The sequence below is a fragment of the Dipodomys merriami genome, unplaced genomic scaffold (genome assembly GCF_024711535.1).
Source record: "Dipodomys merriami isolate MVZ:Mamm:240054 unplaced genomic scaffold, mDipMer1.0.p SCAF_185, whole genome shotgun sequence".
Lineage (NCBI taxonomy): Eukaryota > Metazoa > Chordata > Mammalia > Rodentia > Heteromyidae > Dipodomys > Dipodomys merriami.
In genome coordinates this window covers 2,058,431-2,119,378 of record NW_027203215.1, presented here as the reverse complement: position 1 = coordinate 2,119,378, position 60,948 = coordinate 2,058,431, and the positions used below count along the sequence as shown (strand labels likewise).

Sequence of the window (60,948 nt, the reverse complement as noted above, 5' to 3'; positions counted from 1 at the left end):
GCACACACGCACACACACACACACCCAGGACCAGCACACACACACACACACACACCAACCATAAATGTATTTAGTATAGAAACTATTGCTTGAAACAAAAACCTCAAAAATTGTTAAAAATGCACAAAACCAAACTAAGTACAAAAACAAATAATTTATTTTTAAAAGTATTTTTTTGAGAGCCGAGCACGTATATTTCTAAAGTTATGAAAACTTGAAAGCTCAGCAAGCTGGCTCACACCTGTATTCATGAGGCTGAGATCTGGGGATGGTGGTTCAAAGCCAGCTTGGGCAGGAAACTCCATGAAACTCATGTCCAATTAACCATCAAAAAAACTGAAAATGGAGCTGCGGCTCAAGTGGTAGAGCACTAACTTGAAGCAAAAAAGCTCAGGGACAAACCCCGGGTCCCGAGTTCAAGGCCCAGGACTGGCACATACACACAAATAGTGTAGCAAGAACGTTGGGGACAGTTTGTGTTTGTTTAGAAAAGCCTCCTGATCTGTTCTGTGCAGTCTAGTTCTCCTACTTTTGTCCTCGGTAGGAAAGAAACAGCACATTGAAAATCATGAAGTAATTGGGGCAGAACACGGGGTGGTGGCCAGGGACTGATTGAAAGCCAGTTGGCCCGGGCCTGCAGTCACAGAAAGAAAGACCCTATGCTTTTCAGAGCCTGGTCTGCAAACTGAGCTCAGCAGAAGCTGCAAGGCTGTAGTGGGAATGAGGTGAGAGACGCAGGATGCATTGGAGCACCCAGTGCAAACCGCTGGGGCCTCTCTCCAAGTGCCCGCCTTGCGCCTTCCCTTTGCCAGTTGGGATTGTGCAATGCACCCAGGGGCGGGAGTATCAGGTGCCCCGGTGCCCTTGGCGCTGTGTGTGTGTGTGTGTGTGTGTGTGTGTGTGTGTGTGTGTGTGTGTGTGTGAGTGAGTCACCTCGCAGGCAGCTCCTGGGAGAGGGGGGCACTGGAACAATGGGGGTGGCTCTGTCCCCAGTGCAAGCTAATGACAGGGTTGCGGGGTTGCACTAGGCCAGGGTAGCAGGGAGACCTTTCTGGACTTTTCCTTTCCGGGCATGGAGAGCCTCGTTCTCCCCGCCTCGCCTGGAGCCTCCTCCTCCTCCAGGGCTGGGCAGCTGGGCGGCAGGGCGGGGCTCCAGCCGAGCCCTGATCCCCAGCAGGAAGCAACAGCTTTTGCTGCCAACGCTGTGGCCAGGAGGCTTCTTCGCACACCCTTTGGTAAGAAGGCTTCGGATGGTAGTTGGCCTCTGATCTCTATCTCTGGTGGACCCTTGCCAGGACAGGGGGACTGGGTGGGGACAGAGATCATCCCTCTGTCCCGCACCCTCAACTTATTCTTTCCTTCCAGACACCTCCTAGACGCAGATTTTGCCGTGCTCTTCTGAAACCCAGCTCCTGGGGACGTTTGCTTCTTCCTGGGAGCGTCAGAGCCTGGTCTTGGGGGTGGAGCTGTGGGTAGGCCGACCTGCCAGGGAAGGTGAAAGAAAACCTGAGGTCTGTAGGAAGGACGTGTCTCCGTGGGAATTTCCCATGCCTTTCACTTGTTGACTGTGTAGCTCCATGCGTGTCGTTGCCCTAGAGCAGGGGTGGGTGCTCAGCTTGGGGGATGGGCCCGATCTGGTTGGAGATCCCTCCATCTGCCCACAGAGATGACACTTTCACACCAGCTAGGCATAATGCAGGGTCAGTTGGGACCTGAACCCTGGGGCTGGCAGAGGAGAGCATTTAGGGCCACAGGCTGATTAGGAATTGGTAGGAAGGGGCAGAAAGACTGCTCAAAAGGATCCAGGTTGTAAGTAAGCGTAGCTCTGGATTTGCCTGGGTTGCCCCGTTATACTGCTGTACTGCAGGGTTTGGAATCATTTTTGTTCTCAGGTACCCCTTTGGCAGCTTTGGGACCCTTTCTCAGAAGAGTACTTTAAAGGCATGAAAGAAAAGGCAGAGTATTTAAAAAACAAGAGTTATGATGACATGTAGAAATATTAAAATAAACTGGGAGCCGGGCGCTGGTGGCTCACGCCTGTAATCCTAGCTACTCAGGAGGCTGAGATCTGAGGATCGCGGTTCAAAGCCAGCCCGGGCAGGAGAGACCGTGAGACTCCTATCTCCAATAAACCACCAGAAAAACCGGAAGTGTCGCTGTAGCTCAAGTGGTAGAGCGCTCGCCTTGAGCTGAAGAGCTGAGGGACAGCGCCCAGGCCCAGAGTTCAAGCCCCACGACCGACAAAAAAACAAAAACAAACAAAAAAAAAAATAAACTGGGGCGTGGCTCTCACCTGTAATCCTAGCTACTCAGGAGGCTGAGATCTGGTGGACTGCTGTTAGAATTCAGCCAGGGCAGAAAAATCCCTGTCAGTTAGATATAGTGAAAATAAAGATGTAAACACATTTTTTTTTTCTCCATCTAGATTCCTGGGCCCCAAATTAAGATCCTTTGATAACAGAAAAGGCATTGCCTAGGAAATTGGGTACCTTGTTCGGGGCTTAATAGTTCCATGGAAAGCCTGGTGGCTTTGGGTTTGAATCTCTTATCTGATTCTTCATTGTAAAATAGAAAAAAAAAAAAACAAACCCAAAACACAGTCAGTACCTTCCTATATATTTTAAGGCATTCAGCACTGCACCAAGTATAGAGGGGTTAAATGAGTTCTATCTTTTCGAACTTGTCTGTCTCTTGCTTCTCTAGGCAATAGCCATTATTCAACCCTGGTATATGGAAGCTATTCAATCAATTTTTATTGACCAAATAAGTGAATTGGTGAAGGTTGCTTGTGACTATGTTTAAAACCAAAATTAATCAAGGAGACAGCTGGTGGTTTGGGAAATGACTGTTTAAATTTTGAGTTTTTTTTTCTCTCTTAAATCTGGCTGAATAAACACACAAACACCTGGAACTGGAGTACTTGAAATGTCAGTGAGGACCCATGAGTCTGTGTGTCAGTCTGTATGACTGGTGCTCTGCCAGAGAAAAATGAAATTGAATGTTGAAGGGAAAAACAGGAATCCTTGGCGGAAGTTTCTTCTCCATCCTGCTTGTGTTAAGGCTTGTTCATCTGCTGTGTTGTAACACAGGAAATGTCTTATAAGGAAAGAAGACAGACTCACGATGAGGCATTTCTGGATCTAGATGAACATTTATCTTCCCTCTTTTATCTTTTCCCAACCCCTTATTCAACACAAAATTCCTTTTGGACTCTGGAGACTTGGTAAATGGGACTTGTGTATACAGTTTGTTAAAAGTTGCCCAGATTAGGCCTGAAGCCAGTGAAGCCTTGTTTATAGATTGAGAGCTCCCAAGAGAGTGGGGTTATGGCTTTATTTTAAAATTTTTATTATTTTATTATTTAAGTAGTTATACAAAGAGGTTTCAACTCAACATGTCTATGAGCACAAAGTGGTTTTGTACTGAGAGTCTGTGTAGGATGCTTGAGATGAGATATGAGGTAGCACATTTTCTCTGGCTAACTTTGGTTGCTAATCATGAGACTCATGGTCCCAGGTGATCAAATCTAATCTATGATTTTGAATCATAGAACAAGAGGGCATTTCTTTCTTTTTTTTTTTTTTTTTTATCAGTTATGGGACCTGAACTCTAGGCCTGGGTACTGTCCCTTAGCTCTTCAGCTCAAGGCTAGTGTTCTACCACTGGAGCCACAGCACCACTTCTGGCTTTTTCTGCTTATGTGGTGCTGAGAAATTGAACCCTGGGCCTCAGGCATACCACTGAGCCACCTTCCCAACCCAAGAGGGCATTTAAATTGAAGTAGATATATCTGTTAATTTTATTCTCAGGGAAACGAACTCAGTGTAGTTAAGTGGTTTGCTCATGGTCCTACCACTTTGGTTTTCTTTTTTTCTTTTTCTTTGTGGTCCTAGGGCTTGAACTCTGGGCCTGGGCACTGTCCCTCAGCTCTTCAGCTCAAGGTGAGTACTCTACCACTTGAGCCACAGCACCACTTCCAGTTTTCTGGTGGTTAATTGGAGATAAGAGTCTCATGGACTTTACTGCCTGGGTTGCCTTTGAACCATGATCCTCAGATCTTGGCCTCCTGAGTAGCTAGGATTACGGGCGAGAGCCACCAGCGCCTGGCTCCTGGTTTTCTTACAAAGTGGGGATAATGTTTTCCACTTCTCTAGTTATCACCAGAAACTATACAAAGTGCATATCACTATGTCTGGCACATAGCATGCCTTCCACAAATGATTTATCTTCCTGATCCTTTTATTATCCCTTGCATCTTGCACTGACCTGTAGTAGCTATGCAGTGGATGAATCATAGTAGATTATGGTGCAATTACAGGACTTGGTGGAAAGATTCCTTCCCTTCTGACTATGTTGCGAACTCTGGCCAATATTTGCTACAAAAATTTTACAGCTGTTATGAACCCAAGGAGTTAGAACATATCTCAGTGTGACTACCTATTTGTGAATTTCCCTGTCACTTTTTTCCCTTTTCATTAGAGTTTTAGAGAAGGAAATAACCTTTGAAACTACCCAGGCTAGTCCTTTTTATGAAGAAAGCATGGTCCAGAATGGCTAAGGATGAGCTTTTCCTGGTATTACCTGGAATATGGTCCAAGGTCTCTTGACATTTGACATACCCTTAGACAAAACTTCACCAGGAATGGGTAGCTGTGTGGTCTGGTTGGCCATAGGAAAGTCATGAGCTGTTAGGGAACCTGATACACCTATTAGCTTTTATACATCTCATTCTGTCCTATTAAAAGATTGACTGTAGCATCTCTCTAATCATCTTCAAGCATCATGTATAATTTGTAATTAAAGAGTCTTTTTTTCTCATTAGGACCTCACACACTGGATTCCAGGAAATGATATTATTGAGTAATGGCCAGTCTCTTGTTTACAAAGACACTACCCTTTCAGAGCCTCCTTGTCTGTAAGATTCTGGGCGGAGATCCCAATGCATCCCAGCTGATGAGTAATTTTATTGTCATAATGCAGATTTAATAAGTCAAGTTGCAAGTTGATCCTTGTGTGACTGGTAGCCAATGACTTCCATCCAAGCCTCCTTCTCCAGGGAGTCTGAGGATAGCAGCGTCTAGGTGTTTATAGTAGACCTTGAAAGGAAACCTGTAGTACCTGACTAGAGGCCAACTCTGCATGCTGGGTTGGAAGTGAAGATAGGTTGTGTTTGGCTTTGTTATTCATGTAGTATAACTTGAAAAGCCAAACTCCTATAGCAAAAAGGAAACAAGGCCTGTTTGTCTCTATATCACTTGGTTAAAACAATCAACTTTCAGTGATAATCCAATTTGCTGATTAAATATTTTCTTTTTTTTAGAGCTTGGATGCAAGACTTCTCCTTATGTGGATATAATTTTTCTTTTCTGCCTAGCAGTTGGATTGATTTAGTGAGATTTGCAGTCGTCCCATTACAATGTTTCCTCTGATAGGAAAGTGCCATAACTATAAGCTAGGGACACTTGTAGAGAATTTCTCAGGAGAAAAGGAAGTTCATGTTTCCTTTTATAGTTCTTTTTAATAATTCCCCCCCCCCCCCCGCTTCGTCCATACTGGGGTTTGAACTCAGTGCCTCAAGCTTGCTTACTTACCCATTGCTCTACCACTCTCATGGCTTGCCTCAAGTCATCATCCTCTGGATCTCAGCCTCTAGAGTAGCTATGGTTACATATGTGAACCCTTATTAATACAGTTGACCCTTTAAAGAATTAGCGAACAAAGACTTCAATATGGCTCCAAGCTTTGAATCAACAAGAGAGCTGTGCACACTGCCTATTTCTTGGATGACTTAGTCCTGGTCTACTTCAGGAGCACTTGCTTTTCAGCTTAATATTTAAGCGAATGTTTGGATTGGTAATAGCTCTCAAGGGAGTATTCCATCATGGCCTGCAAGGCTAAGTGAAGATTGCTTCATTTTCTTTGTTTGTTAGCAATATAGTAATTCAACTCTTGACCAATGGGCAGGAGAGGGTGCTGTCATTACTCAAGAGGAAGGGTGCAGCCCGCATAGTCCCTTTGCTTTCTTTGTCTTACCACACTTTGTACCTTCATTTCACTTTGAGTAATCCCATATAGTTACTTGCATCCTATCTTCATTGTATTTACCTGGACGAGTGTATATAATGTGGTAGTTTACATCCTTCCTTCTTTATCCCCCCATAGCTCAGGACACAAAAACTCCTTCGTTGTCCCACATGCACCTTCACTTCTATTCCCACTGCCTGCACCCAGCTCTTGTGATGCCTGCAGTTCTGAAACAGCCCCTTCTCAGATCTTCATATTCCTGTTAAGTTGCTCTGATTGATCTGTCTCCCTGGTACCTATCACAATGCCTGGTGTTCAGTAAACGCCGACTTCCTTCAGGAGAACCCAACTAGAAGCCAGAAGACCAGGGCAGGTCCTCAACCCTTTCACTAAGATTCCTCATTCCACCTTCATACATGGCATCATGTTCATTGTTTTTCATAATTATTCACCAACCCCTTTCCTTACCCTTATCCTCCATAGTTGGAATCATGTTCTATGTGTATATACATATGTACGTGCCTATGAATATGTATGTGGTCTAGCGTCTATATACAAGCAAAAACATACAGTATTTGGCTTTTTGTGGCTTACCTTATTCTTGTCATATATTATTAGCAGCTGGTATTCCCTTAGCACACAATCTAATAGACTGGGAGTGGGGCAAGGACCATCAGTGTGGGTCATTAGTAGATGCTCAGTGAATACACTGAAAACATTCTTTTTTTTTTTCTTTTTGGATTCGGTCCTGGGGCCTGAACTCTGGGCCTGGGCGCTGTCCCTCAGCTCTTCAGCTCAAGGCTAGCGCTCTACCACTTGAGCCACAGCGCCACTTTCGGCTTTTTTCTTTTTGCTTATGTGGTGCTGAGGAATCGAACCCAGGACCTCAGGCATGTAAGGCAAGCGCTCTACCACTGAGCCACCTTCCCAACCCCATTAGAAACATTCTTAAGTAGCAGCCTGATAGTGGCCATATATATTTCATGTGATCCTGTTTCTTTTTGTAGGTACTCTCACACAGTTAGAATAGCTAAATGGTGTTTAATGTGTATGCTTTTGTGCAGGAAATAAATTCTAAAAGTAAAAATATACATCAGATTGTGTTTTCTTATTTTCAGTTCTGAAAGCACTGCATGATTGAGACAAGTTCAATATGGGAATAAAGCTGAATTTGCACACAAATCTAGATTTCACAGGAAACTCATTCCTTAAACTCCTTTCTAAGCATTTCTGTCTGCCTCTTTGTCACTGCTAAGTGGGTGGGAGAGAGGTAAAGAGTTTCTTTGATGGAGAAGGTATCTCAAGTTTCAGTAGAGTGGATGGCAGAGTGTGACAGAGAAAAGGAAAACTGGTGCTTCATTCCTCCAGTAATTACTGCATTAAAAAGTCAAAATCTAGCTATGTTATTTAGTTGCCAAAATCTGTCCCAATCATCCACATAATTACAATATTTTTGAGCAAGAGGTAATCAAATTGCTTTTTAAATGCCATCCGACAGTTCAGCAGAATCTATAAGGAGAAGGAATGGAACAAAAATTGGTTACACATGCAAAATCTTCCATCTGACTGAGCAGTTGGCACATGCATTTTAATGTAGGTGTCTTAAAAATGCACCTGGGATTTGCTTTAATCAAGAGTGGAGAAGCCATCAGATCAGGAGATGACTGCCATGAAGGAAGACATTTTAACTCACACTTCTCAAAGGCATCACACATCCTGTAGTCCCAGTGGGAAGCACATGGGTAGGTCAGGAGATAGAAAAAGTGAAGGCAAAGATGGAAAAAGCTTCTATCGTAGTTTTTGTGAGACAGGAAGGGAAGCCTGCCTGGGTTTGGAAGCGGCCCATTGGAATACTTTTAGTGGATTCTCAGTTCTTGGTGCTGGAGAGGTCAGGGCAGAGGAATATCAGTGTGTCCTGGAAGATAAAAGGCAGATAGAGGAAGTAGTTTGGAATGTGGTCCCTGGATGGTCTGTTTCCATAGCACAGGTGTGCTGACAGGTCAGTCCTTTACTATCTAGAGGTTAGCTAGGTCTTTCAAGGACTAGCAAATCTCTAAAGCATCAAACCATTATGAATACAGAAAAAATAAACCTGATTATTACAGGAGGACTGGAAATACCTCCAGGAAGAGGAAGCAGCCAGTTTTTTTTTCACAGTTTCACAAAGCGTTTAATGCAGGGTCATGAATATTATTGCATGAATATAACAGTGTCATGAACATTCCTTGCATGTACTTTGGGTTAAGATGAGGTCATGAGAAGGGACCATAGAATTTGTGAGCCAGTGTCTGACATTTTCTTGGCACTGAAGTAACTGCTCACTTTTCCAGACTTAGACCTGACTTCTGTTTTTTTCAGTCAGAGGGTATGATGGCTAGTTTTATATTTATCAGCTTGATTGGCTATGAGGTGATCAGATGTTTGATCAAACTATTCTAGGTATATCCACGAGTGTGTTTATGGACAAAGTTAACATTTTAAAGGTAGACAATTCTTCCAAGACAGGGTCTTGCTAACTTGGTCCAACTTGAGATCCTCCTTACTCTGACTCCTTTCTGTACCTGGAATGATAAACATGTGTGACCATACCTTGTTTATGAATATATTTCCAAAAGATAAAACCTCTTAAAATTACACCAGTACTTTTATTGTAACTCCCATGTCCCCAGATTTTCTTTCTTTCAACTTAGCTAAAATTTCCTACCATATATGTTCTCTCATCTTACTCCTTGGGATATAAACAAAGAACTTTAAATCTGAATGAAAGTAAAATTCCACAAAGTGGATATTTTTCTGAATTATTGAGGAATCCGTTTGAATTAAACCCTAATGCTTAATATAATTGTGTGAATGCCTGCACCTGGATAATTTATAAAGAACAGAGATTTATTAAGATTCTAGAGACTGGTGGAAAGTCCAAGGTCCAGGGACCCACATAGGTGTGAGGAACCTTTTGCTTCATTATAACATAGTAGAGAGCATCACATGACAAGACACAGCAAGAATGGGCCAAGCTCACTTCTCCAACCTACTCCCATCATAACATTAACCCATTCATGAATTAACCACTTGTTAAAGGCTCTACCTCTCAATACAGTTGCAATGGGAATAACTTTCCAACACTCAGGTTTGAGGCCATGTCATAGCAGTGACCTTAGGCAAGTTCCCTCACCAGGTAATCTAAGCATTACTTTTCTCATCTGCAAAAAAGAGATACTACTTTCAGAACCTATGAGGCATAGAGCCGTAGTACAACAGCTAGTAAACACTGACAAATGTTAGCTGTTATTATTATAATGGTTTCTCTATGCTTTTTCCATATCAGATCAAGTTTTGTGGAAATCATTTGGTTGAGATGTATATAAGTAACTCTTCTGTAGCCTGAGGGCAGGTTTACTTAAGTAGGCAAGAAGGCCTGAGAGGAGGATCTAATTGAAGAGTTTCCCAGTTCTACCATGTGGTGAGTGCACTGAAGGCTCGTCCTTTTATGCCTCAGGGACTGCATCCCACAGTGCTCCAGACCTAACAGCTCCGAGGAAGTGTCTACCTAATGTCTGGTGGGAAGCCAGGGGAGCAAAGCTAGATGCTGTTTGTTGTCTGTGTTCCTCTTTGATTTTGGACATATTCTCTAAGATTGGTCTTGTAGTTATTGAAACCTAAAACCAAATGAGGCTAGGCTTGGGTAGGCTTGGGAAAAAAACAATTGTAACCCATATAATACTTTTTTCCCCACAAAATAAAAATAATAGCTGAAGAATTGGTAACAAGCTTGCTAGCTTGGTGGATCTTTTATTAAGAATGCTGTGGCTAATTCTTGCATAGATACCGGCTATATTTAAACTCAGCCAGGTGTCCAAGCTGCTCACAACGGAGTGGCATGTCATGTGACATAAGATGAACAGCTTTTGACATAGGCCATCAACTATTTATCCTGGAAAGTCTGGCTGGGGAAAGATGTGGAGTCCCTAAGACCTGTCCAGACCTGGGCAGGGAGCCAGCCAGGAAGCTATATAAGGTAGCTGCCTAATCGTTCAATCAACAGGGATTTTATCCTTCTAGTTAGACTGTGGATTTCTAAAAGCATTTATTGAGGTCCTTTGATAAGGTACATGACTGAGGATTAACTGAGGAAGTTGTATCTGACTTTTTTGTTGTTGTTGTTGGTCATGGGGCTTTAACTCTGGGCCTGGGTGCTGTCATTGAGCTCTTCAGCTCAAGGTAGGTACTCTACCACTTGAGCCACAGTGCCACTTATGATTTTCTGGTGGTTAATTAGAGGTAAGAGTCTCATGGACTTTCCTGCCTGGGCTGACTTTGAACTATGATTCTCAGATCTCGGCCTCCTGAATAGTTAGGATTGCAGGCATGAGCCACTGGCACCCGGCATCTGACTTTATAGCATTTAATTATAAAACATACTGCATGTGCTATTTAGTAAATGGAAGTTAATTTTTGTCCTATTGAATTTTTCAAGTGTGTGTTTGACCCAATAAGAACATAGAGATCAAGTCACACCATCCTTCTGTACCATTGATAGTTCATTCTTATATCTTAAACAAGGATATACATTTCAGGAACTGGCACTGTGGCTCAACTGGTAGAGCACTAGCCTTGAGCTGAAGAGCCGAGGGACTGTGCCCAGTCCCAGAGTTTAAGCTCCATGACAGACAAAAACAAAACAAAATAAAAACACCTGGAAGGATATACATTTCAGGCATCTTCTGGGTGAATTTGAAAGTTATAGTAGATTCTTATTTCTTCCTTATGTTAACAGAGGGTTTCCATGTTTTCTCTGCTGACTTTGGATGTTTGCCCTTCTTTTCTTTTCTTTCTTTCTTTTTTTTTTTTTTTGTCGGTCGTGGGGCTTGAACTCTGGGCTTGGGCGCTGTCCCTCAGCTCTTCAGCTCAAGGCGAGCGCTCTACCACTTGAGCTACAGAGCCACTTCCGGTTTTCTGGTGGTTTATTGGAGATAGGAGTCTCACGGTCTCTCTTGCCCGGGCTGGCTTTGAACTGCGATCCTCAGATCTCAGCCTCCTGAGTAGCTAGGATTACAGGCGTGAGCCACCAGCGCCCGGCCTCCTTCTTTTCTTTTCTGTCTTCTAGTTAAGGTTGCAATCCACTTCCATGGATTGTCTGGTTTTCTGATTGTTGCTAGAGACTTGGTTTATGTCAATGCCAGAAATCCCTGTTGGTTCCCAAGTGATGTTCTCTGACAACACTTCTAACACCAAAGTCTGTTTTCTCCCACAAAACCAGCAAGTTCTCCTATACCAACTGGGTACCTAACAGTTCATTTTTGATATTTACTCTGAGTTAGCATAAATGGTACAAGGTTCAGTCCTAAAAGACTGCCCCACCCACTTCAGATGCCCAGCAACCAAATGAGTGTCTGATTAATACTGATTCAGAGTTTCCAATAATCCTCTCACATTTGAAAATTATCTGGAACTACAAAAACTCAGCAAAAACATCTTACTCATGTTTATGTTTCGTGTGTGTGTGTGTGTGTGTGTGTGTGTGTGAGAGAGAGAGAGAGAGAGAGAGAGAGAGAGGAGAGAAAGGGAGGGAGTGAGGGAGGGAGAGAGGGAGAGAGAGAGAGAGAGAGAGAGAGAGAGAGAGAGAGAGAGAGAGAGAGAGAGAGAGAGAGAGAGAGAGAGAGAGAGAGGAGAGAAAGGGAGGGAGTGAGGGAGGGAGAGAGAGGGAGAGAGGAGAGAGAGAGGATCTGAAGACATAGACCAGAACTCTAGGCTGGCCTTGAACTCTTGACTGAGTCAGGAGTGCTGGGATTGCAACATGACCAGTTGTGTGCTGTGCATATACAGGCTACAAGTCAGGAATGAAAGGTATGGGGACACAGAGCTTCCCTTCCCTCTTTGGCACACCACTCTCTGGAACACCGCTGGGGATTTTAGGATGAATGTTGGTTATTAATGAAGCTGATAAAACTGGCTAAGAGAGTCCATTGCTACCATGGCTTCTGGTACATTGGCAAAGCTTAAGATGCGGGATCTTCTGGCCAAGTGTCTGCGGATTCATATTGTTAGAGCATTCATTATCTCTTTGAGGGTCTCAGCTCTCTATAAGTTTGGTATGGCTGAAGCAAGAAATAAGGCATATGCAGATTTCTACAGAAATTATGATTCCATGAAATATTTTGAGGAGATGAAGAAGGCCGTTTCTTTCAGAATGCAAAGTGAATTTGGAATGTGAAGAATTTCTTTGGATAGACCTGTGTTCCTGAACTATGAAACAATATGTAGGCTGATGAGTAGTTTCTCTTATAAACAAACAAATACTGTCGACCCCCCCTCAAAAAAAAAACTGGCTAAGAGGACTGAGTGTTTATGTGGGTTGAATCCAGAAACACGTTTTGCATAGCCACTGAAAGAAGACAGAACTAGCCTTCTTGGCTGAGGGAAATATTTGTGCAAGTTTCAAGAGGTCGGATAACTCAATGTGCAGCTGGGTTGACTGCAAGCCAGAAACTTAGCCTCTTCTTCTCCAAGGTTGACTTATTTAAAAGCAAAGCAAAATAAAACAAAACTCTTTCCATGGAGCTAAGAGGTAGTATGAGGACATAGAAAAATATTTTCCCTTTTCTGGGAAGTGATTCTGTTATTCTGCCGGCATCTAGAAAGGAAGCTAAGGTATGAAAGATGTGTGTTCAACACAAAATACTTTCCCTATTTCCTACTAGACAGCTATATATACTTGGTGATTCCTTCCACAAGTCAGTGTTAAAATGTATTTGGATATTTTAAAATGTAAAATGTAGAATTCTTAAAGAAAACTTGATAGTAAGTATATACAAAAGAGAGGAAAAGTATCATTAATAGATACATCAAAACCATTGTTAATACTTAGGTGTCAGTGTCATGAAAAATAGTTCCCTCTTCTGGAAAGTTGTAGAAAATATATTGTTCTCCCTCCATTTTTTCCCCCGATGCTATGAGAGAATTCCAGACGGAATTTAAAGGAGGAAAAGTTTCCTTTAGCACATCGTGTCAGAGGGTTTGGTCCATTGTCACTTCTCTGTTGCCTTGGACCTGTGGTAAGGTGAGAATTCATGGCAGGAAAGAGCTATTCATTTTATGACAGCTGAGAAGCGAAGAGAAAGGGACCAGGATCCCAATATCTACTTCAAGGGTACATTCCCAATGACCTAACTTCCTCCCATTAGGCTTTACCTCCTAAAGGCTCACTTCCTCCCAATAATATCACACACTGGAGACCAAGCCTTCAATACCTGGGCCACTGGGGGAAATTTAACATCCAGACTATCACATTGCTGATACATAATTGTTCTAAAGAGCACAGAAATAATATCATGTTGTAGTTGGAAGTAGAGGCTCTGATACCAAACTACCTGGAATCAGATCATAATCTACCATTTATGGGCTGTGTGTCCTTTAGAGCGTCCTTGAAATGTTGTCTGCTTCAGTTTTATCATCTGTAAAGTAAGAACAATGATGGTAGCCCAGTCACAAGTTAAATGCTCACAGATGGATTGGAGATGTGGCTCAAGAGGTAGAGTGACAGCTGTGAGTGAAAATCCAAGTGAGAGCACAAGACCCTGAGTTCAAACACACACACACACACACACACGTGCTCACAGAAAGGGCTTAAAATGTTAGTTACTGTCATTGAAATTAGTATTTTATTATAAATATTGATATATAGGAGGAACTTTTGTGCAGAAAGGTAGAGAAATAAAAGTCATTATTCCCAAACCCAGAGAAAATGATTTACCCACTGTGATGATTTTGGTTGTTTTTATTATGATGCATTTTCTCTTACTTAGTTGTATGCTCCAATAAATATACTATATCATACTAAATATAATAGTTTATATCAATTTGTATCTTAACTGTAAGCATTTTTCTTTCTGTAAACATGATTTTAAAAGGTTACAAGAATCATCTTGGGTAACCATACTTTACTTAACCTTTTCTCAATATTTTGATATCAAAAATACTTTCTGTCCCCATATTAAGTGGAAATAGAGGTTAATCTCAGTTAAAACAGTCAGGAAACTAAATCTGTCCCTGATCAGGAACCAGAGCTGTATGTGGCCTGAGCAGATCCTGCAGTTGTTTGTTTCTGTCCCAAGATGTAATCAGGAGTAATGCACAAACCAGTCAACTCAGGTTTGACCATATTATGAGAAATACCTTTATAATAGTTTTTGCTTCTTCAGTATTAGAGGTTACTTCGTGAGATTTGACTCTCAAAAATAGAAACACAGGATCAAGAAGATAAGTGTTATTTTCTTTCTTATTTATTAGCTTACATTAGTTATACATTATTACATTCCATATCACAGCTGTTATTTTTATTTTTGTCAGTCGTGGGGCTTAAACTCAGGGCCTGGGCACTGTCTCTGAGCTCTTCAGCTCAAGGCAAGCACTCAACCACTTGAGCCACAGCGCCACTTCCACAGCTGTTATTTTCTAGGACAGTAGTGTGATTTCAGTCTTGCAGTCAGAACCTATGAGCCTGTCTGTGGTCCTGCAAACACTTTCCCTTCTCACCGTCCCCGCCCCAGCGCTAGGCCATTTGTCCGATTCAGTATGTTGGAGAATATTGAGCCTCAGGGATATCAGAACTGTGGGATGGAGTTAGTCTTAATTAAAATGGCCATTCCTTGTTCTTCTTCCTCATAGCCTGTCATTTCCCCCTCTCCTTGGGGTCTTTCTCACCTCCTTTCACAGCCTCCTTTCCTGTTAGCTGTATCTAATCCCTATGGCACTGATAAAATTAAGTCATGCCCATTAAGAAGTTAGTGACCTTCGCAGCTAGAAACATTTCTCCCCTGTGTGGTATTTGAATTTTATAAAAGGTCTTGGGGGCAGTGTTGAACCTCTAGAACTGATAGGGATGTTTGAGGCACGGGGGAGCTCAGAGATGATGAGGCCCTGGATTTGGGCCCTCAAGCTGTACAAGTCAGTGTTGTCCTCCATGTAAGCACAGGTCTATGGACCAGCAGCATTAAAGGCTGGTCTCTTGAGAAGCCTCAGTTCCCCCGCTACCAAAGCACCAACTGTTCAGAGTAGAAACACACTTTAATGTCTCCCAGAGGAGCTACTAGGGAGAAACTGTTGACTGACTTAAATTAATAAGACTGGTCAGAAGCATGTGCAGATTCTTTACATAAAATATAACTTTATGAGACCAGGTAGGGCTCCTTTTATAGCTTTGCTTTAATCATCTGGTTGAAATTGCTTAAGGTGTGGAGGGCCTTTGCTTGCACATCTGTCACCAGTGATTTGATTTAATGGCCTGTGCCTGGGCCAGCAGACCTGCAGGGTCTCCGCGTGGTGACTGAGGCCCTCATTACCATCTTCAGAATTCTTGAGTGGCTGAAGGTGGGTCTTTCGCTGGGCTCTCTCTCATTCCTTCAGCAAGGTCACAGGGATCCTGTATGATACAGTGTTACAAGGTCTCTGTTTCCATCCATTGTAATGGATTGAAAAAGCTAAGGAAATGAGAAGAAGAGGAGAAATGGAAACTTTGCCATTAGCTAGACATTAGTTGAATGTTCACTAGGGCGCATAGGAGGCCAAGTAGTCTTGCCAGGCGATTGTAGGTAAAGCTGGCATTGGGCCTGTGCCAGCCTTCCCTTCCTCTGGTTCTGGAGTGGTCTTCCCTTGTGACTCACAACCTTCTCTGTTCCCTTCCAGCCTGACCCAGCCTGATGATGGTCCCATTGGCCTCTGTGGTGTTCAGCCCCCGTGCCCGGCTCTTTGCCCATTTTCTCAGGCTGGGCACTCAGCAGGCCGGACCCCTCCAGCTGCACACGGGGGCCAGTTGTGCAGCAAAGAACTACTATGAGGTGCTTGTTCTGGGTGGAGGTAGTGGTGGGATCACCATGGCCTCCCGCATGAAGAGGAAAGTGGGTGCGGAGAACGTGGCCATCATTGAACCCAGTGAGGTAAGGATTCCCTTTTGAGTGCATGTGTGTGTGGTAGTGGGTCACGGACAGGCTCTGTCTGGCCTTTGTGTCCTCATATCTTCTTACTGAATAAGGAGCTGCCCATCCAAAAGGATGGGGAGAAAGTGGAGGGAAGTAGGGGGGAAGAGGAGAGAGAAGAGAGAGGAGAGAGGGAGTGCAAGGAAGAGAGGGAAGGAGAGAGGGAATGAGAGGGGGGAGGGAGGAAGAGAAGAGGGAGGGAAAGAAAGAGGAGAGGGAGAGAGGAAAGAGAAAAAACAGACCGCTTGGCTTTTTGTACTTTCTTCTGTTTTGCTTTCTTAGGGCTGCCATAACAAATGACTACAAACTAGGGGACGTAAAGCAAAAACTGTGCATCTGTCACAGTTCTGAAGGGAGAATTTCCACAGGGCCATGCTTCCTCTGAAGGCGGGATGGTGATTTTGGGCAGAGACATCTCTTCCATGCTTTCTCCTGGCTTGGTGGCAATCTTGCTACTTCTCGGCTTGCAGCAACGTCCATCCATGCGCTGTGTGTATATCTTAACATGGGGCTCTCTGTGTTACCATGTCTTCAGTGTCCTCCTCATAAGGTCATCAGTTACTCAACTTAGAGAGCAACCTATCCAAGTCTGGCCTCACCGTAACCTGATTAAATTCGCAAAGACCATATTTCCAAATAAGGCCACTTTCACAGGACCTTCATCATACTGGTTTTTGGGGAGACATGATTTAATGGATGACCTCCTCCCACTGTCACCTCCTTGTGCAGAGGAGAACCAGTGGGTGTTGTCCTTCCATGTTTGCTCCTGTCTGAAGAAGGGGGGTGGCAGGAGCCTTCTGGGAAATTGAGAACCATAAGCTTCTTATACGGGAGAAAAGGAGGGGACACCAGTGAGGCGCTGTTCTCTGAAAAACATTCTACGATAAACATTTTAAGATGAACACTTAAGATTCTATCAAAGCGTTTCAAAGATACTCTTGACTTTTGGTGAGTTGTCTAGTGTTTCCCAAGGAAGGAGCTAGGGGGAGCATCAGTTAAGATCTGCCTCCTTGGGAGGAGAAAGTAAAGTGGAGTAAGTGTCTGTTTTAGGGCAAGGGTTGGATAAGAAAGATAAGATGTCTCTCCAACAGGAATGAGGTCATCCAAGGTCGTATGGCAAAGGAGAGACAAGGGGACATTTTCTGTAATCTTCTTTATTTTTATCGTGCTATGACTTGAAATGTGGGTCGTGGACATGCATAACAAGCTTCCTACCATCTAGTCACAACTCTAGCCCCTGTCACTTTTTTTTTTCTTTTTTGGTCATGGGGGCTTAAACTCTGGGCTTGGGTGCTGTCCCTCAGCTCTTCAGCTCAAGGCTAGCGCTCTAACGCTTGAGCCACAGCACCATTTCCTGTTTTCTGGTGGTTTATTGGAGATAAGAGTCTCATGGACTTTCCTGCCTGAGCTGGCTTTGAACCATGATCCTCAGATCTCACCCTCCTGACTAGCTAGGATTATAGGTGTGAGCCACCAGTGCCCAGCATTGTCTTTTTGTTTTTTGTTTTTGTTTTTCAACTCAAGCATGCCACATTAAACAACAGTGGCCTGGGAGCATTATCAGGTGCTGTCCTCTGTGGTGCATTTTATATTGTGGTGAATTCATGGCTGGCTTCCCAGCAGTGCTTCATTTTGTGGTAGGCCTAGCTCTTCTGCCAGAACAATTCAGTGGACCAGAATCCTGTGAGCCCTGTCCACAGGGAAGCCCATATGATTGGAGTCACCTATCTTGCTGTACCTGGTTTAGTGATTGCTGGAGCTATTGATAATCTGAACAAATTCTGAAGTTGTCTTTTTGTTCCTCTTCCTCTTCAAGATGGACTTGAACGTGTTGAGTTCTCACAGCTAGGGACCTCTGCCTCCCTCCTCCATAATTACATCCATCATTGGCCATAGGGAGACTCAAACCATTCTTTTATCTTCTTCCTTTCCCTGTCACTTTTGGCTGATCTGGCCACTCAGTTTGGAGCATTTTGGAAATATCGAGAGTTGTTGATCCCTCGGTCCAGTTCCTCAGGGTATCCTCAGAGTACTAACCCAATCTGCCCCTCTCCCCCTGACCCTAGAAAGTCCATGAGTAACTTAGATCAAGAGCAGAGGATTTGAAACAAGACAACTCTAGAAGATAGTGCAAGTTGGAGTGTGCTTTGTGTTTTTGAGTGGGATCTGGTACCCATTGGCCTGAGGAAGGGAAGGAGGAGTTAATTGTAAGTGGCTACAACTCCTCCATGGACTTGGGGACCAGACTGTGTAAGCAGACATGGTACGTCACTGTAATCCCAGAAACTCAGGAGGTGAAGGCTGGGAGGTCTGTGGTTTGAAGCCAGCCTGTAAAAATAGTAACCCCCAGTAAATAATCTAGGCATGCTAGTAAGCATCTGTAATTCTAGGAAGGTATAGGAGGATCATGGTTTGAGACCAGCCCAGGGCAAAAAGCAAGATCCTATCTGAAAAATAAAGCAAAAAAGAACTGAGACATGGTTTAAGTGGTAGAGTCCGTGCCGAGTGCTTAAAAAAAGAAGGGTGGCTGCAAACTTCCCAGACTTCCCTTCCTGTTGTCTTCATATACTTCTGAGGACCCCTATAAAGGCTTTGTGACTGTCCATTTAATGTAATAAGAATTCACATTTTGGAGACATTTCTAAGTGGTGCTTAAGGGTTAAGAGTAATTAAGAAAATCTAACACCTGTACCTTTAACTGAGATCTTTTAGATCAGCTCCAAGTTGAAGTAAATAAGCAAATCCTTTGTTTTTCAGAGACATTTCTACCAGCCAATCTGGACACTGGTGGGTGCTGGGGCCAAACGATTATCCTTATCCGGCCGTCCCACGGCCAGTGTGATTCCATCTGGTGTAGAGTGGATCAAAGCTACAGTGGTTGAGCTGAACCCAGACAAGAACTGTGTCTACATGGACAACAACCAGGAGGTAACCACGAGGGGCCTTCAGATTTTTTTGTTTAACTGAGACCTTATATGAGCACACTGCCCTTCTCAAGTTGGATGGCTTCATGGTGATAGAGACCGTGTGTTTGTGTGTGTCTGTGTGGGGAGGTGTTGAGTACTGCACAAGATGGTTAGGTGGTAAATGGAGTATAGATGGCAGGACCAGGTGGTAGTGAACTAATCAATAAACAACCATATAACTATTTGTTAAATACCCATTGTTTACCCTGTTGGTTAGTGTAGGATCTTGTACCTGAATGTTTATTGAACAAATACGATTGCTCCATGTTAAAAAAACAGGCATCCCCTTCCTTTTCTTCCCCTTGAAGCAGCCAGGTTTTCCGTGGTTTTCTGTTTTTTTCCCCCCTCACATCTGGCCTCCCAAAGGAATGAATGGGGGTATTAAGGAATAGCTATTTGCTGTTTCTGAGTCACACAGCGGAAACATGCTGGGCTCACATTAGGGGGCGCTGTGCCAGGTTGAGGGGAATCCTGTAATGGAATGTTGGAGAGGATTATGGGACATTCTTGCAGGTAGCACTTGAGGCTTCTCATGGCTCAGTACCATTTAGAACATTTATAAATGACTTCTTTCCCATGAACACCACTCCAGGATTCAAAGCTTTTTGTTTTTTTAAAAGCAACTCTGTCCATATATTTGCCTGAGGGGTTGAGACCCAAGATAGTGAGACCTCCAGCTCAGAGTCTTCCTGTGGCTCCAGAGGAGGCCAGAATAGTTGCAGTCAGTTGTGCTGGGCCTTCACCACCCTGGGGTGCTTGTTAATCAAGCTTCTCCGCTCAAACAGGCACTTTCACAGAATTGTCGAATCTGAGAACTGATCTGAAAGGTTTCCCTTCCCTTCCTCTGCGATGGGTACTCTCAAGCTTTCCTTGGGTCATGATCTTTCTGAGAACCCTATAAAAAACCTCTCTAGAGAAAATGCAGATATGTTTCAAATTTTGCATTTAATTTCAGCAAGTTGGGACATTCTGTGGATGGTGATGGGGACTTCAAGGGGTTTCACAGTTCTTGATACAGCACTTAAGATTAGGATTTCCCGCAGGTATAGCAGAAGAACCATGAAGCTAGTCAAGAGTGATTTATTAGGAAAACAGAATTACATCTCAAGGGGGGAAGTGGAAAGTCCAGGTAAAGATCGGTTGTGGAAGGTGTCAGGGATTGCAGTCTTTAGGCATTGCAGAATGATAGCCCTTCTTGTCTTGTGGGCCTTCTCAAATAGTTTGGTCCCTGCCGAGGCTGCTGGGTGTGAGAGGCATAGGCCTGCACATTTGATCCTCTGTGTTCTTCCCAGTTAAGACAGGGAGGTGCTCCATGAGGACATAGGTCCGTCCTCATAAAAACTGCGGTCATTTCCTCATTCCTGCTCGTGTTTGCCTAATTGCCTATGCTAACAATTCTTTGGAGACTTTTTCTGTACCCCGTCAAGAGTACTTGTCTTACCGGATTGATTGTCTTTGGCTCTCTGGACTGCACTCATTCATTCATCCATCCATCCATTCATTCTACAAATATTAAACATCTACTCCAAATAGGGGTAGTTTTAGGTATTTGGGATATGTAAATAAATGAAAACTGGCAAAACCCTCACTGTCCTAGATTTTATATCCTAGAGGATGAGGACGGATAAGTAAATAATAGAAAAATAAGTAAATTATACAATATATTAACATGGATGAGTATTAATGAAAAAAATACAGCTGATTAAAGGGGGATGGGACCCATGGGCATTCAGCTTAAAATAACTTGATATTTAGACCTGACCCCCCAGCCAGGGAGTCATCTGCAAATAAATTAACCCTCTTCAGGTTTTAGACAGGCAAGTTATATGAAAGTCTTGTCTTTTCTGAGTCTCAATCCACTTTGCTTTTTTTTTTTTTTTGTCGGTCATGGGGCTTGAACTCTGGGCTTGGGCGCTGTCCCTGTGCTCTTCAGCTCAAGGCGAGCGCTCTACCCCTTAAGCCAATGCGCCACTTCTGGTTTTCTAGTGGTTTTTATTGGAGATAAGAGTCTCATGGACTTTCCTGCCCAGGCTGACTTTGAACCGAGATCCTCAGATCTCAGCCTCCTGAGTAGCCACCGGTGTGAGCCACAGGCGTGAGCCACCGGTGCCCGGCCCACTTTCCTTTTAATCCTTCTTCTTTCTTGGGCCTCCAGGCTATTGTTGCCCTCAATTCCTTGTTTCTGCCCTCACTCTGAGAAAATGTTTTCTGAGGGGGAGCCTGCAACTCTTTAAACAGGCTTCTTACATTCTGTGTAAGTTCTCTTTTCAAGTAGACGTGTTCCCTCTTCCCACACCCCTCAGCCTTTTCTTACCCTTCATGGATTCCAGTCCCTTCAGTCCTCTTTTAATCCCCATGGGACATCATTTGGCTTGTTTCTTTCTGTCTCGGTGAGCGGCCTGAAAGAGAAGGTATCTACAGAACAATCTAGAATTCAGCAGGCTGTACTCTCTCACAATCGAATGCTGCCTCTGCAGATCTGCCTTTGCAGTGACAATCAGCACAGGACTGATGCAGATCCTGTCTCGTCTCTGAGTCCCTCCTGTGTGACCCATTGTGACGTCAGGCTTCACAATGATGGCTGGTCATTTTACCTGAAGGCAGGAAGGGATGCATAGACATAGAAGTAAATATCTATAAATATGTTATGTATAATTATAATTGTATACATAATATATAATATATAACTATATAATATATAAAATATTATATAATTATGTAATACATAATATAAAATACATGTCGTATATAGGTTATATATAAAATATAAAATATAATATAATTATAATATAATCTTAATTAAAAAGTTAAATGTGTACAGATTGCTGTCCCCCTGATGGTTCAGAACATCCTTATTTTCCTGTGTCGTAAGTCCAGTCTGGGCTAGGGAGCTGTTTACATTGCCAGTTTCTGGTTCACAGGCCAGGAGGCCTTTCTTACCCTTGGTCCTGCAGGACCTACCTCAGGGCCTCCCATGGTTGGGTTCACTTGTATTTATCACATCCTTGTCTCATCTCTTGAGAATGAGAGGCATGAAGTAGGGGCTGTCCTTCATGTGGCTTGTTTGTTATTACAAAAGCTCAGGGACCCAGGGAAGTTTTAGGGTCTAGTTTTTTTTTTTTTATTGTGAAAATACTGTACAGAGGGGTTACAATTACATGGGCAAGATAATGAGTACATTTCTTATCAAGCATTGTAGCCTCCTCCTTTGTTTCCACTTCCCATTCCTTCCCATCCTCCCCCCGCCCCCCAATCCTCCCCGCTGTCCCCCCTCCCCCGCACCAAAATTGTAAAGTTCCTTTTCGACATAACGACTTGTACATCTCATTGTTGCAATGGGTCCACCTGTATCCCTATTTAAATGATTTGTTTTTCCCCTTCCCCTCCACAAATTATACTGACATCAAATACAGTGAAAGCAGGGGTTACACTGTGGGGGAGGGACATACAAAGCAACAAAGAAATAATCTTATAAATGTGTTAGAGACAATCGCATGAAAGAAAAAAAACATTTGAGTACATATCTTAGGGTTCATTTCCCTAACATCACCTTATCTGACCTTTTCTGCTTGACTTAGACATATACTAGATATTGCAAATAAGGGAAACCATGGGACCTATGTTTCTTTGGGCCTGGCTTACTTCACTTAATATAATTTTTTCCAAGTCTTTCCAATTCCTAACAAATGGGGCAATGTCATTCTTTCTGATGGAGGCATAGAATTCCATTGTGTGTATATACCACATTTTCTTGATCCATTCATCTACTGAGGGGTATCTGGGTTGGTTCCATATCTTAGCTATAGTAAATAATGCTGCAATAAACATAGTTGTGCTGGTAGCTCTAGGGTCTAGTTTTAAGGAGGAAGTTGCTACAATCTAATGACTTTCTCCTAGGATTTTAGGATGCATTTGTACCTTATAAACAGGTCAGAAATCAGCAAATAACATCTTATGTGAGTTAGCATTTTGTTTTAGCTCACCCTCCCCACCTGTCTGGATCTTTTGGATCTGTTATTCTTGTCATCCACCGAGCAATTTTTCTTAGCTGTTATCTACAGATGCCTTCATTTAAGTTCAAGGTTTCAATTCTGTAACATATCCTTAAAGAGCTTTTTTTAGACCACAGAAGTTAATCAACATTCTTTAGCAAATATTATTCAATTCACTAACTCAGTCCATTTTTAGTTTATACCTCCTTATTCACTAGGTGAAAGATGGAATGCAGACCACCACTGCAAACTGGACTGAGTGTCTCTGACTGCCCAGGCTCTTTGTATATACTGGTCCCTCCTCCTCCTTTGGACTTCACTTGGTTTTATTCCTTCCTTCCTTCACGCTTGCTTCTTAGTTTCTCAAATGCCTCTGTCTCCTAACCCTAGGACATTTTGCACATGTTCATTCCCACCTCTACCCCTAGCTAACACCTATTTCACTTTAGCTTATATTTAATAATTGAGCCAAGCCTTTGACCCACCAGGCTTGATCAGGTTCTACTTTGTCAAGCTACCTCAGCCTACTGTGATCATTTGTATGATATATATTTGTGCCTGTACTAGGGCTTGAATTCAGGGCTCAAGCTCTTGCTTGGCTTTTTTAATCTTGGCTGGCACTCTCCTTGAGCACCTCCACTTCTGGATCTTTGCTAATTAACTGGAGATAAGAGTGTCAGAGATTTGTCTGCCCTGACTATCATCCTGTGTAGCTAGGATTGCGGTTGTGAGCCACTGGTGCCAGGCTGTGATTATCTGAAAATATTATCTTTTCTACTAGTGTAGGTAAGAATTATGTCTATCTTATTTATCTGGCATACTCAGAACCTAACACATAGAAAGTACCCAGAAAGTGGGGCTGGGAAGGTGGCTCAGTGGTAGAGCACTTGCCTTGCATGCCTGAGGCCCTGGGTTCGATTCCTCAGCACCACATAAGCAAAAAGAAAAAAAGCCAGAAGTGGCGCTGTGGCTCAAGTGGTAGAGTGCTAGCCTTGAGCTGAAGAGCTGAGGGACAGCACCCAGGCCCAGAGTTCAGGCCCCACAACCGGACCCCCCCCCAAAAAAAGTACCCAGAAAGTATTTGTGAGCAGCCATATCTCAATTTCTTCATTTGTAAATGTAATACTTACCTAGGTTGTTTTGATCATTAAGTGATTGGAAACACATAACACACTACCTTGCACAGGACAAATGCTCAAGAAATAGCATTATTGTTTTTAAAAGAATGCATATAAAAGGAAACCTTGAGTACAGGCTATTTGACAGCACAGTTCTTGATCCCTGATTGAAAGCAGGCTTATCATTTCTGATAAGCATCTTGTTGAAGCTCATTTTTTTTTTTTTTCTAGATCACTGAAACATCCAGTTAGTCGCTGAGCTTAGGATTTTGCAAGGAATCAGCAGCAAAACCTGTTAGGTTCTTATTGTCAGGATTCCTCTTTGCATCCTGTCTAACTGTCTCACATTGACTGTCTTTCAGCTGTCTGTCCAAGTCTGCCCTGATGTCTTCAGTTGCTCAAAAATCTTGTCTACAAGTGTTTGCAATTCCTAGGACTTAGGTTATCTGGCTAGAAAGTTGAACTCAGTGAGAAGGTTGAGGCTTTTCTTTTGTTCTCTTGCTATCTAGGACTTGTTTCCTTTCTGGCTTCCCCACCACAATCTTAAGCTTGTTTGTGTTTAGCACTTAGTATTATACTCTGATAAAAGCACCGCAATCGCCAATAATCGGGGACCAGTGGCTCATATCTGTAATCCTAGCTACTCAGGAGGATGATATTTGAGGATTATGGTTCAAAGCCAGCCCAGGCAGAAAACTCTGTGAGACTCTTTACTCCAATATACCACTAGAAAACTGGAAGTGGCGCTGTGGTTCAAGTGGTAGAGCACTCCCTCAAGTTGAAGAGCAAAGGGAAAGCGCCCAGGCCCAGAGTTCAAGCCCCATGACTGACCAAAGAACAGAACAGAACAAAACAAAAAAACCACTGCAATTTGCACAAATCAGGAGCTCTTTTCATTGACAGCATTGCTGCCACCTCTAGATCCTCATCCTCAGACCCCTCTTCCCCATCCATACCCATCCACAGGCCTGCACACCATTCAGTCCTCTATGCATTGGGCCTACTTCCCTACTGAGCTGAATATTTCAAGGTACCAGTTCTCTGTGGATAGGCAGAGTGTACAGATAAAGATGTGTTTATTATCTATCCATTTTGAGAAATTGTATTTTTTTATAATCTGAAATTGCCCATCCTTTTATCCAATGCACATTACTGAATCCTCACTTCAATCTACTAACTATGATAGCATCTTGGAATATAGGGAATAAGATGTGACTTTATACTCTAGGAATGTTCCATATTGGGGGAGGATAGCTAAGGGAGCTTCCAGAAGGGCCCATGGTGGAAGTGAGTTGCAGGAAAGCCTTGTGTCCTTGGAGCTGAAACTCCTGGCTGCTAGGATAGGGTCTCTCCCGTGACTTGCTTCCCTCACTCCCTAGGTGGACTGAACACTCTCATGTGTTGGAGTCCTCTCTCTTCACCTGGGATTTGCTCAACTTTCTGGCTCTGCTTCTCCCTTTAACACAACAGCATGGTAATTCTTACTGGGCTCCTGAGTTGTATTGTAATCATTCTTCATCTTTAGTTTTTAAGGCTTATTCTTTTATTTTACAGCCTCTTTTCCAACTCAAGTCCATGTGTTTGCTAGGCAGGCGCTCTACTCTTGAGTCATGCTCTGAGCCCTTTTTGCTTGTTATGTATGTATGTAAGTATGTATGTATGTATGTATGTATGTATGTATGTATGTATGTATGTATGTATGTATGTATCTATCTATCTATCTAACTGACTAGCTAGCTAGCTAGCTAGTTATCAATCTATCAGACTTTATTAAATTATCTTTTAGTTGTTCAAAGGAGTTTCAATTTAACATGTCAGTTTAATTATCTTCCTATATATGCTTCCTACATAACTGAGATGATAGAGTATGCTACCATATCCTTTTTTCATTTTCTTTTTCTTTTTTTTTTGTTGGTCATGGGGCTTGAACTCTGGGTCTGTGCGTTGTCCCTCAGCTCTTCAGCTCAAGGCTAGCACTTTACCACATGAGCCACAGCACCACTTCTGGTTTTGTGAGTGGATCATAGGCACGAACCACCTTGCCAGCTTATCTTATGGGTTTTGTTTTTGTTGTTGTTCATTTGCTTGTTTCATTTTGAGACAATTTTTCATCATTTAGCCTGGGTTGACATTAAACTCTTCTCCTGATCCTCCTGCTTTAGCCAGTCCCATTCCCTCAGTGCTGAGATTACAGGCATGTGTCACCATGCCTTATTTAGTTGACTGTCTTTTAACATTAGAAGTTCATTTTCCCACCTTTCGATATAAAAAAAGTTTATTGCACAAATAATCACATCTTTTTTTTATTACCTTCCACTATATAAACAAAAATAGGCAAACACCCTAAGCCTTTGGAGAGGGGTCTGGTTACACAGTATTTGTGAGTACTGAGCACTTGTGAGGCCATAGAAAATGGAGTAGGATGGCCAACTGGAGCATTCATCCCTCCCACTTGCCCTGCCCACCACCCTCCTCCCCAAGACATTCACATTGAAGCATAGGTGCATGGCACTATTGACACACATCTGGGGCCAATGTCAGTCCTGGAAGTGTTGCTTTTAAATCCTGGTCTAAAAACAACATCTTTTTGTGTTGCAGATCTCCTACAAATATCTTATTATTGCTCTTGGAATCCAGCTGGACTATGAGAAGGTACTGTATGAAGTGGTTCATATGTTACAATTGGCCTATTTTTGCCAAGATCAGACACTGCATTTGGTTGCTATACATTCATTTTGACAAGAAAGTGTTTCTAAAAAATCCTCTCCTAGCTTTATTTCTCAGCAGTCTTTTGTGGTATATATATATATATATATATATATATATGTCTTTTCTAAAATTCCATTGATAGTAGCAACATTTAGCTTTAAACTTGAATTGGAATTCAACATGTCCATGCAAAACAACAGGCCTCTATTCACTAATAGAAAATTTACCTTTCTACATTGAACTGAGTTGGTTGTATTAAAGATTAAGATTTTATGTATGTATGTATGTATGTATACATTTATGTCAGTTATGGTGCTTGAACTCTGGGCCGGGTGCTGTCCCTCAGCTCTTCAGCTCAATGCAAGCACTCTACCACTTGAGTCACAGTACCACTTCTGATTTTCTGGTGGTTTATTGGAGATAAGAGTCTCATGGACTTTCCTTGCTCCGGCTGGTTTTTGAACCATGATCCTCAGATCTCAGCCTCCTGAGTAGCTAGGATTACAGACGTGAGCCACCAGCACCTGGCTAGATTAGGAATTATTAAGTAGTTAGCTTGTCAGACACTGGAAGGACAACTGAGTTTTACCATATAATTTCTGAGTTTTCTAGTAGTGAACAAATATAGAATAAATACTGCCATAGACATGTCTCAGATCTCTTTTCTGTGAGCTTGGACCAAATGCCAGTTGTCAGCGGTGAGTTTCAGGTTTATTTTTGTAAACTCAATGGAGCAAGCCAGTAGTTATGATGTCCAAAAGTTTGTTGGGGGACAGTAGGTCAGTAGTTGGAGCATATAAAGCACAGGGCTAACCAGCTCACAAACTGCAGCAATGTGATCCCAGAAAAGGCCCGGGAAAGGCCTTTGATGTAAGATTAAGCACAGAAAGCATGATTCAGGACATGTCCAGGTGAGTGTGACGTATCTGGGGGTGTGTTATGTGAATGTTCAGATAGAGAAAGGCACCAACCACAAGTTCTTTTGGGAGGTTCAAGTATCCTCCCTGTAATATTTGAGTTGCTATTTACTGGCAGAAAGTTCCTCCTATTGTCTGGCCTCAGTTCCTCCTGCTATTGGAAATTTACTCTCTCCCCTGAATCCCTTTTCCTTTGGAAAAGAAGGATGTCCATGAGAACAAAAATGTAAAACCAGAAACCAGAACAAAATTATTGATAAAGGGTAAAACCCCTTGGTAAAGGAAAAGGCTAACTACTGGTCAGCTTTAGCCTCTTTTTCCATCCTTGCTAAAAACCCAAAGAACATCTCTCCCTCACTCAGGTTTACCAATCTGGCAGCTTTGCAGAAGGCTACTGCCAACCTCGAGGCCTATCACCAGCTGCACTGGGTGGCTGTATTAGTCAGGAGCTTATAATAAAAATCATTTCTGTAATAGTGTCAATAGCATTGATAGTATTGGTCATGCTGGCCAAGTCAAGATTATGTTTTGCCTGTGCTCCTGGAACTCAAGGCTATGTTTTTGCTATGTGTTGCTTCTGTAACCTTGCTGGCTTGCCTCAGTAACAGGGCCTTAAGACCACCAATTAAAGACCACCACTGAGTGGCCCCACGCAAATGATTAAATTATTAAATAATACACAAATTATTACATATGATATTTACCATAAAGAACAAATGAATTTAAAGGTCATGTGAACATAACCAATGAAAATGTGTCAAACCGGCCTTGCATGGCTTGTCTATGTAACTCAATGTAAACTACCCCTATAAAAACACACCATACCCTTTCTCTTACTTTCCTGGTGGTAGGAAGCAGTTCCTGCGCAGGGTGGTAATAAAGTTCCTAACTCCTTTAACTCCCTCCCTCCTGTCCTCCCTCCTGTCCTCCCTCTTCCTTCTTTCTTTTCTTTTCTTTCTTTTGCCAGCCTGGACCCTGGGCTTCTTTTCTTCAAGGCTAGCACTATACTATCTGAGCCACAGCACCACTTCTGTTTTTTTCTGTTTATGTGGTACTGAGGAATCGAACCCAGGGTTTCATGCATACTAGGCAAGCACTCTACCACTAAGCCACACTCCCAGCCCCGGATAATTGTTTCTTGATGTTAGAGTTGAACCTGCTCTTGCTGAGAATTGGTGGTTACATTTAATTTGATTTGTGACATCTTCAGTATGTTCTCTGCATCTTTTAACATTTAGCATAAGTGTCTAGTTAATCTTACTGGCTGTAATTAACATAGAGTTCTTACTGTGATCATACATCATTTCCCCAATCCCTTTACCTAAGTCTCATTTGCTCCTGTCCTATGAAGTACATTATTTTATCCCCATTTTCCAGATATTCTCAAATTATCAGTGTGTATCAGTCAACTGGAGGAAACCTCTCTCCCTCCCTCCTTCCTTCCTTCTTTCCTTCCTTCTTTCCTTGGTCCTGGGGTTTGTTATACTTGCTAGGCACTCTACCACTGGGTCAGGCCACCAGCCTTTTTTGTGCTGGTTATTTTTGACATATGGTCTGACTTCCTGCTTGGTATGCATCGGGGCTTCAATCTATCTATTTTAGTCTTCTCATTGTAGCTAGGATGTCAGGTGTATTCTACCATGTCCAGCTGTTGGTTAAGAAAGGTATTGGGCACTTTGCTGTCTGGGCTGGCCTTGAACAGCAATCCTCCCAATCTAAACTAGCTTCGAATCCTCCCAATCCTCAAGTAACTAGGATTACATGCATGAGTCACTGGCACCCAGCTGGAGGGCAATTTCTGAACCCACATACAGTTTCTGATTCAGTAGATTGAGGGTGATGCTTGGAAATATGCATTTCTAGCAAGTTTCCAAGTGGAGCTGTTGTTGGTCTGATAGCCACAATTAGAGACTTATAGGATTAGAAATAATAGATAATTCCTTCTAGTCGCAACAGTATTAGGTAGAAAAGCCAGGATACAAACTAGCTCTGTGAGATTCCAAAGTCCATGCTTTTAATTACCTGACTTTACTGCACTTACCAAGGGTTTGGATCTGGTACAACCTGATAGAGAGTAGTTTGTTTTGGTATTATTGGCAGTATAAACGAGTGGCTCTTGGTCTAGCCTATCCTCTTCCTTCCAAGTAAGGCAGATAGTTCTCCTAAAAGGAAGTGTGATTGACATCTTGCCTTTACTCTGAAGGTGGAGGCAACTTGATTTGAATCACAGCCTCAAGGCCATGGAGCGGGTGGGGAGAGATCTTTGTGGACTGGGCCCGGGGAGAGATCTTTGTGGACTGGGCCCATTCAGCAGCTTGACAGAACTCTTATTCTCCTGCCTGTTCCATTTTGTGTGAGTTCTGGGGAGAAATAATAACATGGGGATATTTGGCAAAGAAAGGCATCTGTGCTGTTGCTTAAAAAAGTTTTCTCTGTGCTTGGTTGCAGATTAAAGGCCTACCTGAAGGTTTTGCTCATCCCAAAATAGGGTCTAATTATTCAGTTAAAACTGTAGAGAAGACCTGGAAAGCTCTGCAGGACTTCAAAGAGGGCAATGCCGTCTTTACCTTCCCAAATACCCCCGTGAAGTGTGCTGGAGCCCCCCAGAAGATCATGTATTTAGCAGAGGCCTACTTCAGGAAGGTAAGCCTCCTCTCTAGGATAGTGTGAGGCCACATAGAAGTTCATTGACATCCCTATCACAGACGCTTTTTGTTTCTAAATTTTTATTATATTGCATACATTAGGTGTCTCCGTTAATAAAGCTGCTGTTATCAATTTGAAATGTCCTTCTACAGTTTAAAAAATATGGTCACAATCATAATGTACAAGAGAATTTAAATGTATTACATGTTATTAAATAGTCCTTATGACATAGTTTTTAAAGATACACTAAAAATCTGCTGGGGGGATATGTTGGAGAGTGTTTAAATACTTTATAGTTAGATAATTAATTGCTCATTGTTTACTTTTATATACAATACTATCCTTAATTGCTTCCAATCAAGTTCAAGGTCACATATATTTTCTTGGTTATGATACACACACACACACACACAAACACACATGCATGCATGCACACACACACGCAAATATAGGCAAAATGCCAGTTTGAAATGTAGACACAGTGTTGACATGGAACTTCAAAGCTCTATGGAAAGAGAGCTTTAGGGAAGCCATTTTTCACAAGGCACTTTCTGTTCAACTTACCCCAAACTGCTTGTGTCTGCAGACAAGGTCCACTTGCTGTGAGATTTTACCTGCCCTTGTCTAAGATGTGGCATTTTGTTTATCAAATCCTTGTTTGACCAGAGACGCTGCTAGGGTTTGAAGGAGCCTGTGATTCTGTAAAGGGGAGAAATGGCGAGAAAGATGAAACTGAAGAATTGTTAAATGGATGGTTGTGGGCAGGCAGCTCCAACACCTCACTGGAGTTCCGTAAATCACAACAGCCCTGTCGGGTGGTGATTGAGGAGACAATTTTAGTGATCATTTCTGACTCTGAGAACGTTCTGGATTCGGGGGACAGGGGACTAACACAAACATTTTAAGACTTCTCATGTTGAGATTCAGGCAAGCAAGGACTAAAAGGAACAGAATAAAGGAAAGAGTGGAAGACCAGCTGTTTCCTCCATTCTGAGAATTAATTCCCTTGGTATAATTCGTTTCTCCTGAGTCTTGAATGGCTGAAGAGGAAGGTTCTCTCAGGTGCCACAGCATTTTAGCATGTGGGAGAATACTAGCCAGTTCCAAACATGAGAACAAACACCAAGGGGACAGGAACTTCACCAGTGCCTAGAATAGAATCTGACCAGCTCTAGGCCTTATTAAATATTTATTGGGTGAACAAGTCTATGAATAAACAGTTGGCGGTCTAATCTTTCTTAACCTTGACTTAGTCTTTACCTTTCAGCTTTGACTAAGCAATGGCCATTTCCATCTCCAAATAAGGAGGCATTGGACCGATACACACATCACTGCACCATAGTGGGCTACAAAGCACCCACTGCCAGCAATGCAAATTGCTGGCAAGGTCTTCTGGGGGGACAGGTGCCTTAATTTGTACCTGGGTTAAAAAGGAGATGGCTGGCATATTGCTCTGGTGGTAGTTGTTTTCTTCTTTCCTTTTGCTCAGACTGGGAAGCGATCCAAAGCCAATATCATCTTCAATAGTTCTCTGGGAGTAATTTTTGGGGTTAAGAAATACGCAGATGCCCTTCAGGAGATTATCCAAGAGAGGAACATCACTGTTAACTTCAAGCAAAACCTCATCGAAGTTCGAGCGGATAAGCAAGAGGCTGTTTTTGAGAACCTGGACAAACCTGGAGAGACCCAAGTGATTTCAGTGAGTGTCACAGTTAAACTCTCTGCTTGAGGCTTTGTCTGCTATACTGGGCTGTAGACGCTGTGGTACCACTTCTCCGACCACGACCATTGCTTCCTAAGAAAGGCTGGTTGCAGTGAGCACCTGAGGGCAGTGATTGGGTGGGATGGTAGACCAAAATGTGTGGGGCAGAGCAAGATGGAAGGGGGAGGCGAGGGGGGCTCACATGCTTGTGCATGAAGCTAAACATACTTCACAATGAACATACTTCGTTATTGCCTAGGGAGTTGAAGGAGGACTCTTCAAAAGCAGGATCTGGTGATTGTCTCAACTTGTGCTTGTAAGCAAGAAGCAACACTATGGGGAGCTCAAGAGTAACCAGAGGCTGTCGGGTGCCAGTGGCTCACACCTGTAATCCTAGCTACTGAGGAGGCTGAGATCTGAGGATCAGTGTTCAAAGCCAGCCCAGGCAGGAAAGTCCGTGAGACTCTTCATCTGCAGTTAACCACCAGAAAACTGGAAATGGCACTGTGACTCAAGTAGTAGAGCACTCTCCTTGAGCTGAAGAGGTGAGAGACAGCACCCAGGCCCAGAGTTCAAGCCCCACGACTGACTAAACAAATGAAAAAAGTAACCAGAGGTGTCGTTCACCTGTGACACACAGGCATTGGACAAGGCTGTCTGTGAACATCTTTCAACCGTGATAAAAGGCAATCCTTGAAAGTCTGTCTGTCTTTCTTTCCTTCCTTCCTTCCTTCCTTCCTTCCTTCCTTCCTTCCTTCCTTCCTTCCTTCCTTCCTTTGTCTCTGTCTCTGTCTCTTTCTTCCTTTTTTTTGTTGGTCATGGGGCTTGAACTCTGGGCTTGGGCGATGTCCCTGCACTCTTCAGCTCAAGTCAAGTGCTCTATCGCTTGAGCCACAGTGCCACTTCTGGTTTTCTAGTGGTTTATTGGAGATGAGTCCCAGGATTTCCTGCCCAGGCTGGCTTTGAACCGTGATCCTCAGATCTCAGACTCCTGAGTAGCTAGGATTACAGGCGTGAGCCACTGGCGCCCGACTGGAAGTCTTTCTTAAGGATCTGGCAGAGCAATACCTTCCTTGGAAAGATCTGACCTTTGTTGTATGGGCTGGGCTTTTATATGTCTGTTTCTTCGTCCATGAAGTAGGAATAGTACTTTTATAGAGGCAGGACAATTAAGAACAAAATGTAGGACATCTGGAGAGGAATACTTCTTTACACCATTCTGGCAATGGTGTTGGCAATGAGAAAGCATCACACTCCTACATCTTATTCATTGAGCATTTAAGGATAAAGCATTTAAGAAAAAGATTTTAGGTGAACTGAAAATCAGCCTTCTAAACATCAAAATGTCACATTTAACACTTTCTAGCTCAAGCTCTTTCTCAAATTGATTGTGCACACTGTTCCTTTCTTAAATGGAGCACCATTAAATATGTCGGTCATGGGGCTTGAACTCTGGGTCTGGTCACTGTCCCTCAGCTCTTCAGCTCAAGGTGAGCACTCTACCATTTGAGCCACAGTGCCACTTAGGATACAGTCTATAGTCAAAAAATGCATTTAATTGTGGTATTTCTTTAGGTTCCTTTAGTCTGGGATCTTTGTACAGACTTTTTTTTTCTTCTATCATATTGACATTTGTAACTATACAACTGTCCTTCCATCACTTAAAAAAAAAGAATGTTCCTCATTTTGGGATTGTCTATTTGCTAGTGATTAGTTTTAGGCTATACTTCTAGACTGGACAATTTGCATAAGTAATGTGTTCTAGGAATCACATTTGCACATATATAATGTTCATTAGTTCATTGTAGATGTTCATTTTGATCACTAGTCAAGATATAGTCCAAGATATGGTTCATTTTCTCTCATTAATAAAAAAAAGTCCATGGGAGATATATTTTAAGACCATACAAACATCCTACTATTTAAAATCTCTCCATATACTTGGCATCCATTCATGATTCTTACCTAATCTTACTTTTACTATTGCAGTTGCAAAGTGATTTTTCTAGCTCTACAATTATACCCACATTTACCATTAGAACTTGGCATTTTGTCAGTAGTAACTCTTTGCTATTTTTTTTGTTGCTGTTAAATTAATTAGAAACTGGTTTGAACTCATGAATTTAATTTTTTCCCAGAAGTGTATTATACCTTAACATTATACTTTAATAATGTTGATATTCAAATTGTCTCAAATTTGGTTAGTAGGAGCCCCTTCTGGCTCATGTGTTCCTGTGACATTTGATCATCCCGAATTTGTATATGTTAGTGATCATTTTACAAAGGATTTTTTTCCCCCTCTATGTTTGTTTTTTTTTTTTTTTTTTTTTTTTGCCGGTCATGGGGCCTGAGCTCTGGGCCAGCACTCTACCACTTGAGCCACAGTGCCACTTCCAGCTTTTCTGCTTATGTGCTGCTGAGGAATTGAACCCAGGGCCTCATGCATGCAAGGCAAGCACTCTACTACTGAGCCACCTTCCCAGCCCCCCTCTATGTGGGTCTTAAAAAATTAATTTCCAGTTTTCTACCTGCTAGGAAGTTGTGACTTTGGAAAGGTCCCTTCAGCTCCTCCTCCTCCCCCTCCCCCTCCTCCCCCTCCCCCTCCTCCCCCTCCCCCTCCCCCCTCCCCCTCCTCCCCCTCCTCCTCCTCCCCCTCCCCCTCCTCCCCCTCCCCCTCCCCCTCCTCCCCCTCCCCCTCCTCCCCCTCCCCCTCCTCCCCCTCCCCCTCCTCTTCCTCCTCCTCCCCCTCTTCCCCCTCCTCCTCCCCCTCCTCCCCCTCCTCCTCCTCCTCCTCCTCCTCCTCCTCCTCCTTCTTCTTCTGCGTGTTAGCTCGAGTGTAGGGAATTACTATGTGATTTGTTTCCTTTTCCTTTGGTTCTCAGTTGTTTTCTGGATAGTTGAGGTTGTAGGTAAGACTTGGATAAGTGAATGCTTATTGCTTTTCTGTGAGATTTGAACTGTAGAATTCCAAGGAAGATATGCTTTGATTTCCACTCTCGAAAACTGAATTTTGAAAAACATCATCAAAGGCCTTCAAGCAGTGGCTGTCAAACCTCTCTGTGTTGGAGTCACTTTTAAAATGCCCTGATGTCTGGGTCTCCCCAACAGAGATTTTGATTAATGGGTTTGGATTGCAGACTGAAGATGGGAGTTAAAAAGAACAATTTAAGATGGGAAAAAAAATACCTTTCCCCTCTGCTTTTCTTAGCAAAACCGGTACTGAGCCCCCTTTCTACTTCTCCACAGTGCTAGATAATTTTCTTCTCATTCTCATTTTCTGCTGGCACTTGAAGTCATGGTCTTGCACTTGCTAGGCAGGGGCTTTACCACTTGAGTCACACCCCGTTCATATCATCCTTAAAAAATGTTGATTTTAGGGCTGGGAAGGTGGCTTAGTGGTAGAGTGCTTGCCTACCATGCATGAAGCCCTGGGTTCGATTCTTCAGTACCACATAAACAGAAAAAGCTGGAAGTGGTACTCTGGCTCAAGTGGTAGAATGCTAGCCTTGAACAAAAAGAAGCTTGGGGACAGTGCCCAGGCCCTGAATTCAACCCCCAAGACTGGCAAACTTTGTTTTTCATTTTAAATGGATGATTTGGTACTTTTCTTTATGTGTTTTGTAATGATGATCTATATTTGGAAATGTTGCTTGCTTACCAGCTCTTACATGCCATTTACAAGTTTCAGAGACTCTGAGTACCTCCTGGAATAAAATGGAAGTACTAGACATTACAGGTTGGCAGCTAGGGATCAGAGACAGAGGAACCAAGCTATATCACTCCCTTAAATTTAGTAATAATAGAAACATCAGTGGACTCTTTCAGAGTATTAGTGAGTTCTACTGTAAAGCCTCGAGGTCCTCATTGTCTTAGGAGCTCACGTGGGCTCAGGGAGATCGGGTCAACCCAGAGGTTGACAGCTGTTTAGTTTATCACCATTCTCCAGGTAAGGTGTTGGACAAGGTGTGAATTGGTCTAAGCATTAATTTCATAGTGCTCCATGCAGCCAAAATAGAGTACATAGAGTAAGAATGGTGTGGGAAAAGCTATAGGATATATGAATATTGAAAAGATCTAAATTTGGGTGCTCTTTTGTGTAGTATGAAATGCTTCATGTCACACCACCAATGAGTTCTCCTGACGTCCTCAAGAGGAGTCCTGTGGCTGATGCTGCTGGCTGGGTAGATGTAGACAAAGACACTCTTCAGCACAAGAAATACCCGAATGTGTTTGGGATCGGGGACTGTACCAACCTCCCCACGTCGAAGACCGCTGCTGCAGTAGGTAGGACACCCAGCTCCGCTTCCCTTTCTTTCGAACTGACATCTTCCTAAGGTACCATCCTAGCAGCAATCAAAGTTTGTTATGAACAACATCCCATTAATAATGGAAAAAAACTTTTATGGACAAACATGACTCTGACCTGCCTGAGACAGAAGCAAGTTGTCAGCGAACCCAGTATTGTATGAAGAATTATCTTTTGAATACTTTTCCCCACCCCCATGATCATATCTGTTTTTTTCTGGTCCCCAGGGCTTGGTGTCAGGGCAGGGGCAACAGAAAGAGGGCATTTCACCCAGCCCTCCGGAATTCTTCTACTTTTCACAATGCCAAGCTTTTGTCGCTAGTATTCATAGCCCTTGTGCCAGGCAAGTTGGTTGTTTTTCTTAGGCTTGAAACACCTAAAAAAACAAGGGAAACATTTGTTTTTCCATAAAATGCATGCAAGTCAATGGAAGTTTGCAGAGTAGAAAATTGTTCTGTTGAGACAAATACAGTGGAGCATGGCCTGATTGGTACATGATTAAGATCTCAGTCTGGAAAACGAAATTCTTTACCTTGCTGTTCTGCACTAGCAGTGATGGGGAGAATTGCCTTTTAGATTCTGTTCTCTGCAGACAGGAATTGTCTTTGGATGCTGTGAAATGTGGACCTTCCCGCTGATGGGTAGTGTGCTTTGTGGGAATTAAATACATGCAGGACATGTTATGTTACTTTCACTATTTCAACATTAAGAGAGACTTTTCTTGGAAATCTACTGGAAGTAGATTTTCATTTTTTAAAACTCTTTTTTTTTGTGTGTGATGGTCTTGGGGCTTGAACTCAGAGCCTGGGTGCTGTCCTTTGACCTTTTTTTGCTTAGAGCCAATATTCTACTATTTGAGCCACAGCTCCAGTTCTGACATTTTGATTAATTGGATGTAAGAGACTCATGGACTTCCCTGTCTAGGCTAGCTTTGAACCATGATCTTCGTCTTTCAGCCTCCTGGGAAGGTAGGATTATGGGCATCAGCCATTGACACCCAGCTGGTAGTTTTCATTATTAATTTCAAAACTCTCAAATCAAAGAAAAGCTTGGAAAAGAGTACAAGAAATACACATATGTCTTTTGGCTCTTAACCAATTGTTAATATCTTGTGATATTTGCTCCATCACTTTGTGTGTACTTTTTGGTTGAGTTATTGAATGAAAGTAATGTTTCACTTAGCTTTTTAGCCTATTTCTCTGAGGTAAAAAGGACATTTCCTTCCTTTCCTGTAGGATCCTTATCAAGCCCAAGACATTTAACATTGCATAAAAAAACATCCCGTGTACTATCCAGTTTGAATTTTCCTGAAAACATTGTTTGTGGTACCCCACTGGCTTTAAATCCACCAGCCTGACACAACACACACTAAATTGGTTATGACTCTAATCTGTGTATGTGTGTGTGTGTGTGTGTGTGTGTGTGTGTGCGCGCACGCGTGTGTGTGCGCACGCACTTGTGTAGAACTGAGGATTGAATTTAGGGACTCATACTTGCTAGGCAAGTATTCTACCACTGGAGCCATATATCCGGTAATTTTTACTTTTAGTTTGTTTTCTTGATAGGGTCTCATGCTTTTCCTTGGGCTGAACTGGGTCCTTAGTTTTCTTACTTCCTCCTCTTTTGGAGTACTTGAGATGACAAGTGTATAACACCACATCAGGCTTGACTTTGAGATAGGGTCTTGCTGTCCTTTGCCTAAGCTAGCTACAAACCATGATCCTTTGATCTCAGCCTCCTGAGTAGTTGGAATTACAGGCTTGAACCACCATGCTTGGTTTTTGGTCTCTTTCATTCTAGACCAGGTATTTCATGAAACTGCCATTTTTTTTTCATTCATAATATTTGTCTTGTATTGTTGTTGTTTGTTGAAAAAGTTCTCTTTATGTATCTCAGGCTGGTTTTGAATCCTGAATTTTCTTCCCTTTCTCTCCTGAGTTCTGGTATTATGAGCATTTATCACTATGTCTAACAGACATGGGCATTTAAAACTCAAGATTGTATTATTTTGTAGGTTATTTCACAATTTAGAATTGTCCAGATGTTTTCTTATGGCTGTATTTAAGTTAAATGTTTCAGCAAGAATTTTGATACTTGAGACTTACATACCTCCAATGGAAGTACCTCAGGGCTTGTCCTGTCAAATTTATCTTGTCTTTGGTAAAGCTGGATTTCATCATTGGTGTTCACGGTCTCCTCCTTCCCCCTTCTGCGCCCCACCCCCCAGAAGAGGACACCTTTTCTCTTTGTAATATACAATAGTCTAGATGCAGTAATTTGAGTTGATATTCACTTAATGTAAGCCTACTCCATTTCTGTGGTAGAAATGCCTGTGCTATGAGGCCCTGCTTATCCAGCTTTTAGTCTCTTTCAGTGAACAAACATTTCATTCGGTGTTTGAGATAGATAATATTCCTGTTTGAGATAGGTAATATTCCATATGATTAAGCAAAAAGTTAGGTGAAAAGTCTTGCTCCAAGACCTGCCTCTCATCCCCAACCATGTAGAGCACATACTTGCTGGTTTTTACATCTGTGTTTCAGCATCTAGTTTATTATATGATTGCCCCAGAATTACTAAAACAGTCCACTCTCAGTTTATCTTCATTTGCACTCATTTATTTCAAACAGTACTGTAGAGAATGTTCTTTGTCATTCCAATGTGTGGATATCTATTTACTCATTTTTTAATGTCTAAATAGCTATTGTTCTCGGTTTCCCCAGACAAATCTGCATTTCTTACTACATTTGCGTTGTGTTCTTAAGCAGCGCCCACACTTATTCAATACTTCCCTCCTTGGGTTTACTTGCCTCCCACCCTCTGTCCAGACTACTAAGCAACTGCGAGTGAGAGCCTGTCTTACTGTGTTGAATGTGGCTTTCCTGTAGCTCAGGCTTCTTTCTTTGCTTGTTTCTGTGCCAGGATTTTCCCTTAATTGTCCACAGTACAGCCAAGACAGGAAGTGGCATTTATCAGAGTTTGCTGAAGGCCTGGGCATAATAGAAGAGGATTATCACACAGGAAAGAAACATGACTCATGTTGGCTTGTACACATGCACACTTTCAAGCTGGGCATTGAGGACTGCTTCCTAAGCTCACAGCCCTACCCTCTCAGCATTGGTGCCCCTGGTCAGCTTCTTTCCTTTTCCATTGACCTTGATGCCCTGGGCAGGGGCCTCCTCAGATCCTCTCAGTGCAGATCCCTCAGTTGTGTAGCCTCAAAGATGAATAAAATTTTCTCCAGGGAGGCATGATCTTTGGAGATATTACTTTGCCCACAGAAAAGACAATCATTTAATAGTTGTAAACAGATCTAGCTATCCCTTACTTTTTGGAGCTTCTTCATTCTAGAAAATAAAAACAAAACAAATAAACCTCATTGCTTTTCTGATTTGAGTGTCAGCCAACTATAGTTTAAGCTAAAATGTAGTATACAGCCTTTTTTTTTGCAGCTGACTACAGAATGCTTTCTACAGATTAATATTCATCATCAGTTCAATGATAGGAGACTAGTTCTCATTCTAGAAACTCTCCTCATTCTAAAAAGATTCCCTTATTCTATTAATGAGAACTAGTAAAACTCTATTACAGATTATTATCATACTTGGCATTCTAGCAATAAGATTTTTTTAATGGATTTTTTACTCTTGTTATATAATATCTTTGGTTTTAGGCCTCTTGACCCACAAGGCCTAAAAGTTTTCTTTGCAGGAAAAGTTTTATGACCCCGATTTTGGGGATTATTCTTTAATGAACACTTTTTAGTATAAAAATAATTTATTTTCTCTCAAAAGTAGATCTATCTCTAGAGCCACAAACTGCTTATAGCTTTAAAAGGATACTCTTCACTAGTCAAAATTGAACAAAGGTTGGGATTAGTTGATATCAGGAATTCTTTTTTTTTTTTTTTTGTTGTTGTTGTTGTTTTTGGTCTGGTCATGGGGCCTGAACTCTGGGCCTGGCGCTGTCCCTCAGCTCTTCAGCTCAAGGCTAGCACTCTACCACTTGAGCCACAGCGCCACTTCCGGTTTTTTCTTTTTTGCTTATGTGGTGCTGAGGAATCGAACCCAGGGCCTCATGTATGCAAGGCAAGTGCTCTACCACTGAGCCACCTTCCCAGCCCATATATCAGGAATTCTTGCTAATGTTTTTCCATGTGAAAATCCTACTGTGCTTGCATTATAAACATTTTTTATACATCAGAGATGTGCACAAGGAATATTTGCAGGTGAGTAGTTAGGATGTCTGCTCTAAAAACATTTTGAGAACAAGTAGCACATGTGATGGGATAGTTGAAACAAGAATGACAAAGTTTGAACATTTTCATAATTAAAAAGACAGTGTCTCCACTCTGCCATTGAAAAAAGCAAGTATATACAATACGGAAAGACTAATGTAGATACATATCTATATCTATCTAGTCCAGCTTCAACCAGAGCAGTGTCTTTGACAGTCAAGCCCAGTGTTGTGCCTGATTGGAAAATCTAAGCCGGGAGCAGATGACTCGCACCTGTAATCCTAGCTACTCAGAAGGCTGAGGATTGTGGTTCAAAGCCAGCGTGGGCAGGAAAGTTCATGAGACTCTTATCTCCAATTAACCACCAGAAAACCAGAAGTGGTGCTGTGGCTCAAGTGGTAGAGCGCTCACCTTGAGCTGAAGAGCTGAGGGACAGAACCCAGGCCCAGAGTTCAAGCCCCATGACCAAAAGAAAGAAAGAAAGAAAGAAAGAAACAAAAAGAAAATCTAAGGCCACCAACCTAGATTACCTGCAAACAGCAACACAAAAATGTCAGGATGACCTTAAACTACTGGGAACCCAGACAAATTGATGTCATCAGTCCCCAAGAAGACAGGAAATGTGTTGAGGTAGGGCCATCCTTCCAGCCTATTGGAGAGAGTTGGCTCTTTCAATTCAAACCAAGAGAAACATTTTTGTGGGCCTTTGATAAATTTACGTACTCCTGGGAGTCAGATCTTCAAGTTGTAAGAAGAGTATTGTTCTACTTATAATCTAGAGGAAGAATGGAGGAATCGAGTCTCCTTACATGTTTATACTAAAGTTGTTTGTAAATCTATTTTCATGGAGAAGCTAAATGTGCTTTGTTTTTTTTCTCTGACTTTTCTATTTCTATTATAGCTGCCCAGTCAGGAATACTCGACAGAACAATTTCTCAAATTATGAAGAATCAAACACCAAAGAAGAAGGTTTGTATGCCTAGTAAGAATTACCACCTCCCAAGCTGTGTGAAGGTAGTGTTCTCCCACAGTTTTTGGTAGAAACTAATTTCACTAGTTTATCCAATATGAGGATTTTGATTTTAGCCTTTTATGCCATTTTTTCATGACAAAATTTTTTATATTTTCTTGTGTGTGTTTTGTGTGTGTGTGGGTGAACTCAGAGCATTGCAGTGTTCTTGGCTTTTGTGCTGAAGGCTGATGTTCTACTACTCAAGACATACCTCTGTTTCTGGCATTTTTTCTGGTTTATTGGGGATAAGAGCTAGCATTTGTCTCTCTGTGTTGACTTTGAACAATGATTCTCAGATTTCAGCCTCCTGAGTAGCTAGGATTATAGCTGTAAGCCACTGCGGTTGGCTGACATAATTTATATCTTTTTTTTTTTTTTTTTGTCTGTGTGGGGCTTGAACTCTGGGTCTGGGTGCTGTCCTTGAGCTCTTCAGCTCAAGGTTAGTGCTCTATCACTTGAGCCATAGCGCCATTTCTGGTTTTCTGATGGTTAATTGGAGATGAGAGCCTCACGGACTTGTCCAGGATGGTTTTGAACCATGATCTTCAGATCTCAGCCTACGGAGTAGCTAGAATTATAGGCGGGAGCCACCAGTATCTGGCATAATTTACAATTTTTAACTATAAAATGTTAGTATATGCAAAAAGTATAACTTCAGAAAAAAATAAATTCTGAACTGTCTGTATACAGCAACGACAAAAGCTTCTTCCTAGCTCAGTCTTTCTTACAATTTTAGTATGATGGCTACACATCATGCCCACTGGTGACTGGCTACAACCGTGTGATTCTTGCGGAGTTTGACTACAGAGCTCAGCCAATGGAAACTTTCCCCTTCGATCAAAGCAAAGAGCGACTTTCGATGTTCTTCATGAAGGCTGACCTGATGCCTTTCCTGTATTGGAATGTGATGCTCAGGTGAGTGTATCACCTGTCCTGGTGTAGAGGATGCACCTTTTACTGCATTGCACAAAGTTGTGCAGGTGTGATTGTTTCCAGGAGCCTTCCAGCTTCCACCTAAAGCAACATTTGCTAATGGGTTCCAATTATGTGCTATTTTATTATGAGTTGATGACTGGCGCTCTGAAAGGATGCCAAGCCTCAGTCACACTTAGGAAAGAGGGCTGCCCTGGGTAAAGAAAAAGTTGTGGCAATCTACCATGTACAAGGGATGTAGCTTCTTCTTTTCATTATTAGCAGTGATTAAGTCTTCTGTTTAGCATGTTCTGGCTCTCTTTTGCTGTTGGATAAATATTATTATTATTACTTTTTTTTTTTTTGGGTCCGGTTGTGGGGCCTGAACTCTGGGCCTGGATGCTGTCCCTCAGCTCTTCAGCTCAAGGCTAGCGCTCTACCACTTGAGCCACAGTGCCACTTCCGGCTTTTTTCTTTTTGCTTATGTGGTGCTGAGGAATCGAACCCAGGGCCTCAAGCATGCAAGGCAAGCGCTCTACCACTGAACCACCTTCCCAGCCCTGGATAAATATTATTAATAATAATAAAATACATACTTTCCCCATATCAAGTACTTTCTCATCTGTGATTTTATAGTTGCGTTGACTTTATTCAGGGAAAAAATAGAAATAACCACAAGCAGGCTTTGGAATCTGACCTGTGTCTGAATCATGCTTTTACCATTGACTAGCCGTGTGTTCTAGGGTAAGTTACTTCAGCTCTCTCCAATTCATTTTCTGCAAAAGTGATGTGAGGAAAGTAATATTGCCTGCCTTCTAAGATGGAGGCTGAGCTGATACATACAGGAATAGGTGATAGTAGGCACTGTATAGATAGGATAATATAAATGAGTAATTCCTCTTTGTTACAAAACAAAACAGTGATCTTTCTACTCAAGTTACATGAGTTAGCTGTGTGCTGTGTGCTGGTGCCTTACACCTGTAGTCCTAGCTACTCAGGAGGCTGAGATCTGAGAATCGTGGTTTGAAGCTAGCCCAGGCAGGAAAGTCTATGAGACTCTTATCTCTTATCTACTTAGAAAAAGCTGGAAGAGGTACTGTGGCTCAAGTGGGATTGCATTAGCCTTGAGCAAAAAGAAGCTCAGGGACAGAGCTCAGACCCTGAGTTTAAGCACCAGGATCATCACTGAGAGGGGGCGGGGAGATGGAGAGAGAGAGACAGAGAGACAGACACAGACACAGAGAGACAGACAGAGAGAGAGGATAGAAAGAAAAAAATAAATTACATGAGGTTGATTGATTCAGGATATCTATGCCAGTGTTCTTCAATCAAGGATAGTTTTGCCCCCAAGAGGACACTTGGCAATATTTGGAGACATTTTGGTTCTTACAACTGGAGTGAAACTCTTGGCATCTAGTGAGCAGAAACAAGAGATAGTGCTAAACTTACTGCAGTGCACAGGACAGCCATCAGAATAAAGAAGTACCTGGTCCAGAATGCCAATAGCTGAAATTGAGAATCTCTGACCTCCCTGGAATTGATGAACAAGTGAAGGAAAGGAGCAATTTAAACATGGCAGATGCTTTCTACAGGTTTGCTGAGTGGTCTGGATTCATGGAGGAGTCAGTGTTTAAGCTAAGATGCAGGCTGTAGGGCTCTCACTACCTTGCTAGCAAATCTTGGTATAATTCCTAGCTTCGCCTTTAATATCTTGATGGCTGAAGTCACCTAGTTTCTTTTGTCTCCAATAACTTCTGTTATTTTTTGCAGGGGATACTGGGGAGGACCAGCCTTCCTGCGGAAGTTGTTTCATCTGGGTATGAGTTAAGAATGGCTCGATGCTGGTTCTCTTTGGATGGCTTCTGGGCCTAAATCCAGTCATTGAATGACCCAAATGGCACAAAGGACTCAGAACCTAACCCTGTAAGGAGTTTCTTGCTGGATTTGAGGACCTCAGTACTTTAAACAGCCACTGTATGGGCAGCTCAAGACGGCGTTGACTTTTTGGAAATCATCAAATAATAGACTTGAAATAATGAAATCATGAAATAATAGACTTCTATTTTCCAAATAAAAGTTTGTCATTGATTGATTTCTATGAGAAAATTTAACCTTCACCAGTAGGAGCAAAAACTTAACACACTTAGGAGAAGAGGCTGGTGTTGGTGGGTTAACTAACTTGCTATCTGCTCTGAGTGTTCCATAGCTAAATATAACTTTATACACATAATTAAGTCACAGCAAAGAATAATTCCAGAGATGACATTGCTTTAAACACAGTGGATGGAAACCCAGAACATGACTGCTTAAAAGTTCTAGTGCTAGACACGGTAGGTTGGATTGAGAGTCTAGACACTGCCTTTAGGCTTCTCCATCCTGTTTCTCTAGAGGTCATGGTTTCTCCAAGCCCATGATCAACTCCATGGGGCCTTGGTGCCTGTTTGTTTTGCAGGATATGGGATTCCTCTACTGGGCAATTTTGTCTCTCTGCATCCCTTTTAGTCTAACTGCCAGCACTGTAGTGATCTGAGGTCTCCCTCCCCCATTCTCCTCCTGCAGTCTCTCCTTCGGGGGTCCTCGATGCATGTGGGTCTGAAGGGCTATGCTACCTTTCCCTTTCCTCCTCCTTTTCTGTCACAGGCATTTGTCCCACTAAACCTTTTGCCAATTGGATTTTCTCAGAGAACTTATATACAATGACTCAGATTAGAGGAATTCTGATTTTGTGGCATTTGTTCAGTTTGGTCTCAATTTAGGTCATCATAATCCAGATGGATCTGAACCAGCATATTTCAGGAAGTAGTTTTATTTGAAGTCCAGCAGTCACTTCAAAATAATTTTCTCCCAATCAGTTGATGGTAGGCATTTGGTTTCAGCCAAATGGATATTTTACAACTGTGTATATTTCATACTTAGAAATGCTACCAAGGTGAAAGGTCTAACAGGCTGTACAATGCCTTGTAAAGTTAGAGGTCAGACCTTGGATGTGTTATGGGATTTTTGTTGTGACAGAGCTGAATGTAGAGGAGACAGGGAAGACTGGTGAGGATAGGGATTTGGAGGTTGGATGACTCCCAGGCTTGGGTGACTGTGATGAATTGTGGTGTCATCATTGGAAGGAAGAAGTACAGAAGAGAGGGATATTGGACAGGAGGGGAGGCCATTGGGAGGTTAGATTCCTAAACCCCTGCCAACGGTAGAGTGGAGTCATGGCCATCTGGTCCAGTGGGGTTTAATCAGATTTATTCATAGAGAAGAGCCATAAAGTACTTTTGACATAAAAAGAAATTGGTATTCCAAACCTGGGATTCACAGTTCTTGCTGTGGCTGATGAATATCCAGCTCGCAGGCTAACACAGTTGTAAATCTTCCTTCGGTAGGTTTAAAGAAAACCTTCTAGGAATTGGAAAACATTGGCAATCTCTTGGCTCAGGGGCCCTGTTGGCAGGCACAGTCTTTTGGATGCCAGAGGTGGGTGTGGGAAGGGAGAGAGAAAGAGAGAGAAAGAAATAAGCAGAGCAACAGTGAGAATATTAAATTGGAGGGGAGGCAGTAGGAGACAGAGGGCGGAGATGGGAGAGAGCGGGGGAGGCTTCATTAACAAGATGATATGTTACTTAGTCCCCGTGCGGGAACCTGTGGGAGAAGAGCATGGGGACCGCACCTGCTGAGACCTCTAGTATAACCAGGTCAGTCAGGACTCACCATCTCTCCCCAGACCAACCTCCCTACTGTTGACTAGAGATCATATTCTGAAGCTTGACAAGATTGTGGCAGAAAACTTTCCCCAGACTCGTATCTGAGAAGAGACCCAAGAATCTCACTTGTAGGCCTTTTCACTCTATAAAGATGAGTTATTAGCTTTGCTTCCCTCATTTGGTAATATTCAGCTTACAGATCCATCGTTACACACTACTGTGACATCTTACACCTAATTAAAGATCGGTCATCTAAGTTAGGGATGCCTTCTAATAGTTCTTAGGTGCACAGGCAATATTGTGGGTACTGAAACTGACTGTGAAAACAACATAGCAATTGAATGCACTGAATGTTGGTGTCCTATTCTTACGTTAAAGCCTGAGCCCCGGTATGCATGTATTTAGAAATAGGGTCCATGCAGAAGTAATTAAGTGAGCTTTCAAGGGTAGGTTCCTGATCCAGTAATTAGTATTCTTACTACAAAAGACACAACAGTGGGCTTTCATTCTCTGCCTGTGAGGATGCAATTAGAGAGTACTTGGTCGGGCGAGGCACCGGTGGTTCACGCCTATAATCCTAGCTCAAACCTGTAATCTTAGCTACTGAGATGTGAGGATTTTGGTTCAAAGCCAGCCCTCAGGAAAGTCCATGAGACTCTTATCTGCAGTTAACCACCAGAAAATTGGCACTGTGGCTCAAAGCCTTGAGTGAAAGAACTCAGGGACAGCACCCAAGTCCTGAGTTCAAGCCCCACAAGACAAAGAGAGAGAGAGAGAGAGAGAGAGAGAGAGAGAGAGAGAGAGAGAGAGAGAGAGAGAGAGAGAGAGACAGACAGACAGACAGACAGACAAACACAGACATAGAGAGACAGAGACAGAGACAGACAGAGACAGCAACAGAGAGACAGAGAGAGACAGAGAGATAAGAGTTCTTACTATTATCTGATAAAGCAGATTCTTTGATCTTGGGCTTTTAACAGCCAGAACTATGAGAAAAATTTCTGTTGCTTAAGTGTATTAGTCATCTGTTGCTATGACAAAATACTTGAGGCAATCAGCTTATAAAGAGAAACTATTCTGGCTCATGGTTCCATGATCAGTTGTCTACATTGCTTTGGGACTATGGTAAAGGCAGCATATTATGGCAGGGATAGGTGATGGAGTAAGCTGCTTACCTCTTAGTATCTGGGAAGCAGAGAGAGTAAGGATAGGTCTGAGGTGCCAGTATCCTTTTCAAGGGCCCACCCACAGTGATTTATCTTTCTTCTACTAGGGTCAGCCTCTTGAAGGTCCCAACATCTCCCAACAGTATCTCAAGATGACCCCGGTCATTAGACTCCCAAGTCTGCAATACATGGGTCTCTGGGGTCACTTCCAAGCCATAGCATGAACCCTTTGAGTTTATGACATTTCGTGCTGCCCCACAGCCTAGGTTCCCTCCTCCTGCCTCCTTCTTGGAAGTATTCAGCAAACATCCCTCAGACAAAGGAGGATGTAAGTGAGACAGTGCACAGGCTCATGCTCACCACTGCACAGAAGCATCCAACGGTAGGATCTTGTTATTTTCCTCCAGCCTCATATTTAATTATGAGGCATTTATGGGCCAAGTAGTCACAGGCTGATTAACACTGATTTCTAATTACTCTTGTAGAGTGAGACATGACGGTTGGGGTGATGAGCTAGTAAATGAGATGTGGGGCTGATGTGTTCAGTAGGTGAGGTTAGGGCAACGATAGAGAACAAAATAAAGTCAAGGTTAAGTGTCGTCATTTTGGTTAAATTCTGAGATGTCAAAAGCAGAACCATTTCCTGCTAGGTGAGCCTGTCCAGCCCAAATGATCACAATCGTGGTAAAAAATATGTTCGTAGTTACAGGAACTTTGAGGCATAAACTGGGACCGGGGCTTTAAATTTCCTTATTGAATCCTCAGGATCTCCGTAAGAGTGGGCATTTGTGTCTTATGGAGGACTGAAGATGAAGTCACTTGTGCAGGTCCTGTGGCTAGAAAGTGACCTTTCAGGCCATAGCCACATGAGGGCGCACTTCCCTTTTCTATTTGTCCTGTGGGCCTGGCTTTTCCACACACACTTTGACGTGTGTGTGTGTGTGTGTGTGTGTGTGTGTGTGTGTGTGTGTGTGTGTGTGTGTGTGTGTGTGTGTGTGTGTGTGTGTGTGTGTGTGTGGTGGAACTTCACAAAAATACATCCCCTTTTACCTGTCTGTGGCCAATAAACCTTACTGGTTTATTTCAGGGGACAGAGAGGCTTTCTGAGTATGGTCTGTAGGTAGGATGAAAATTTTTCGTAAAAATTATGCTAGTTTACTTAATTTTTTAAGATTTTTTTTTTACTTATGTCTAAGCTTTTACTTATTTTTTTTCTTTATGCTTAAGAGCAAAAGTTTTGCACTCAGGAGTTTTATAAATTCTGTGATGTTAGTTGTCAATACCGTAGCAGATGAAACTAGAATGATCTGGGAAACCTTTGTGAGCTGGGATTGACAGGAAGCATTTACCTCGAGCTGTCTTCAGGTTGGTTCGGGTGTTCTCCCTGGCTTGAACCTCCACATGGTAGGTCTACGTTCTCTATTGTTCCCTGAGAAGTAGTGTTGGTCTTTCCTGGTGATCCCATCTGTGAGTGAGTAACCCCTCTAGTTTCTGACTGTCAGCTAACTAAAGGTGATGGCTTTCAAGCCTTCATGAAGGCTTTCTGTAACCCCCGATCTCCCCATCAGATTTTAGGCGTCGGGAGGGCAAAGACCCCGACTACTTCCTGCACTGAACCCCTTCTCTGTATCCATGTTGGGTCTCGCTGCTGGGTCACTGTGGATCTGTGGCCTCCAAACCTGGAGGTACATTCTAATTAGCTGTTTTCAACTATGGCCTCTAAGCTCCTCTCTTAGAGATCCTGACTAGCTCCATTTTCTTGAATCTGTGTTGTGAAAGCAGGTGGCTCCAGTGCTCATGGCTACCTTTGGCTCCCTCAACTCAGTCTGAGGCTTTATGGGGTAGCAAGGGGGGGGCTCCTAGGACCCTTGGGTCTGTTAGTAGGGGCTGAATGTGGACTGCGGCTGCATGACTGCCTCGATGTGCAGTGGATTCAAAGGATGCCCATCTTTTCATTCGTAGCCCGAGCTACGCCTCGAGGGTCCAGTGTGTGTGGTTCTGTATATGTACATGAGTACGATTTTGCCTTTTCCCTAAATAGATAAGCCTTCATTTTGATTATTATTCATCTAGCTCTATTCTGAGGTCTCAGGGCTAGCATTTCATTAGAATAACTGTCAAGGTTAAAATACCAGCAACAATAAGGATAATTGCCAACCTCATTGGGATATTCTGGGGTTATAATCAGATGTTTGGCTAAAAAGTGTTTTGCCATTCAAAAAGAACCACTGCTATACTGGTGCGTTGCTAAATGCCTATTATTATTATTATTATTATTGCTTCTATCCAAATGTTGGGGAGTGGTCAGACAACTTGGCCCTCATACAGACTTTACCTTCTTACGTTGAAGAGGTCAGTTTTTTTCACCCTGGTCAGAATGGTAAGACACTGTTCCCTTCTCTTTTGTGGGAGACAACTGACTAGTAAGGGGGATAAAACAAGTGTCGGGTGCTTTATATACCATTGTATGTAATTAAATATAAAACCTGTTGTATGTGGTCATTATTATTATTTTTTAATGAGCCATTTAAAAGCAAACTATAGACACTCATTCTTTCAAATGCACCAGTGGCTCTTTTTCTGGAAAAAAAAAAGGGCTCTTCAAAATAAGCACTATACAATCATCTGAATTAAAAAAAATAACACATGACATTGGAACATGCATCCATTCTGTAGACCCATGAACTCAGCTGTCACCAAAAAGTTGTGTTTTCCCGTCTTGTCCAGAATCCATCCCAGCATAACACCCTGTACTTGGTCAGGATGCTGCTTTATCTGCCTTTGATCTAGAACACTGCCTTGGCACTCTGTCTCGCACGACAGAGGCTGGCTCAGAGGGAATGGCCTCTCCTTCTCAGGGCTGACCCGAGTCTGCTTGTTGTGTCCCCATGGCCAGATCCACGCCATGTTTTCTTGGCAAGAATCCCACCAAAATGATCCTGTGGTCTTCGTGCATCACATTGGGAGACGCTTGGTGCTGACTCTTTTCATACTCACCTTGAGATTTTGTCATCTTGCTTTCTCTACTAGGAAGTGACTGGTTTTTCCATTGTGATTAATAAATACTTTGTGAGGGAGGCGTTCTGGCATTATACCAGTATCCTGCTCCTCAACAAATCTGTTTATCACCTTCAGCAATTATGGAGGACTTCCTTAGCAATGGTCACCAAACTGTGGTTTTCTGTTTTCATCATTCCATTTACATTTATTTGTTGGTATTGGGTGAAAGGAAGACCCTCTCCTCCCTTCTCTTCCCTTCCCTTTCCCTCCCCTTCCCCTTCCCTCCCTCCCTCCCTCCCTTCCTTCCTTTCTTCCTTCCTTCCTTCCTTCCTTCTGGCATGACAATATTACAGGCATTGATCTAGGTACTGACAACATAGCAGTGAATGATGAATGTTCCTCGGCTTATCATGGAGAAAGTAAGTGCGCGTGCGCGCGCACACACACACACACACACACACACACACACACACACATGCTGATAAATATGAGAAAGAATAAAGTAGGATAAGGGGAGTGGATGAAATGGTGTGTAGCTGATGGTGTATCTGTCTCTGCCTGGTGCATGTGTGGGCGGGTGTGTGTAGTTTTATGTAGGGCCCTCTAGTCCTTTTCTACTTCCTTAGCTTTGTGCATATAATTGTTTCTATTAGCCATGATGTTTGAGCTTGAACTTGAAGTATAATTGTTCCCTCCTCATTGAAGTCTTCTTTCACTCAGAGATCTTTTGCTTCTCTGAACAGAGAGGACTCAGTAGAAAACATTTTTGAGTGCTATATATTACAGCTTGTTATTTTGAAGTGGTAACAGATGATGCTTGGCAGTATCAATGGTAGGAGTTTTTAGGAGTGTCCTTTTGTTCTCTTCCATCTCTTTATATCTCGCAGTAGATGGCTGGTCATGGCTTGAGACAGAGACGGAGAAGAATCAGCTTTCCCATGCTAGTGCAAGAGGGAACTGTGGGTCCCTTCCAGAGCCCTCAGCTGTGCTCACTCCAAACCCCGCCCCCCAATAAGTTTAAAGGCTTGAGGGCTTAGGGGCTTATTTAACAAATTTCAGAGAGGGCAGGTGATTGACTGATGGTCACACATCATATCTCAACGTCCAATGCTCTTGATGATTATTTCTGACTGGCTTTACTCCCTGTTGAATTCCTGTACAGATCAACATTGTGTTAGAAATCATTCTGTCAAAATGAATACCAGGAAGCTAAAATATGTTGTTGGGTGGTGGGGAGGATAATGGGGGGCTATGGACGACAAACAGAGGAAGAATTGGTGTATACAGTCTTAATGTTCAATATAAATAGGTGAAGATGACACCAGGTAAGTTGAGGGGATGTGTAGGATTGGGACACGTGGGCGAAGATGATGGAAAGGGGTGACATTGATCAAAATGTGTTATACTCAGAAGCTGATGTGTTGAATTGAAACCCCTTTGAATGAAAAAAAAAAACTCCAAGAAATCAATTCTGTTAATCTAAAGCAAGGGAAAAACCAAACCAAACAAAAAACCCAAACTGACAACTCATATGACCATCAAAGCCTTCTCTGATATATATATATATATATATATATATACATATATATATATATGATATATATATGTATATATGTACACACACCTACTGTCAAACACGATTCCTGCCAAATTTAAATACCAACTCAGATGCTTTCTGACTTTCACAGGTAGCAAAAGGTGTTTTTCCAGTGCTTCTGGGAAGAGGGCTGTGAGCAGTTACTCCCACTGTGCTGTAGGTGGCGCTGTGTACCCGGTGCTCTGCCTGGCTGTACCAATGTCTTCTAAGATTTCCTTTTGGAGAAGAGATGGAGCCTGGCATCTTTTTAGTTAAACCTAATCTATCTGTTCAGCTTTTATGGAGCAAGTCTGAGAAACAGATTAGCTGATTTCTGACCCTAAACGGAGGGTCAGCCGTTCTGTGCTCAAATGTAGCATTTCACTGTAGTAGGGAAGATCATGTCCCGGGCTAGGCTTTGGAATGATGCCCAGAGGCTGTGAAAATGACCCTAAGGTGTTTCTCCCCGAGCCTTTGCCTGGGCATCGCTTCTGGGTTTTGTACCTGAAAGCACAAACTACATTAGCTTCACATTGCTGGCGTGTGGGAGGTACAGGGTTTGGATTGGAAGTCTCTCAGTTTCCTTGTCAGCCGCATGGCTGCTCAGTGTTTTAGCTGATGGGGCACAATTTCTAAATCCAATATTGTCCTTTAAAGTGGCCACCGACCTGAGCAAGGTCTTTATTGCCCCCATCCCATCCCCAAGACATCCAAGCTCCTTCTTTGTTAGAAACCATGACTGCCACCGAGGAAAATAGGTCTAGCCGCACAATTGTAGTGCTGTGGATGCAGGTCTTCTCATAGCAGAAAACTGGGCACTGAGCATGTCATTTGTTAGCTGAGCTGCAGGATCTCAGATTCCTTAATTAAAATGGCAAGTTTCAGGTTTCATCTAATGAATTTGTTTTATTTGTACAGAATTTGAGCATGGAAGATTGAAAGAACTGAAGAGCTCCTTAGAACAGTGGGTTAGCTGACCTCCCAGTTTATTACAATTCTGATTCCCTAAACACATTCTCTACAGGCATGCCTGACTTTGAGTGTCTCTCATATTTTCTTGCATTGAAGAAAATGAGATGACACTTCCCATCACATTTCTAGAATGAAGTTATTAAAGTTGAATTTATTTTTCCTATTGATTGATCGTAGATTCTCTCTTTCTCTCTCTCCCTCCCTCCCTCCATGGCATTCCTTGAGTTGACATGTTTGGTACCTTTTTGTGCCTGAAAGTATCATTTTTGCCCTGGCCAGTGGGAAAATCTTGAGTTGTTTAATTCAGTCTCTCTATCTCACAGGTCAGGAGAATGGTTGAAGAAGAATCTCTTTCTTCCATACCGTCACCATCTGTGCTCTCTGCCTCTAGGTCCTTGAGAAACAGGAGTTGCATGTGAGTGTGTAGAACACTGGGCTGTCCACTAGAGTAGTCAGATAATTACTATCTCAGGGGCCTATTTGGGCATCAGTCTTTTGTGTTGGCTACTGTGGGTAACAGATCTATAGCAAATGACAGAGGAAAGGGAGGTTAGCATAGATTGGCAGTGCTGGTAGATAGAGTGCTTACTCCAATGGGAACAAATCTGGACCCCCAGAACCGATTTAGCTTCCAATTGTTTCCAGGGTGCTGGGGGAATTATTGTTCTAATTCAGGGGGGGTGGATGTGAGGAAATAAGTCTCAATACTACTTCCTGTGGTCCTATCCACATAATCACAAATAGTGATCCTTTGTTAATTACTGTCCTCACTTCCTTCTTTACCCTTTCCTATCACTCTAGTCTGTGTTCCGAATTGCATATTTTTTTCCCCCAGAATCTTCTTGTCTTACTTTTGAGGTTGAGATAGCTAGCTCTCCAATATCTGGGTTTCCTTTCATTCTTGGCACATGTAGACATGATGATTTCTAGACCTCCAAGTTATGTAACTTGTTATAGCCAATACAACTTTAATGGGTGTGATGCTTCCTAATTCTAGGCTGTGATGCATTGAATGGGGTCCCTTTTCCACCCCTATCAAGTGCAACTATATTTGGGAACAAGACCTTGAAAGGATAATTAAAGTTAAATGAGGTTATAATGGCGGGGACTTATTTCAATATGCCTGGTGTCATTATAAGAACAGGAAGAAACACAAGGGATGTGTACCCTTAGATAAAAGGCCAATGAAGACCCAGAAAGAGAACGGCCCATCTGCAAGCCAAGACGAAAGGTCTGAGAAGAAACCCCATCTGCCAACACCTGAATCTTAGACTGCTAGCCTCCAGAACTGTGTGTAATCAATTTTTGTTATTTGAGCTATTCAAAATCTTCAATGACAGCTGATATATATATATATATATGATATATATGTATATATATATACATATGACACATATGATATAAAGGCTGAGGATCTTAAAGTGAGGGTGAATTGTTCATTTTTTCTCCCCTTTTGCTGCATCATCCTTCAGGGGGAATGTTCCAGATGATGTTGTTAAGCGTTGGAGTAGGTAGCCCAATTGAAGTAACATTTTTGTGCCAAGCTCCTGATATTTCTGATTCAGTTCTTCCTGCAGTGTGGTCTGATGTCAATCAGTCACACTCATTCAACCTGGACCTTGTCTTTTGAAAGCAAAAGGCTAAACCATTGGACCATTTGGTTTTTCCTGTTCCTTGGGATGAATCCTCCTGTTGGCAATAGAGGTCTCATAGTTAAATGCCTAGATTGGGTTAGTCACTGGGATTGTGGAGGTGAAAAGAGTTGTTTAATTTAGTGCCTAGGCCCTGACTAGGTTCAAGCCCTAGTACCAACGCACATGTACACGCACACACACACATGCACATGCACAAAAGAGTTGGTCCATTGATTATAGAATTATACTGTGTCATGTACATTTACAAAAGAGTTGGTCCATTGATTATAGAATTATACTGTGTCACGTACATATTCAAAAAAGTTGGTTCATTGATTATAGAATTATACGGTGTATAGGGCTATGTGTGCAATTTAAATGAGGAAATCTGTTGTTAAAGAAAGTTTCTAAAAAGAAATACAGACTTTCTAAGCATACAAAGCCCTTGTAGCTTGAAGTTTAGTTTGTTCAGCCAGTTCTCTGTGATAGATTCAAGGGCATAAGCCTTGGTTTAGCTCAGCTCCTTGATCTTCTGGGTGCCTTGAAAAAAATTCTTGGCTCATGGAAATAGATTTCCACAAAGTAAAATAATTATATATAATAAGTATATAAATATAATAAAATTATATATTAATTTGCATTTGAGAAAAATTTATGGAAAATACCAATGACACATAATGATATAAACAGTAATACTAAAAACACAGACTGCAAAAACACAGTCTAAAGTGCATTTGTGTTTTAAATATTGCTATTCTCCACTCTGTACAGACAGTACTAATTGAGTATAAACCCATCCCTGTAGAGCCCAGATGTAGTCCTACAATTCTTCCCAATATAGGATCCTAGGAATCCTCCACCTACTGATAGTATTAACATATAAAATTACGCTACTTTTTAAATCATTTTTCTGCATAGTCAATGATTTTTTGTTTATTTATTTACATTTAAATTCTGTGTTTCAGAACTGTGGTAAATTGGTAACTGAGTGGTCAGTAATTCCTGGTCAGTGTGTTCCAAATAAAGGTCTTAATAAGGCTGAGTATTTGGACTAAGAATGAATCAGTCAGTCAGGCCTCTGATTCTTAACGAATAACACACCAAAGAGATGAAGCTGTAGAGAACCACTCAGCCTAACAGGAGTAAAGGCAGGGACAAGGGAGATAAAGAGAGATGGCAAGGCATCCAGAATGACTGAAGTGAGAAGCCACTTCCACCACTTGACGTGCATGGACAAGTAGGGGGAACACTCTTAAGGCTTCCTGGGAAAAAGAGGAGCTCCCCCCATAGGAACTGTGGCATTAGGCCCAGGAATGTAACCATCATCAGAACAGAGGGAGGGGGAGACCTGGGCCTCTTGAGATCTCATAGTGTGTGGTTCTCAGGATAGTAGCACTTTTGTAAGTGGTGACTGGCCCCTGAAAGGAAGTAAGAGTTTCTAGAGGATGTGCCTAGAATGTGCACAGTCACTTTAGCTGTATCTTAGTGCTGGAGCAATCACAGGGCCAGCCCAGGTTCAATTAGGTGGAGACACAGATGCCTGTGGCAGTTAGATAGCTAGTTTACTTTGCACAAGAGCAGGTCGGTTGGCAGATGTTGCTGCTGCTAACTTTGGAAAGTCTGTCTCAACACGTTCATTTAGTCCTTTATTTTACTTGTTGAATGGTTCTAATTCTTTCTATTTTATTTTATTTTATTGTTGGCCGTGGGGCCTGCGCTCTGGGCCTGGGCGCTGTCCCTCAACTCTTCGGCTCAAGGTTAGCGCTCTACCACTTGAGTCACAGTGTCACTTCTGGCTTTTTCTGCTTATGTGGTGCTGAGGCATCGAACCCAGGGCCCCATGCATGCAAGGCAAGCACTCCACCACTGAGCCACCTTCCCAGCCCTTCCAATTCTTTCTTAAAGTCCTTAATGTTAGCTTCAGATTATCATGCACATGGCATCTGCCAGACACCATGCAAGTCCTAGAGAGTCAGTATCTCACTCACTTCTCACAGTTACCTATCAGGTAAGATCTACCATGTTCATCTCACAGGTGAGGGAGAGAGAGGAGGTAGAGAGAGAAGAATTACCTGTTTCTGTGGTCACATAGGTAAGAAGTCAAGACATTGATGAAGATGCATTGTATTCACAAACTGCTTTGTTTAATGGTAACTCTTTTGCACAGCTATTAAAGATAATAAACTATTAGTAACTTAAAAACAGCTGTGTTCCATAAGAGGCTTATGATGCTTAAAAATATACCCAACACCTCAAAATGGAATAAAATTAGTAGATTAGAAAACTGCAGCTGAGAGAAAGGTTATGTGAGGTGGAGGTTGGTACGCAAGGTGCCTACCTGATCTGGCCTGAGGTACTGGCTTGACATTTGTTCACATATCTGGCTTCCAGATACCTCGTAGCCAATACAATGAAGCAATAGGAGCAGAGCTCACAGGAACCAGCATCCCTATTTCTATTCCTGATGTCAAGTGCAGAAAAATATTTCTTTCATGGTCTGGCAAAAAAATGTCACCAGCTTTATCTTGAACAACTCTCATCATTTGGTTTCACTGGGCTTTTAAAATCAACCGCTTCAATGTTGGCCGAGGCGTGGGGGCAATCCCAAGCCCAGAGGCGGTTCACCCAATTTTAAAAGGATATCCATAGAATAACAAGAGGTGTTAGGAGCCAGCATCCTTTAGTAATCCCACTGTGGCCACAGCCCACTAGAAGGTTGTTAGTCATGGAGATGGCATTCTCTTGAGTCTTCTAAATAGACTGAGGGTGTCATCAGCCCTTGAGGTATGGGGTCAGGAGGAAGCTGTTGGGAGAGCACCCTGAGGGAAAGTTTCCCAGTCCCTGCCAGAAAATGGAAAAATGGGACTTTTCTCTCCTTATTAGTCTTGCTAGTGGTTTTTCAACCAAGTCATAAAAATGTATAAGAAAAGAAAGGAAGGAAATATTAAGTAGTGAATGCATAGGAGAGCATTAAGAGAATAGCAAAAACACTGAGACTTAGTTAAGAGACAGGTAAAGAAATGAAACAGAATAAATATTATAATAAATGAGTAAAAGCCTAATATTGAAAAATGTAAAACAAAGAGCTGGGTAAAATAAGGTCCAGGATAAAGGAAGAAGAAGAGTATAACTACTAAAGGAAAGTAGGAGGGTTAGAATAGCTAAAGCTAAAATCAGACCAAAGTTCCAAAAAGAAAGAAAAGAAAGGAAACTGTGAATGAAGTTTTAAAGCAAAATAAAAATCCAGAATTAAAAGTAATGACAAGATAATAAATAAGATTTAAAATAAAATAATAAAAACTAACCAAGTAAGAGGTTAAATATATCAAAGTGACAGAGATAAAAGATTAAGAGGATAACAGACCAAAAATCTGCAGGAACGAAGTGTTAAAAACATAACAGGAGATGGGTTTGAAGCTAGTAGTAGAAGCTTAAGGAATTAAGAATGCTCTTTTGAGTGTTAATACTTTGACAAAGAGGATTAAGGAAAAAATACTCTAAAAAGAAAAGGAAAGAAGCTTTGAATTTAGAGGACTAGATGGTAAACAAAAAAGAATTGAATCAGCACGCATCAAGACAACAAAACTCTCAGCAACAGTGACAATAACAACAATGACATAACAATAATAAAAACCAACGGCGTAGGAAATCCAGAATATTTTCTTCGTAAGCAAATACACAACAGCTACATAAACAACATCTATTACAAATTCCCAGTGTGGGTCTGGGTCTCTAGTAGAGCAGGGGAATTTCTGGCAGGATCAAGAAGTGGGGGGACATTATGGAAGCTTGTGCTTTCAGCTTTTATGTCTTTCTTTTGCAGTCATGAGATGGCATTTGCTTTTTAACTCAACCAGCTGGGGTTGGAGTTGGGTACCAGCATCTGTCAGCCACACTATGCAAACAAACAAGTACAAAATCCACATGGGAAAGTCATCTGTTCCCCTGAGATGGAAGGGCAAGATGGCGGGGGAGATGGGGAGAGTCTCTGGAAAAGGCCAGGAGAGGTGTGAGCACCAGTGTATGGTAGTGGTGGGTAAGTGGAGAAGGTGGCACAAATGGATTTAAGTGGTTGAGTGGAAGTGGGGAACAGGAATAAGCAGGTAGGGATATGTGGATCCTTTCTCTCCTGGGTCTTGAAGTTGGTGAAAGTGGAAGCAGTGATCTTTCTTGGAGAGCATGGTGGAGGAGGAAAGTAGGTTCCGGTTAAGGAGATGAAGTAGAAGGAGAGAGGATGTAAGGAATGAGAGGCAGAGGGACTCAACGTCTTCCGATATGAGCATGGTGGAGGAGAAGGTGATTCAGCCCAAGAAGTAGAAGACTCAAGAGGTAATAGGGCTGAAAGGATTTTAAAAAGAGCATGTAACAGCGCTCTTGGTAGGTTGGCCACTGACTGTTGGTCACTGGGACAGAGAAGACACTGAATGTGTTGGGAGGAGGGTAGGAGTGTGGAGAGCGCTGAGGGCAGTTCGCTCATTTGCCATTCATGGAAATACAGCTTAACAGGACCACAGGCATCTTGGTTGTGACTGCCCTCTTGCCTGCCAGGTGACTCTGGCATGCAGTCCAAGCCCCAGAGGAAAATAAAGACATTAGGAGAGTCAGCCAAGTAGCTCTTGTCAGCTACCGATACCCAGGCTGTTTCCCAACTGATGTTTGACATATTCTTTTTTTTTTTTTCTTCAGAGAGGGCCCAAGTCCTTTTCCAGTTGGCTGTGGTTCACCTTTTTCTAGCTTCACATATGAACTACTTCTTCCTGCCTCAGAGTGGACAGATTCCACTGTCTTGCTGCCCCAAGATAAGCTCCCATTTAGTAAGCCTCTATTATACTTCACTTTGTAAAACCCTAGATTTGTCCACCTTTTTCTTTGATCTCTTGGCACTTTCTACCTTTGGTGGTTAGTTTTTTCATTGACTGTTCCCTCCCCCATCCCCCCTCCAAACCTATCAATGGTCAATTTAGCGTGTGACTTATCCACTTCCAAGGTTTGGTATAGCATAAAGGGTTCTATATACACTGTGTAAGTAGAAATCCAAAGGCAGGGCTTTTATTGTAGTGTTTTGGGGTCCATGGGTGCTACCAGTAGAGGCTGGGAAGTGGATGTATTAATACCCACTCTTAAGTCTTGATGTTTATAAATACAATTGTAACCAAAGATGAATGGTAAATATTTAGGACTTACAAGTCATTAGGAAGAATACTGGTTTGAGACTCTGGACACACAATAGGTTATTACCGAGAGTTGGATTGCTAAACACTTATGCCAAAGTACCTTCAATTCCTGGCATATTAAGCAATAGACATAAAATACTCCCATGTGCCTGAGAAAAAATGTTCTGGGGCAGTCGCTGCTGGCGACTCTTCTGTAGGTAATTACAACACCAATTTTTACACATCTGTTTAGTGGATGGCCTATCAGTGATGCTTAACGATGATGATTTGTTTCTGGTTGGATGTGTTCAATTGTCAGCTATCAAACATTTTATGTGGGAGGCTGCTGGGCGAGATGAGATTAGAAGAGCTTTTTCAAAGCATGCCCTCCGCAGGAATATCTCAGTATCCTCGCGCATCATCCAGCATCCATTCCCGTGAGGGATAACGAATCTGGACCATCAATTTGAATACCAATTAAATGGCTTAAAATGTCCTGGTAAATGTATTATCCTAGCTCCAACAGAAAAGCCTTTGGCTAGTATGGAAATTTAAATGAACGCAGTGACGGACATGGCTGGCATCCCAGGATCGTCTGGAGTTATGCAAAAAGAGGGCAAATTACCTCTTTGACCTTGGGCCCTAAGGGACCAGTTGTGAGAACCTCTTTTCCTTGTGAAATAGTTGGAGGGGACCTTTAAAAGATAGTTGGGCTAGATTGTCCCCCCACCCCTTTTATCTTTTCCTCTTTCGGTAGCTGAGGAAAGGTTAAGTAATATGTGAAAGTCATTATAATTGGTGTCTATTTTAGGTAACACTTGAACTCAAGACTCTTTCTTTAATTTTATTAACCTGGGTCTTACTATATAAATACACCCCTATGCCAGCACTCAAACTCAAGTTCAAGTCTCATAGTTCAATGTTTCCTTCCCTTTCTCTTCCCCTTCCCCTTTCCCTTTCCCTTTTCCTTCCCCTTTTCACTCTTCCTGCTCTCCTTTCTCAGGATTTTTTAACATACCTTGTATACATTCAAAAGGAAGAAAAAAATTTGTTTCCATGACTGCTCACTCTAAATGTGTGTGTGTGTGTGTGTGTGTGTGTGTGTGTGTGTGTGTGTGTGTGTGTGTGTGTAAAACATGTTTTTCTCTAATGTTACTTTATTTGGATGAACCAGAGATTCATCAGGGAATATACTATGTATGGAATCAGCCCCATAGAAACAAAAGCCTGTCTCCTC

The 60,948-nt window shown here is 42.4% G+C and overlaps 1 protein-coding gene across 1 annotated transcript; it reads left to right on the top strand.

Moving 5' to 3' along the window:
* Positions 1-1,132: 1,132 nt before the first annotated feature.
* On the top strand, positions 1,133-44,604 carry Sqor (sulfide quinone oxidoreductase). The gene is made up of 10 exons (XM_070026632.1): positions 1,133-1,235; positions 15,706-15,956; positions 18,753-18,923; positions 26,670-26,723; positions 30,146-30,340; positions 31,833-32,042; positions 36,146-36,329; positions 41,490-41,557; positions 42,337-42,515; positions 44,283-44,604. The coding sequence occupies exons 2-10, from the start codon at positions 15,720-15,722 to the stop codon at positions 44,338-44,340; spliced, it is 1,356 nt and encodes a 451-aa protein (XP_069882733.1). The 5' UTR covers positions 1,133-1,235; positions 15,706-15,719; the 3' UTR covers positions 44,341-44,604.
* The last annotated feature ends 16,344 nt before the right edge of the window (positions 44,605-60,948 follow it).

Bases quoted from the DNA above. Each gene is read 5' to 3' on its own strand.
- Sqor (XM_070026632.1), top strand. From the start codon at position 15,720: ATGATGGTCCCATTGGCCTCTGTGGTGTTCAGCCCCCGTGCCCGGCTC. The intron at 30,341-31,832 runs GTAAGCCTCCTC...CCTTTTGCTCAG, and splicing joins CAGAGGCCTACTTCAGGAAG to ACTGGGAAGCGATCCAAAGC. The intron at 36,330-41,489 runs GTAGGACACCCA...TTTCTATTATAG, and splicing joins GAAGACCGCTGCTGCAGTAG to CTGCCCAGTCAGGAATACTC.